A 72089-nucleotide genomic window follows, 5' to 3' on the forward strand; every position below is an offset into this window, starting at 1 on the left:
ACCGTATCCAGTAAAGTGCATTAAAAACTTTTGTATTTTGCTTTGCATGCCTAAAATTATTGTTATGGAGCAATAACAATAATAACAAAAAACAAATAAGACTACACCTAAGAGGACAGGGAGATGAACTCTCCCAATATGCACCCTCTTTTGGTTGAATTTATTTATCCCAATATCTTCCTTCACCCTCAGCAGATGAAAGGACATCTCTTTGAGATTATTAAAGAAAAGCAGATTCACACGGCACTATAATATCGAGTGTAGATGGTTCTTTTGTTATTTCGGAGTAATTTGATAACCTTCAGTATGATTTGTCATTCTGGAATTACAAGGGTGTTTTGACAGTTTCTGCCATACTAATTGTGAAACTTTAACAGTATCCGTTACACAAACTTGTTCTGCTGCTTTTCTATTGCTAGCGCTCCTTGGAGAAGCCTTGACATTTTTATTTTTAAAGCTTTCATTCATTCACAATCTGCTCAGCACATGTGGCTGTTATCTGTGGTGTCCGGAATCACATTCAAAGTAATAACCCTTTGGGGAAGGCCCATTACAGTTTTGTTTTTTTACTGAGCAGCATTTCTCTGAACCAACTGTGGGTTATGTTGTTGCTAAAGACAACTTTAACTGTAGTTATTGAATAAGGGAGAGCTATTAGGTCAAATCTCCTGCACAAATTTTCCCGACTGGCCCAGCATTTTACTGCTTCCCTTCTCCTCCATATACCCTTGATTTGATGTCATTTCACCCATTAGACAGATTGTCCACTATTATACTGTAGCTCAGGTTTTTTCTCGTCTTTTACGAAACTCTTTCTATTTAGGCATAAAAACGCCTCTTGAAATTTGTACAAGTCACAGCTCTCCCCACACAAACTACCACATCCACTCATCTAAAAATGATTCAGTGGTTAAATGCCAGAGCTGTCTGTGCCATTAAGGCCAGCATGTTTGAAGGAAGGACACCCTTGCATGCCCTCTCCCTCCTCCTTGCTCTGTCTCTTCATATTCCTCTCACTCTCTCCCTTCTCCTTCTTCTCTCCCCTAGCTGCCCCCCACCCCGCGGTCCCTTCCGTCCCCTCCCTACCTTCTCCCTTCACCCAACACCCACCCAACCCAGGCTGGTTTGAGGGCTGATGTGCAGACCTTGTCATTCAAATTAGGGCCACATTGTCAGCTCAGGGCTCTTGTCTCTCTTGTTGCGTGTCCCGGATCTTTCTTCCTACTGTCACCCTCGTCCTGCGGCCAGAGAAGACCTTATAAAGCAACATTACTTCTCATCCACTTCTGTCAATTCCAACTCTGTCACTCAAATCACTGTTCGCTAGAGCGGAGAGAGGCAGAGTTAGCGGTGTCTCTCGCAGCAAGGACTGTGCTTTTTGGCCCAAGCCTGGGTGATGTGTCAACCGCTAGCAAACTGGATGTTGATTGAGGTATTTTGAGTTTGTATCATTCTTGTTTTTTGCTAAATATGTCAAGATTTTCTGAGGACTGAGATACACAGGGACTGACAAAAGTAAAAGCAGCTCTCATGATCCAAAGGAGAAGAGAGAAGCAGCAAACTCATTGCTGTCAGTATTATAGCAGAAATTCTTAAGAAATCTTCAGATCTATTCTCATTGTGTTTTACCTCATACTAAAAGGGTCATGATGTTATTTTAACTCTGTTTTCTATATGAAATGAGTATTTGGCAGGCAATGAGGTATCAACCACTGTCTTAATCACTTCTTATCCTGCAGTAAAAGAGTTTGAGCGCCATATTTGTCATCCAACCACATCTTGACTCACGGCCACAGTTTCATTATCAAGTTGTATCTAATTGCTACAGCAGCTCTGTGGCATTTGATGTTTGTGCTCACAAACTGCGTTTTTCTTTTTCTCATGATGAGCAACAATGACTCGGCAGTGTGTAATAAAACCTCCGTACAAGTTTCTTTACTGGTATTGTTGCAAGCAGAAGAGAAAAACATCCTAGTCTTCAACCAAAGTGCCACATCATAGCGAAACAGACGCCATCGATCTGGATGAGTCGACAGTTTCATACCCTATGTCTTCCTCATCCTCTGCCTTGCACGTAGCCCTCGAGGCATGCTGGTGCCTCTCTAGAGGCTGTGCCGCTGTGCTCCAATACATGCGACTAGCTTCAACCTCCACCCAGGTGCTGAATTAACTCAAAACCGCTATGAGTCAGGAGTTTCAAGATTACTTCCCTCTTCTAACTGCTACTTGCAGTGAAGTAAAATGTGTTCACACACAGTGACACTGTCTTTGGTGTCATTATGGCCATAAGTCATGGAAGTTAATAGTGCATATAGCACTCAACGCCATTGCAGGATTTAAGAAGAGGTAGGGCAAAGCCAGTTCTCCTTTTTTTATGCAGGGAATACGAATGAGCTGCATTTTAGACATTTTACACACACACACACAGACAGCAATCCTTTTTCCATGTCTCTTATTCTCAGTCACAGTATGCGAAAGGCCAACACCAGTTGCAAAGAATAAGGACAAAAAGCCCAATTTGATGTTTATGATATATGCATGTATAGTGTGTACATAAATATTTATCATCAGGTGTTATATTCTATTAAGCGATCTGTAGTTATCGAATAAGCCTAGATGGAAAAGATCAAACTATGGTAAGAAATGCATGTCTTATTCAGTGTCCTTCCTGCTCAGAGCGTGAAAGAGTGAGATTGAGAGAGTGAGAGTTAGAAGCGTCTCTGACCACAGAGAAAACTTGCTCCCTCTGCATCTCTAAGCAGACTGTCATCCCTGGTCACCATCAGGTCTGTGCTCGCCCCAGTGAACATTCAACGCTGTCGGTGAGTTTCAGCCAAATTGAAAACCATCGACCGTTGATTGTACCCTGTGGCCAGCGTTTTTCACTCAGTGTCTCAAAAACGGAGAGAGGTAAAACCCATGTAGAAACTTGCACACAGGCATGACAATGTCTCTATGAAAAATCACATGAAGAGCACAGCCTATATCCTTGACAAACCAACGCAAAATACTTCAAGCTTCAAAACCACAGCAAAGGTCACAATCAACATTCATTGCTGTCGGTGGGTTTAACTATGTGGAAGAGCTCGCTGAACGATGAATGCAACTGTGTCCCAGATTTCATCCGAACGTCACAAGGAATAGCGTCACGATATGCTGATGATGGCATTATTTATTTTTCTGCCTGTCTCCCCCCTTCGCCTCCCCACAAAAACAGGCACACACAGGCAGTGTGAATTGACTGGATGTTCAGGTTACATTTCGATCACCCTTGCGGAGGCGTAGGGGCTTGAGTCTGGCTACAGAAGAGGAGAAAGAAGAATATAGATGCAAGCAAAAGTTCGAAAATTACCTTTTAATGAAGGGAAAAAAGCAGAGTATATGGCTTGCATTGCATTTAGGGTCTGATAAATGCTTGTAAATTTCACATAACAAATACACAGCAAAAATATGTTATATTTGAATAGATGCATTCAAAAACGATGAGTTGCCTGTTGGGAGAAAAAAGATTGAGTCCTTAAAAGTCATAATTCTATCAAACTATTAAACATAACACTATCAGCTAAACCCATCAGATGTTAATCTTAATATATTAGTAATAATCAGTTTGGTAGAACAGATACTTTAAACGCTATCAAATGGCAGACATGTCATTTAACCATCAGCTGTTTATTTAATGTGGAATAAAATTTAAACTGCCTGCTATTTGCATTGTTGTGTTTTAACAAATAAAGTCAACCGTTCAGTCTGTAATGATGTGGTGAGTCCTTTTTTACATCGATCGTCTTTGGTTTGGTTGGAGGAGATGTCAGAGCTAGCCAGTGGCGCAGGCGGTATAGGCGAATGAGGGAGAAAAAAACATTGTAAATTTGTAACTTTTAATCGGTTTTTTTAGTACTATTATTTGAGTGACACTGGCCGTGAAATGTTATACAATCAACATCAGTAGCCTCAAATATACTGTATCATGTCAAATAGACCAAAGCCTTCTGGGGCCCAGTGAAGAAAAAGAAGAGAATGTGATGAATGAATAGTTTTTTAATTAAATAGTACTTATTGTTTGACCAGAGTTTTAGTAGCTTATTTTGGACGACAGTGGGCTAACATTTCCTTACTCCAACCTTTATTCATTAGGGACAGTTGGCAAGACTATTCAGTTGTATGGGTAATAACCTACAGCAGCATTTTGAGAAATGGCTTACATGTTCTCTTTTTATGTGTGATCTGCATTATTTCAAACACATAAAGCTATGCAGTCGCTGTGTGAGTGTATGAACACAATGATTGGTGGTGGTGGAATTGGCTGCATGCAAGGGGCACCAGCTAAAATCTTGACCTACTTCATAAAAGCCTCAAAGCAATATGAATATCAAAATATTTGTCTTTTATAAATCAAGATCTTCTAGAAAGTTGGACACCTTGAATGAATGTTCCTGCTAGGTTCAGGCCATCACATGGATTAAGAAACTTTATACAAACAATGAAGGTGTTCTTTCAAGAAAATGTGGCATTTGCATATGTTATAAATAATGTGTTATACAATTAGCAAAAAAGAACAGTTTTTATCCCTTAAAATTCTGGGGTATATCAAATAATGTTTTAACTCCATTAATGCCTATGTTGCTCTAGATTTCAAAATGTATCTCCTCTTACAATGTTTAAACCAGACACTCCGAGCTTCGCTTTAATAGATATGGTTACAACAGATTTTTTTAATTATTTTTAGTTATTAAGTTATTGGTCATACTCTCCATTCATTTCCTACGAAATTTGCTACAACTTATAAAATAAAAAGGATTCATAGTCATAGTAAATGTCATAGCATAATATGTTGTGAAAAAAGTATATAAAGGATGATAATAATACAAATATTTTTAGTAGTGTAGTATGTCTGAAAAAAAGGCATTAAAATGACCAAATATGCAATTTAACAAATATGTCATAAAAATGTCATAGTAAGGAATGCCATGAAAACGTCATTAAAAAATATCATAGTATAGTAAGCCTTAACCATTTAAATTTCATTAAAATGTCTTATTATAATATGCCATAAAAATGTCATAGTATAGTAAACACTGTAATAAAATGTCTTTGAGTAGTCTGTCATAAAGAATATTATTTAGTTATTCATAAAAAATCATAGTATAGAATGTATTAAAAGTCACAAAAAATGTCAAGATATACAATTTCACAAAAATGTAAAAAAAAAAAACATACAAATGTCTATAATATTTTTTTTAAATGACATGAAACAAGTCACAGTATGGTACAAGACAAAAAAAATCATAAAATAGTCAATAGTATGTCTTAAAAAAGTGACTTTATATGCAATTTCACAAAATGGTATAAAAATGTCATAGTATAATATGCCAGAAATATATCAAACTATAGTAGGCCATACATTATCATAAAAATATGTATACTATAGTATCCCATAAAATGTATTATTAAAGTATGCCATGAAAAATAGAATAGAACAGAATGTAAGGAAATAAATCATAGTATAGCATGCTTGGTACAGCAGATGTGTCCGTGTTCAAACCCAAGAGGTGTCTCTTTGCTGCATGTCATCCCCTCTCTCTACTCTTTCCAGTCTACCATCTACCTAAAAAAAGGCTTAATATATAAACGAAATATTCTTGAAAATAAACGTCATAGTATGTCTAAAAGATGTCATAGTATTATGTCATAAAAAAACTATATACTATAGTATCCCATAAACATTTCTTATAATAGTATGTCATGAATGTTATTAAAAGTACATACAAAATGTACATTGACATATGACACATATGACATAAAAGTATATATTAAAGTATTTAAAAAAATGTACAATGTCGAACAAATATCAGAGTAAAGCATGCCATAAAAATGTCATAAAATTTCTTAGAGTTCAAACTCAAGCTGTGTATCTTTGCTTCATGTCAGAAAAATGTCATACTATAGAATGCCATACAAATATATTTTATAGTGTATAGAAAAATGTCATAGTACAAAATATTTCTCTCAAAAATGTCATTGTATAGAAAGCCTTCAACATGTCATAAAATGGCATTGTCTGTATATGCCATAGAACGTTCTAAAAATGTCATAGAATAGTATGCCTTTAATACGTCATAAAAAATGTCACATTTTATTAAGCCATTCAAATGTCATGAAACATCATACTTTAATAGTATGTCATAGAAAATAGTACAGAATGTCATAAAAATGTCATTAACAATGTCCTAGTAAAGTATGCATAAAAATGTCATAAAATATCATAGTATAGTACTACAATAATTATGTGGTATTTCATAAAAAAGTCAAAGTACAGTATGTTATAAAAAGTCACAAAAATATCATAATATACAATTAAATGTCTCATAATGTCATAGTGTATTATGCCGTAGAAATGTCCTAAAAATGTTATGGTATAGTATGCCTTAGACAGATCATAAAAATGTCATAGTATAGTACGCTATGAAAAGTTTATAGAAAATGTCATAGGTTAATAAGCCAAAAGATGTAATAAAAATCATAGTACAGTATGTCTTAAAAAAATCATAAAAATGTATTAATATACAATTTTACAAATTTGTTATATCAAATATGCCATTAAAATGTTATAAAAATTCTTAATATAGTATGCCATACATATCATAAAAGTCTCATACTATGGCATGCAACTAAAATATATTATTGTAGTAGGAATAAAAAATGTCATAGTACAGTTTGCCATAAAAATGTCTTAATAAATATAACACCATGTCATAAGACCAGTCCGAGAACTTCAAAGAATAGATATAAGGTTAAATTACATTTTTAACTTTGTCAAGCATTTTGGATAAATACTGATTATTAATTTTGGGCCAATCTAGAACCTGTAGTGAGTCTTTTTTTAAATGAATGTGGCAAGTAATGGCTGAGAGGTTAGAGAAGACGTTGGTGGTTCAATCCAAGAACGTGGATGTGAAGCGAAGGGTTTAAATTCTGCCCTCCTACTACTCATTAAAGCAACCAAGATCAACAATGAATAATTGAATGACCTCATTTCTGACCTGAGAAGTTGCTCAGCAAGCAAGATGAAAACTACAAAAAAAGTCTGAAGTGAAAAAATTCTGACTCATCTGTCTAGCTTAACAAAAGCTCCACAAAAGACTGGTCTGAAGACTGAAAGCTTGGGGTTCCAATGCATAGCTCAGATATGCTGTGAAACTGAATGAATATCCTATGGAGCTGTTAAGATCTCTGAGTTAATACATACTAAATTATTACACATTTTTTGACATATATCTTCAAAGGCTATGACTAAGGCTATGGTATTGTTAATTAAAACTTACGGAAAGTGTTCATAAAGGGCTCAAAGTGACTACCAAAGAGCCCTCAAACACTGGTCTGGACAGTGGGACAGCCCTTAACCCTCACTGACTTTGATGGAACGTTCCTCAAGGTCTGTGAGTGTGAAGATTGACCGGCTGCGTTACCTGGGCCCCTCTTCGGCGTGATAGCGAGGTTTCCCCCTCTACCGTTCCTGTTGGTGCTGTCCATTAAGTTGATGTCGTAAATGAGTTTCAAACGGGTTTTTTTATGAAACAGTTTACACTTCTTAAAGAGCACATTTCTCTTGTGCCCTTGCTGGCACCCATGATCCTGACACTCACAATTGATACTATGAACTGTAGCTAGTTTTGATATATCATTAATCATGTGAATGTGAAGCTCCCAATCACTTCAAATTTTACTGAAAGAAACATGTTAAACAATTGCGGAATTAAAAAAAAAAGCTCTTATACTGTTATTTAAATGTATTCTCTATAATTACAGTCTTCATGTCCTCATATAAATTAATACTTACTTTAAGATAATGGTATTTTTGTTTGTAATGATTATGTAACTTTTTATACTGTAGAAATTGCATATTAACACTTAAAACAAATTTTAATAAATCATAGTGGATGAAGACCAGTTACTGCATAACGGGAATAATTCTAGACTGAATGAAAAACACAGAATTACTTCCTTTGTCCACTAGAGGGACTCCAGAGAACAAGAGATGCAAAGGAACAAAGTTAAAGATGATAGATGTATTTTTACTAGATTTACATAGTCCAAAATAAAGGGGCAGTGAAATACAGCAGTAACAATGGAAGTTGATTATCATAATAAAAAGAGAGCACTTGTACACATAAATGATAAATCCATTTTTGACAATCAATCAAACATATCAAACATGGCTCACAATGAGGCGGCTTTACATTTAAGAACAAAAAGAACTGGAAACAGTGCGTGCAGACCTAATCATTGTACTATTAATGATTATCATAGATAATTCATTTAATGACAATCATTTCATTATTAAAAGTAAATGCCACAGATCAGTTGTTTAACTTCCTGATCTCATGCTTTGATTTTCTTTAACCTGAGGACAGGGATGTAAAAAAAAATAGATTTATAAAACACAAAATAATGTTTTAAACTGTAAATTTTAATGCCTTTCGTGTGAAAAAAAAGAATATGTGCAGCCTCCAGATAATTGATCAAGTGCATTACCCTGGGGAGATCATTAATGATTTTGAAGCTTGCTGACCATGACATGAGATAGTGAGAAAATGTTTCAGTACAAAAAGTGACTTCTATGACGCATTGATTTATGTAGATTATGGCATCAAATAACATCTATAACACATGTGTGACTAATAAAAACTAGTTCTGCCACCAACTAGTCCAGGCCAGTCTACCTACCTTAACATTGTGCTGATGTACTACAGACAAACTTAACCCTCCAGTTCTACATAGCTTATTCTAATGACAACTCTAAAATAATTGTATACACACAGATACCTTTCACTATTGGACACTATCATATCATTGGCTTGCCTGCATGCATATTTTTAACAAAAACAAAATAGCACAACAAAATAAATGGAAAGCCAGCCATGTAAGCAAATATCACATTTCACACATTAAGTTTCTAAAACTATACACTTCATTTGATGATTTATTCATAACAACCTATAATGCTAAGAACCAGTTACAAGCCTCTGCTTAACGTACCATCATATCTTTTTTAACACTACAAAAAATATGTGGTCATCTTCCAGTTTTCTTTTTTTTATAAAAAATTTTGATTCAGCACATTATTAATTAACTTATTTATGTGCTATGTGACACAAGCTCATTTAATCATACTGAAATGCCTTTGAATGTGTTGTAGAAACATTTGAAGCTGTCAATAGTACCACAGAGAAGCAAGTGTCCGTCTGGAAAGAATGTTTTTGGGGGAATAACTTTGTCATGCTTATTTGTTGTTACTTCTGAAAGACCTGCAGTCTACCAATTTAATTCCCAAATTGTGTTCATATTCATTAACCCATGTTTTTTAATTTATATTATATTATTATTCCACACTTAAGTTTTTGAGGATTCATTATTTGTGTCACATCTTGGCAGATGATTAAAATTGGAAATAATTGGAAATCCATTTCCAAAGATATCTGGCAGTTTTGTTATTGTATTAAACACGCTTTCAAAAGCGGACTCACTTTAAAATGGAAAACAAGTTAGATGAACTTAACTGACTGAAAATTGAGATATCAGAGCTCATTTATAACAGAAAGACAATTCAATTGCTGGCAACAGCTCCAGAGATCTTGGTTCTGTAAAATTCCAGCCAACTCTCGAGTGCAACATTTTTCAAAGAAGAAATACTTTTTTCCCTGAATTAGTGGTATGACCTCCTCTGTGCATTGGCATTTTGCTGCTGTTCATACCCCCCTCCAGTGGGGGTCACTACTGTCTGATGTCTGCTGGTCGGAGCTGTCGCTCACCCTCTGCCAGAAAGATCTGCATGGCCCGGTAGAGCAGGTGGATGCCGAGGTCCCGTTTTTTCTTTACCTGCCAGTTGGACACCACGCCATAAAAATCCCCTCGCTTCCGATTGGTGAGCATCTTCAATCCTGGGACAATTGAAGAATTAAAAAGGTTATTGACATGCTGCTCCGGCGTAATTCAATGTCTCACAGTTTGTGGTTTTATTTGGATTCATTAATGGATTTTCGTTATTTTCCATTTAGATTCCAGGCTATACCTCTTCAATCCCCTGTACACTCTTTTGCAACCTAGGAAGACCCTGGGATTGTCTCTGTAAAGCATCTTTACATTGATGTATCATCTTTTGATCAGTTAACTCATGCATCTATTTGCAGAGGAGCCATTTTGTCAGATACTTACAAATCTTTATTAGTAATAACTTCCCTGGTTTCCTTGCTATTTTTATTTCTACCTGGATTGTCACCATGAACACTCTCCTTACATGCCAACTTTTGGCCTCTGATAATCTATGCACTTGGTCTGAGGATCAAAATAAAGAGATAAAGACTTTGTTCAGGTTCATATCGTGTATATGTCATGCATTTGTGCCCGTCATGGGGCCTTATAATGCAAAGTAGTTCAGAGTCCACTAGCCTAAAAACTAACTAGCTCTCATCTATCTATTCTTGTACTGATCCAAATTGTGTTAAATGTCACCAAAGACAAGCTCATTTCAACCACATTTGTGAATTGAGTCCGTCTTTGACTCACTCTAAGCTTCACCCTTAGTTGTCCTGTCTGGTGTCCTAACCAATGACCATTCACTGCCGTCCTATTTGGTTGAGATTTTCTCACATTGGAAATCACTCCTGGCCAGTATGTCTAGGTTGTTATTGTCTCCAAAATGTTTTTTTATATTGGATGTATCTTTATGTTCTGTTTTTCTATTTATTTATATTTTTTTCTTCCGATTGTATTGATACCGCTCTCTTGTCTTAGTATCATTAGTGCCTCCGCCAATAATTTCCTCATTATACAGGATGTTTTCTTCTTTTGAATTTATTGAGTCATAGATGCAAGGGTTTACATATAACTGGTGCGGTTTTTGGTGTTGAAAATTTAAAAAACAAATCTTATATTGATGAAAATGCGGTACAGTAAAACGACTATCTGCGTCTATTTAAGATGATATATAATAACACTCAATAAAACCAAGGTTGTGGTTGTTCTATGGAAGGTATGATTGCATATGTTTGATTTCTGAAAAATAGAGAAAATTATAGTGAGATTATAAGCAACAATTGTAACTTGCGATTTTTCAAAAAGAAAAAAAAGGCAGAACGTGCTACATATACCCATCAGCATTCAGAAACACAGTTGACAGGTTATTAAATAGCTCTTTATCAAATAAATCCCATAGACTATTTATGGCACCTGAAAAACGACAGACCTGGCTTCTTTTCCTGAACATGGAACAATTAACAATTTCAGAAGAATTTCAAAATGGGTATGCAAATTCTCGTCACATGGATTTTGCTGAAAATCTCATAAAAAAACGCATTGACAGGGTGATTTAAGACCCTGATACAAAGCACATGGGGAATGTATTCGGACAAGCAAATTTCCATTATATTACATCACTTTTTGCTACTTAACAGAGATAATTGGTGATGAGTTTCACCCCGAGTACTTACCGAGGGCCTCCACCATGCAGGCCTCTCTTGTGTAAGCCTCGACTGGAATGACATTCTGGAAACAATGCAGAGAGATGACGCCCTGCTCGGCTTTCCACACCTGAAGGATGTGCTGCACTTTGGGGCACAATTTCTGTCACGCAGAGAAGAAAGGGACCGTGTTTTATGTACATATTTTATTGTATTTAATTCATTAAAATTGAATGAACCAAGACCGATCAGTGTGTGCTGCCTTACCTTGGAAGTCTTGTCTCCTTTGAAGTACTCTAAAGCCTCATACAGGTGGCTGTAGGGCCGTGAGCGTTTCCCTTTGCCCACATAAAATATAGCGTGGATAAATGTCTGGAAGCATTCCTGTGGAGTCATGGTGTGACTGCGGAATGGGAGGTTTTTTGTCACCCTGGCAGAGCAAAATAAACAGAGATGCATTTTATTATACTTTGAGGGTGAAAGGTGTTTATCTGTATCACAGAGAAGTGGTGGTTAAGACTTATATGAGGAAATAAGCCACTCCTAAAGATACACTGGGAATCAAACATTGCTTAAAGTGTAGTTTTCTATGTTTATCTTTTGATAAGTAATATGATAATGTTGCCTGATAAATAAAAACACACATAAATGGAGATGAGCTTATACTACTCTTACAACTGAGAAACTGTTGCAGATTTGGCCAATGTTTTGCCTGATTTTTCAGCTCCTTTTGATCATCCCAGTGACATTTATGATAAATTACAATTGACAAACCTAGGTACTTTCTCTGATTATGGGACAAAAAATAATAATCAAAAATGAAAGAAAATCAAATATCTGCTTTTCATACACAGCACAGCCTCCTGTTCTGATTACAGGCAGTGTGATTGATGATCATCTCACATTATGCAAAACATCCTTCCTCAGAGAGCTTGCAACATTGCCCCAAAGAATGCTAAGAAAAACAACTCAAAAGCTAGCAGACCTCGGGTCGAGCAGCAGGTAGTTGAAGCTGGACTTGATGATGCCCTCCCTCCACTTTCTGTTTTGATCTGGTTGGTCAAACTGCTGGCACAGTGCTTGCTCTTCAGCCTGGCAACCAGGCAGCTCAAAGGTCCGCAGGGCCCGACACAATTCTGGACTGTAACCTAAATCTACGAAAATAAAACAATAGAACACAAGGAAATGACTTGCTGTGTCAGTGACAGGGTGGATAGGCTAAATGATAATAAGTGTATCAATAAACCTCATTTGTTCCATTTTCCATGTTCCTGCTTCAACAAAAGAGTGATTTTACATTCAACGTATGGCAACAAATACTTCACTATTTCACAGGACAAACATCTATTTAAATAGAAACATAATAATGAATATGTAATAAAAAAATGTTTTGCATTCCATTTATCTCCTCACACACTCCCCATCTCATCCCAAAACTGCTCACAATACCAACCACAAATGCAGAAATACTATCATTACCTAATCATAGCACAAGTTAGGTAACTAGTAATCAAGAACTTTAATATTAGATCACAAGTGTTACCTGATTGTGGCTGGTCTAACTGCCCCTGGGGATGTGGTGATTGGGAGTTTGACTCCAGCAACAGGCGACAGAGCCTTCGCATGTAGGTGGGCCTGGTGCGGGTGCTGATAGGGCCCGGGCTCTCCCCCAGCTCTAGTAGCCTCAATCTCAGATCCTTGTCCGTTATCCCTTGTGTCTCTGGTAACAGCCTGTCCTCATCATTTTCCTCCTTCTGTAGCACCCTCTGGGGCGTCTGGTTCTCCTTTGCTCCGTTCATCATGTCGGTCTGCATGGAGCGCCAGTCATAAAGGATGGTCTCCTCGCTGCTAGTAGTGCTCATGCTGGAGCTGAGTGAGGTGTTCGACGTAGGCGGGACGTGGGTCTCGATCAGCTTGTGGCCCTGTTCCGAATCAGTGTAGAGGTACTCCACCGGTTCATCCAGATCCTGAATGAGCGGACGCCCTCCGGGGGTGTACGACAGGTTAGCCAGGTTCTGAGGCCTGCTGCAGCTGGACAGTCGATTCATGCTGTACCTGGGGGTGCATCCAGTGCCTGGAGTGCAAGGAAGGTCGGAATCTTCCCTGGACCTCCTTGGGGAAAAATAGGTGGAGCTGGATGAAGATGAAACAGAGTCCAGCTGAGAGCTGTAGTCCTCAGTGATCCAGACATCCTCTTTTTTTAGGCTTTCTAAATCGTCTTTACCGGGAGCATCGTTTACGTGTTTCTGTGTTGTTGCCTCGTCTGTACTTGTCTGATCATCAGTCAGAAAATCCCTTCCTTCAGCAAGATCGTGGCCTCTCATGGCCAGTATGACCTCTGCAAGGTTCCTCTCATAAGCATCCATTGAAGAGTCCTGGTTTTCCTCCAGTATGACCGTGTCGGACAGAGTCTGTGATTCAGAAGCAGAATCAGTCACGCTCTTGGACAAGATGAGCGTGTCAGCCTGGCTATCGCTAGCACTCGAACCAGCACTGAGGGTGCTGGACTGTGTGCCCTTGCAATCGGCAGGAAACTTGTCTCCTCCTACTGTGTCATTCCTTGAATAGGATGGTGTATAACAAGGTGCATGTGGTGAACTGTAAAAGTCTTTACTGCTCTTGGCGAGACTGGACTGAGATCTGGGCGTCTGGCGACGTGAGCGAACTGGCGTGGGGAGGGTCACTTCAAACAAAGAAGTGTGGAGGCTCTCGGAGGTCACGCTAGTTCTCATTGAGCAGCGACTCAACCTGGAGCGAGTCCTGCCGGTTACAAAAGGACTAGGCGTGAATGGAAGGTCGACGTTTTCCTGTAATGCCTCAGCTTCTTCATCCACAGGCTGATCAACAGCACATTTACTTATAGTGTCAGGAACAGGACTCCTACAAGGTTCAAACAAGTCGTTGTTTGGGTATGCTTCAGACAACTCCAGTTTATCAGGCATACCTTTTACCTTTTCAGGACTTGAATCCATCTGGGGTTCTGTTTGTACAGGTGGTAGATTCCAGTCTTGTCTTGCAAATTTAGAATCAAAGTCTGTAGAAATCTGAATGTTTTTGTCAAATTCGGCCGCAAGAGAACCCCCCTTTACCGTGGGGAGTAAAAGGTGTCTAGGGTGTAAAGAAGCATCCAGTGCACTGGTGTAATGGTCGCTCTCACAGCTACTATAATGACTACTACCAGAGCCACTGCTACTGTTACCATCATGGGAAAGGACTGGCTGTTCTGGTTTATTTACCTGAGCCTCTTTTACATATTCACCCTCCTCTTCATCATCATCGCTCTCTGTCAAAGCACAGTGACTGACGACAGTTTTCTCCATGTCCTCCTCCGTGCTTTCACTGCTCCCCCTGCAAAAAACATAAACGTGATCTGGCGATGTGACGTCGATGCCCTGCTTGTGTAAAACGGTGGCCATGCGTTCTGAATCCAGGAAGTCAGAGAACTCCGACATGTCAAAAGGTAGGTTGCTGGTGCACTGGCTGCCATCAATACCAGGGTTGTGTTTGGGAGATTCAGGACTAAAAACAGGGAAATATTCATCTACATCTCTGAAGCTCACACTCTTGCGACTTCCTCGCCTGCAGGAAAATGCTGGGAGAGTGTCTCTTCTAGAGGGGGAGATTCTGCAATCAGTTGTAGCAGCATGTTCATTTGCCTTTGATGTGAACACACCATCGTCAGTAAACAAATCCTCCTCCTTATGTATGGGCATTGCAGCTGGAAGTCCCACTGCAGACATGCGAGTGCTTGATAGTATGGAGGGACCTTCAGATGCCCAATGTGAGGCGGCATTGTTCCAGTGCTGGCTGTGAGGCCTCTTAGTCTCCATATCAGAAAGTCTGTTATATGATATTCCTCTGCAGTCTGGCCTTCCATTATTGTTAGATAGGTTGAAAAATGATGAGCGCCTTGTGCTGCTCAATGGGGCTTCACCAAAGTCACTTATGATAGAAGAGTGGGAACTGAAGCTGTAGTCTGATTCAGGATAGCTGGACGTGTCCGCTTGGTCTGAATACACAGCTGTGGAGAAAAATAAAAAAAACTCAATTAACACAGTTCCTACAAAAAGGTAAAATATGACTAACAGCCAGCAAAAAATGTTGAAATTGTTTTGCTGCAACTCCTCTTTATAAACTGTAGGACAGTTTGGCAGATGGTCAGCCATGTATTTATTTATTTTTGACCGGAAAATGGTGAGTGCTACTGACAAATTTTGGAGTAAATTAGGATCTGATGACAAACAAATATATATATAAATATAACACATAGCATGACGTTAAACACTTGACCAGCTGAATACATATTATTAGAAAATACTGCTACTGTAATATCTCCATTTGTAACACTACTATTAATGTATTGTTTTCTTCATGTTTCGGAAATAACACAAGTTGGAAAAATTTACTTTGCATTCAAGCGGTTTTAAGTAACCCCTGATAAAACAAAGGCTTCAAAGAGACTTTCTTACAGTATTGGAATTGAGGTAACTCCTCTTCCTCTGTGTCCACTGAGCTAAACTGGTACTCCTGAAGGAGCTGGGCACATTTTCGATTCTCCTGTTGCTCTGCAAGCTGCCCTGGTGTATTCCCTTCCTAAATAAATGAAGGAGATAACAGGTGTAAACCAAACTGAAGCAAACATTTAAAGCCACACATTAGTAGATACCTTGTTACAGCGCATGTGTAGCAGCACATATGGAAAATGATATAATAATTCTAAAAACAATACAACCTACAATATTTTGAATGTTTGGGTTTCCTCCATTCATCAATAGCAGCTTCAGATTTTGATAACATCCCCACAGTGCAGCAATGTGAAGAGGAGTCAGGCCTTCTGATGACCTGGGAGAAATACAAGAAATCACAACTTTACTAAATTTTACACTATAATTATGCTCAAATATTTTGAATAGTGGCTTGTGACTATATTTTAACATATTTCCAAATCGAGGAGCATACTGGATGTAATTGAAAAAGAGCTAAAAGTCTATAGAAGGTAGCTAACAATCTATATAACCTTCATATACACTTACTGATGCTGTATTTGACAAACCGATCAAAATCAAGTTCACAGTAATTTCAAATCAATTTCAAATAAACGGGTAATGTATTTATGAAGATGAAGAGGAAAATTATCAAACAATGTGCCATGGTGATTTTCCTTTACAGTATGTTTAACATTACCTGATATTGGGGTCCGCTCCATATTGCAGCAACATTTTCAAACAGCGTATGTTCTTCTCAGTCTCTTTGCCAGAAGCCAAATGTATTGCAGCCACCCCTTTACCACCCACCAGGTCAGGGCGTGCACCTTGTGAAAGAAGCAGCTGCACCGATCTGCCAATAAAGAGAGATCTGTTACAATCTGACCTGTTTTTGTTTTGTTGTATACAGTTTTATTGTATTGAAAACGTGTATGATATCCTCCTTAATGTTGCAGTCTGGATTAAATGTGGAGAAAGACTGCATTATCACTTATAAAATAGCAATAGCTTTGTGTATTTGAAACAGAAACTTCAGAGACTCTAAAAACAGTGACTTCTAATAAGGAGCTATGACATCGGCATCTCTTTTCAGTCAGTATACAAGGACATTACAAGCAGAACCACATTGATATTTACAGAATATCACTAACAGGTGCATTTATTAAAAAAAAGAATTATACAAGGTAAAAAAATGGCACGGAAGTCTGTTGTGTTAGTGAACTGAAGGCCAAATTAGGTCAATGTTATTTTACTGCAGGTGGCTGGATGTATCTGTACAACATATGATACCCTGTATCCTTACAGCAGTCTTCACTGATGGCTAGTGCATGAGCGAAACACTCCATAGTCTTGTTTACGTCACATGGCAAAGGGTACAAAATAAATATCAGGCGGACAAATATGTAAATTTCCCTGCTGCGGGACTAATAAAGGATTATCTTATCTTACAATATATATATATCCTACACAAACTGCACCGTTTAAGGGAAACCGTGGTCGCAAGCAGACCCCTAATGCTTATATTATATATATATATATATATATATATATATATATATATATATATATATATATATATATAGTACCAGTCAAAAGTTTGGACACACCTTCTCATTCAACTACTTTGAAGATAAAACTGGTTTGTTGAGCATTTGTTTGTTTACCACATAATTCCATATGTGTTCCTTCATAGTTTGGATGTCTTCAATATTAATCTACAATGTAGAAAAAAATAAAAATAAAAATAAAGAAAAAACCATTGAATGAGAAGGTGTGTCCAAACTTTTGACTGGTACTGTATATATGTATATAAAAAAGCAAAAAGAATGATCATTGGAAAGGAAAACATGTTTCCGTTAGAGTGTTGTGGTCTTCACAGACAGGTACAAAGGAAATGATTACAAATAAGCAAGGAACGAAAAACGTTTTTAATTCATCAAACAACTCATTATTTACTACCACTATTGAATCAGAAAAACAACTAGTGTTACATGTTACATTAAGCTTGTGTAAAATGTCTATCTACGTACAGACATGTGTGTACCCATCCGTCACATCGAATCAACAAAAGGCATGTCCGGACAAAACAACCAAACAATGAGAAACAGAGTCTCACGTCACCTCGGGTCTCCATCGTTCACAGCTCTACACAGCTGACTTTCGAGCCTCTTCGCCTTCCGTTCCATGACCGACGTGATCCCGGTTGTAATGTCCTATGGTCGAGCATCAGCATACTCCCAATTAGCCCATCGTTGAGACCCCGTGGGGGAAGTTTTGGGAAACCTTTAATCGATGCTAGCTAACAATGCTACGACTGAGGATTTGCAGAAACATATTCAGATTACACTCATCAAATTACGTTTGCAATATGGCCAATAGTCATTGTGTTGTATCCTTAGTTGTGTGCCTTAACTACTTGTAGAGATGCACCGCTATTGTTTTCTAACTCTAAAGACTGGTTGTTTATCAAAGTAGTCCTGGCTCTCCAGGAAAAGACGACAATTTATCATTGAATTTCCCTCCAAGCTGGCAGACCCTCCTCCTTTCAGGCAGCAAGCGGAAGTCCCGCCCTTTGATTTCTCTGATTGGACAATGCTTTTATTTCACCCAGGAAGCAGGTTATATCTGTACTTGTCAGAGCCAGTTTCTGTATTACATTACGTTACATTACAGTCATTTAGCTGACGCTTTTATCCAAAGCACATTACAGTCATTTAGCAGACGCTTTTATCCAAAGCACATTACAGTCATTTAGCAGACGCTTTTATCCAAAGCGACTTACAATAAGTGTATTCAACATAGGTATTCAAGAGAACTACTAGTCACCAGAAGTCATAAGTGCATCTCCTTTCTTAAACAAGCATCTAAGAGCATAAACTGTATCACATTGGTGCTTCTGACCTCTGTCTGCTTTTTGTTTGAATACAATATATGTGATGTTGTAGATTCCGCAATTAAGTATCATAGTCTGATGCCAAACGGTTTCCTTGCACTATCTCCAAATTCTAATCTAAGATGTCGCCTAATATGTAGTTATAAATCACATATTGCACTTGTTTTAGTCACTCGTAGTCAGTAAGCTAATGACACAAATGTTTGTTACATGTATTCTGCAAATAAATACTTAATGTTTTAGGCTATTTGCTATGTTTCATTGCATACTTTTTTTTATAAAGTAATGTATTATTAACAAGACACGGACAAGCCACTTACACTTATGGGTAATGTGAAAGAGCGGCTGGGAAAGAGATAGGCCAACAACAATGGCAATTACCCTGTCAAGTTGAATGATTGGGATGAGAGGGATCGGGATATAGGACAAGGATGTGCCCATTAAGCCTTTGTAAGAATAAATGAAAGCATGACATTTTGAAACATGAAAAAAGAAAATGACAATCCTAATTCTGTGGTCTAATATCAAGTGAAATAATGACTGACAAAATAATTACAGCCACATTTTTAATGGAGTGTTACAAGTCATGGCTCTATGCAGTAATGACACAAATACTTTCCACAATCAATCAATATCATTGTTGTGTTTGATTAATTGATCAATTTCACAAAAAGGTTATCTAAACAAGAAGGAGTTACTTAAAATGGCAGTGATCTCAACGTTGTGCGACTATACAGCTCTTAAATACCACACAAAAAATACAGTGTAAAAAACAATAATTTTTTCAATCAAATGTCAGATAGCACAGCTATTCCAAGGTGGGAACAAATTCGCCAAAGGCTGTCATCTCAGACCGAGCAGAGGGAGAGCAGAAGGAGGCCCATCATGAGGAGCAGGAGGCTGGGGTGGATGGATCCAGCGTGGTCAGGTGGGGGCAGTTCGCAGTTCTCGTAGGGTTCTATGCAGGCAGCATAAGCAATGACATGGGCAATGTAGTTCTGTTCCTGGACCCCGTGGAAAAGATGTGACATGGGACCTTTGGCAAAGATGGCTACATCCTCTATGCCATGGGTCTCTGAGTCAAGAGGGACAGGAGCCTGCTGACGGTAATCTTTATCCGCTGAAGTAGTAAAAGACAAAGGAGCGTTATAGTAGTTCTCTGGCACATAGACAAATTTCAAAATAACAATGAAACCCAATGCAGCTGAATGGCAAACCACTTAATCAGAACTCCCACACAGTATCAATGAAAATGGAATATCATAATTTAAAGTTGTAGTATTCATTGCAGAGCTACTGTATAATTGCATTGTGTCGTAAACAACAAGTCAAGGTTAACAGTCACAGGTAAATTAAAGTTTATTGCACCAAGTTGTTGTACTGACACATTCTTAAGATTATCTGAAACTTCTTAATGATTAAAGGATGATAAAGTTGTAGTAGTTTTTAGAGCATTGTACATTATGTGTTATTCTTATAATATAATAACAGTTGTTGTTGGTTTTAAAGAGTTCTTCTGTTTTTTATTTGTGGCTGGAAATAATATCTAAGGCATCTGCTGTGGTCCCCCACCTCAACATCTTTTTGCAAAGCTCCTAACAAAATACTACATGCTCACTACAGAAACAATATTTGGTAAAGTTCATAGGATACAAATTGTATCCTATGAACTTTACCAAATATTGTAATACAATTGATAAATGTGTTTCACTTGAGTAAATTGCTGTCCTTTTAAAGAACCAACATTTCCTTAGTGGTGGTTCATGGGGACATTTGTGTACCACTACACTTGGACTCTTCAAATCCTCTAAAATAGGTATGCTGTTACACCACAAGATGGAGCTACTAAATAACTTAGTCTCACTTACATGAAACAGTCTCATTCATATCGGGCCGAGTTCCATTCCGATATCCTGGTCCATTTCCATACACAGCAGTGGTATAGTGCTTGTTGTCGTCAGCTAGTGCGCGAGACACCCCTGTAAATCAGAGGACAAATTGGTATCTACAGGTTTGTTCAAATCTGGAAAATCAGAGGTTTTTCACTTTTTATTATAAAACCTCCATCAACACAGCTCTTATCAAATTATAAGACTACATTTTACCGAAAACAGAGTTTCCTCTTGCAGAATATCCTCCAAAGGCAAAGACATGGGAGTGGTCAGCAGTGACCACAGAGAGAGTGTCAAGCTCACTGGTGAGTTCAGCTGCTCGCCCGATCGCCCGGTCAAACTCAACAGCCTCATAGAGAGCTCTTTTGGCCTTCCCTCCGTGGTGACCATGGTCAATTCTTCCGCTTAAAGTTAAGAAAAAAGCAATTCTCAAATAAGCAACAGCAGAGCATCTCTCATAATAGTAATATGTTTTTTTTACTGTTATTGATGTACCACATATTTACTGTAACAAAAGTATACATTTAAAAAAATACAATGTAACTTCTATTTAAAGTGTGAGAAAGGGTTTAGATGTCAATGGTGATGTCAATGGTTTCGAAGTTAGAGTGTTGAACTTTTAACAGTTAATTCATGGTGTGACAGAGCAGTTACACTGACAGTTTCAAGACTAAGAAGTTGTTTGCTGAAATATGTACAGAAAACAATAACACTTATCTTCTACAAAGAGGTAAAATCCCTTTGGGTTCTTGCTAAGAACCTTAATTGCTTTCTCAGTCATCTCCGTAAGGGAGGGGTCCAGGGATGAATCACGGTCCAACTCGTAGTGGCAGTCTCTGGGCTCAAAGAGACCTAAATCAAGAAAAAACAAGTTTAACTAAGAAACACATTCCCAATTGTATTAATAGAACTGGCAGTGTTAGTGCCACAATTTGATTAAATGTGCACACTTAAAGTTTTTCTGAAAAAACAAATTTATGGCATAAAATTGCAATTAAACTGAGATTGTAAAATAGAAGATAATCTTACGACTTTTAATCGAGACCCTGTTGTATCTACCATTTTCGTCCAAGAACAGCTCAGGCAAACTTTTAGTGGTTTTATTGAGAAGTGTCTTAAATGATTAATTGATTGTCAAAAGGGTGAATTAAATTGTTCTTCTTACCTATCAGGAAGTCTGTATTTGAAGGATTGACGGCATCCAAATCCGCTTTATTCCACACATATTTAGCATTCTGTAGGTAATGAATAAAAACAAACACATATTTATTGGAAGTTATGGGAAGAGTTGGGGGAGGAAACTGTTTTCTCACTGAAAAAAATGTAGTTGCAGCAAGAGGGACCATTTACCTTTTTGTTCTTTAACCACTCCGCAACAAGATTTTGTCCATCTAATCGGTCTCCTGTATAAGTTGAATACTCAGGGTCTTGTGTGTTATTTGGAAACATGTACTGACGACCTCCACCAAGAATGACCTGGATCAAATGACACATTGACAGTTATATATTTCATACTTTGCATCTTAAACTTTCGCAGATTTTCTAATCCAGAGTGATATCCATAAACCTTACTGCCTCATTGGTTTACTCTGCATGTGTTTTCCAAACAACCATTGTTTGGGATGCTAGTTCATTTTATTGCAAGTTATCAAAACCCATGTTAATGATCAAATTGTTGACTTAATATGGCATGGCGAGATTGATTGGTTCAATTTTGTCAATGAAAATTCTCTGTCAAGGTATAGTAAACCAAGAAGTAGAAATTCAAGAGAACTAGACATGTGTTTTGTCTTGTCTCATCCAACAGGTGTCATTTCTGACTAGAGAGGTTGTACAGGTGCCTATATGCAAAGTCACAGATATGAATTCTATAGAGTCACTGCTCTGGTGTTCTGCCTCAGAAATACCTTTCTATTAAGACTCACATTTATCTCTGTGTTATGAACCAGCTGGTAAGCAATGTCACGGCAGCCATTTTGGACTGCCTCAATGGTGAGGTCGGAGTCAGAATACCAGTTTCGGCTGGCAGAGTGAGCATAGTTTGCAGCAGGAGAGGCATGCTGCACTCTGGTTGTAGTGACAATCCCCACAGACTTTCCTGAAACACACAGAGCAGCTGTGGTCAACGTTTTTTTATACCGTATATTTTGAAATGGATATATACACACTTATGAGATGTTATTTACCACCAAAATCAAGATAAAGACAGAAGACAGATATTATCCATGGAAGATGCAATGTCTTTCAGTTCAATTAATTGTGGACAAAATGCAAATTACACTTAAGATAAACTGTACATTTTGTATTTGGATATAGAGCCAGGCAGGCACACACTGTGAACTGTCCTGTTATTCACAAGGTTAGGTCACAAGGACAGCCTGGGCCTTACATCCTCTTAACATATAGTAATAGTAAAAGTAATACTGACCTGTCTGAGTAAATGTCCTTAATGAATAACATATCAACAAGGACCCATCGTAACAGTATGAGAGCAAGAAACCAGTATAAAGCAAAGCTGTGTGAACCTGACCCTACCTGCTTTCTTGGCGCGGTGCAAAACTGATGTGACTTCGTTCCCGTAGGTAGCGCTACAGTTATTCCTTGGGGTGGCAGCAGAGACACCCAGGGTGCCGTAATTAGCCTTCACACCACACAAGTAAGCCGTGGCTGTGCCAGCGCTGTCTGGCATCTGCTGGTCCACATTGTACGTCTGCAGGGGCCAAATAAATGAACACACATTAACATGAGTATTTATCATCTCAGGCATTTAGCAAGTATAATATATATAATATATAAGTTCTTATCCAGTTGTTTCTCACACTGAGATTAAATCCTTTGGACTAGGTGGGTGTGTACATGTACCCTCAACTCATACAAGCAATACACTTAGGTTTAGGAACATAAATAACTACAATTGAGTTGTTGTCTTTGTTATTAAACACCTGGCATTTCGAGGTTCCAATCCTGTGTTTTAATTTGTCACAGGAGATAACACTAACTCTAACCTGAGCTTAAGTTGATTTACTTGCATAACTCAATTCAGCGCTTTTATCATATATTGTGTCCATGGAAGACAAATGTCATCTTCATATTATTCATGCTGACTACACTGCCTGAATTTCAGAATTCATTGGCATTTAATGGAATTTAATGAAATTGTGTTTCCCCGGTGTTACAAGCCAAGAGTCAGACCCAATATATATTGATAACAGGCTGCTTGTTTCACAATGACATGATAATAAATGACAGCCTCTTCAAACTCAAGATACCGCCTGTTCACATTCGAACTGAAATCTTTCCCCATATTCACGAAAAGAGGCAAAACATATAACTGGCTTGTTAGTGTGATGTGAATGTAGCGTTCTGTAGTCAAGTTTGTTTTGTTGATTCCTAATAATATTTGCATAACATAGAGGACATAAGTTAAGTTATACAATAAAACTATGTAAAGCATCATTGCTAACTACAATACCAGGATAAGCTATACATTCTAAGAAGTAATTGTGAGTTGCTTTAATGCACACTCCGCTCCATGATGATGCAATAAATATGTTGTCTTTTAAAATTGGTGTATCTATAAATTACAAAGAAAATAGTAATTCTAACGTGAGTGGTTGTCAATAGGAATGATGTAGTCTACACATGACAGTACTGCTCAACTTCATTGGAGTAAGATGCCTGTGACGCTTTATGGCCTTGCTTTACAATAATCATTGTCCTTCTATAACACTGAGTGAGTACATGATAGATCCTCGTTTTAGAAAGTTTAAATACACATAGCAGTCTGAATGTGTCAGGGAGAGTGGGCTGACCTTAGACAGCGCCAGGTGAGGAAAGGTATCCATAACCAGACTGGTCTCCTCCCCAGATTTTCCTGCCAACTGGCCTTTGAGAATCCTGGCAGCAGTCACTGTGGGTATTCCCATACCTGGAAGCAGGTGGAGACACACCTGAGTGCTAGATAACGTAGGCGAGGCCGGCACAGGGCTGCCATTGTGCACCGTGAACTTCATAAGGCTCAGCTGACGTGAGTGTTTAAAAGGTGATGAAAGACATCTGAGTTATTAACAATTAGAAATGGTTGAGAATATACAACACGAATACAGCAATATTCCACATTTCTACTCCTCTACAAACTTGATTATACTTTTTTTTTTAAATATGTCATCAAAAATCCATGGTATCCTGTCCAACATTTGTTGTCAGAGCTTAGGAATCTTTAGGAATTTTCACTCTTTATTACCACTAAAACAAATTAACATTTTTTCTCTTTTGGTCTATTTTTTCCCAGGAGGTCATTCATTTAATCATGTTGACCATTTGTTTAAACAAATCTCAAATATACTGTATTTCAACATAGATCTGCAAAATGTTGAATTCATTTACTGTCAGTTGCTTAAGTAATGGCAAGAGTTGTTTTGTCATTTATGGGATGATTAAATGTTACTGATCAATCCTAAACACTGATAAAATCTTAAAACAGCTGTTATCAGCAGGTTTGTGGGCTAGGGTGGAGGCAGCTATAACCATGAATCCATAATTGATCACTTTATTTGTGCAGGGAAGCTGACAGATTATGATCCTGGATCATGGCGTTAACAGAAGCAAGTGCACAGCAGTAGTTGGTTTATCTGTGTGTGTCACGGTTAATGTTTAAATGTTATATCAGTAATCCTACCAGCTAAGAGATTTTAGTATTACAGGGAGTTGAAACTAATTAAATAGGCGACCACTTTATAAAATGTTAGCTAAGCATGGGACTTTTCTCTAACCTTGTTGCAGTGATTTACCTTTTTTGGTGTTCAGATCAGTTAAGGATACATGTGGAAATAGCTACACATGCAGTGTGTGGTTTAGCCTCAGTTTGTTTTGTTACGCTTGGCTTTCCAAGCAGTAATAACTACTGGTGATCAGATGTCAACATTCATCTCCTTCTTCCCATAAACCCATGCTATTTGGGGTCACCTAGTGCATTTGGTTTGCATTGCATTCTCTCTCTACCTTGGTGAACTACACCACAATAATGACGAGACTCACACTTCCAAGTGAGATTGGCATTCTTCTAACCTAAACAAGCGAACTGAACTGACAGGAAAATTGCTCCACAAATTAAAGAGACCGCTTTAATGCTGGGAAAAGACTCACCATCCCCCAAGAAGAGGATGACATTCTTGGCTTGTTTAATATTAGGCTGAACATTCAGGGCAGTGTGAAGAGCCTGTCTCGCTTTGTTGTTCCAGTAGCTGGCATGGAGCTCTTCCTCTAAAAGCAAGAAGATACAATATAGTGTTATATACAATCAGAAGTGGCTTAATTAAATGTGCTATTAAATGTTAAGTCTGAATGGGCATCCAGGTGATTTTTCTTTTATTTTTGTGTGATTGTTGAGGTGTATTAACACCAACTCTTACATCACGGATATTAAAAATAAGAAAGACAATTAGCAAAGTCATAAAGAACAAACATTTCTGGCATGATGCTGAAATAATCATACAAGACAAGATACCATTAAGATGAATGAGAATTAAAAACTAAATCTAGGTGACCCTGCTCAATCATTGCTTTCTAAAGACACACTCTGTTATATATAAAATGGTTGTAACAAATCAGTAAAATAAATATCATCATTCTTTAGCACGTATAACTTTTTAAACTGTACGGCAACAGGCCATGCCTTTGTGTTGACCTTCAAATCCAGTTGTAAAAGTTTAACGTGAGATCTGAATGTGAGAATTCTTAGTTTCTGCAGATAAAAAGTTTTGGTCTAACAGCAGCAATATGTAACAGTTTCTTACCTGAAACAGACAACGTCCATGGCACAGAAATAAAAATCAATAATCCAGTAAAAAGGAGTTTATGTTGGCTGGCCATGGCGTTGACTATATGTGAATTAAATAAAGCACAGAAGTGCTTGTCCTTTATAGCTGCAGGCAAGGAGCAAAGGGCACATGGAGGAGCCTTTGAACGTGAGTGAGAGAGTGCCCCTGAGGTTTCATAATCATTGGTCTAAACTGCGATATAATGATCCCATCATCTATTTTTATATTTGTGATTATTAGTTCAGGTAAGGTCAGCTAACGTACAAACGCAAACTTTATGTTGAAGGTCAACCAGAAGCAGCTTTACTCAATAACGTTGTATAGCCACCATAAATATTAATGTAATGATGAGGATTACAGTGTTTTATAGTACTACATTATATATGACATTGCGATTCGACAATATCAGCTTATATCAACATGTAGGCCTCTGTATTTTAGCAGATGAACCTTTTATTTATTTATAATAATAATAATAGTAATGAATTTGATTTGTATAGCAAACTTTAAATAACAAACAAAATCCCAAAGTGCTTCACACACAGGGTAGAAAACAAAGTTCATATAATTCAAGACTTTGAAGTTTAAAAGTAAAAAAAGATTTATCAAACAAAATTAAAAAAGAAAACACATATGAACCAGGACCCTAGGGGAAAGCAGAGAGGAAAATGTGATTCCATAGACTGTATTTAACAAGTTGAAGTAGTCGCTGTGACGTCACCCATTGGTTTGTTGACTGTCGTTTTGAAGCCTTGAGTTTGGCATTTTGGCCATCGCCATCTTGGCTTTTAACTTCCATTTAACTGAAGTGACCATATTTGGACTTGAGAGAGGTGGCGTACAGTAGCCTTCAGCTCTACTTTAGTTGGAGTGACCACATCAAAGTGATTCAGGGTTGGGCTGCTGAGGTGATGTTGTGACTAATGTTTTCAGTTTTTGTTTTAAAAAAGTCCATTATGCGCATATTTTAATTTCAGGCATAATGAATTGATAACATGTGAGTCACCGTGGACAGGTGGGTCAGACTGTACATCTGTGGGATGTTTTTCAGCAATGTGATAAAACAAAAAAGTGTTACTCTGACATGTCACGCAGTTCTGATAGACCGTCACATGGTAACATGTTTTTTTTGTCAGAATCAGCATTTTGACATCTTAGAAAAAGCAAAATAACTTAAAGTAAATTGCAATGAGCACTAGATGGACACAGCTTTTCAATGATTGTGATAGATACACAGAATTATTTTTTAGTGTCTCCAGATGCTTGATTCCATGGAATTTGCTTTAACATGAGATTGTTTTCTCAACTGTTGTTATAGTGTGGCTTGATTACAGAAAGGTCAAAAGGGTGGATCTCTGTATAAGCAGTGAGATTAAAGTGTCCCTGAAGTGTATGAATTGATGCAAAAATGCACTAAACTCTCCTGTTTATTGCTGTATTCTGTTGATGCAATGGTCGCCTATTGCTTTTTGTATCATACATTTTTATGTTCATTTATGTATATTTTAGCAATTTGATGAATTGGAGAAAGGACCAAGAACATTTTTTTTCTTCTTATCCTTATTTAAGTAACATAACATTATAAAAATACATTGACAAAAATATTTGCTTACAAAATACATTCATGTACAATCCAAATAGATTACATATCAAGTGAAAACAGATTTACTATTTGGAACCAATGAGGTCAAGATACAAACTTGATTAAACATTTTTTTAAAAGCTACATATTTTTCACTTCTGAAAGAGGTACTGCATCTTCATGAGTAAGGTCTGTTGGTGTTGCAGCTTGGCACGGCACGATGGCTCGTAGTTCAGGTTTCTGTTACCATCATATAGTCATTTATTCCATCTGGACAATGAAGATCATATTCATCAGCAGCTGTGTGTCTAAATGTCCACAAGCTGAACAGTGAGCACTAAGCATGTTTGCTTGTTTCAAGTTATTCTGGGTTAGGGTTAGATTAATACTGCATGTAAATATTTAATTACAGCTCTTTGCAATTGTTAACTAGCTCTGCGCGAGCTAAAGTCTGTAATTAACGTCGGAAAACAAGAGTATACAAATCAAACTAACTAATGAAAGAAATAGTTAGTGCAAGTTAGTAGTCATGTTGCAAGTACAGGCTTGAAATAGTCCTTAGGAAGTAAATGCAGCTCGCTCTGCAATGGCAACAGTTGCATGAAGTGTTTCTTATAGAGCCACCTTCGTGTGAATTAACGTTTGCATATTTGTCTATGTTCTATCCTGCCTGTTTGTAAGTTTGTATTTGAAAAGAGCTACTCTACTGCATGTATGTTAGAACCTGCATTCTGTATTCCCTCTAGGTTACAAGCTCATGTGAATATAAACTGTGTGATCAGGATGTATGTGTGTATTTCTGTTAACACAAACAGTACTGTATTGGTCAATCCCTGCATTCCGTCTTGTCAGCCTGTGTGCATACAGTGATTGTGTGTGCATGTACTCAATAAATGTTAAGTGCATCAAGTGACTGTATTTCTGTACGCATACAAGGTATTTGTGTTAGTGTGTGTGTATGTTGAAGTGTAGGTGTTCGGGGGTCATCTGAGTAACCAGAGGAGGCTAAGCAGGCCAAACAGATGGCTGGAAGTTGTGTTCACACAGCCACTGGAGGTGTGGCGGTGGGAGTGAGGAGGGCAGGTCTTGTAGGGTTCTAAGCAGGCAGCGTATGCCATGACATGTGCCACGTAGTTCTGCTCCTTTACCCCATGGATGAGGTGAGCCATTGGGCCTTTGGCGTAGATAGCCACATCCTCCCCGCCGTGCGTCTCAGCATCCAATGGCACGGCAGCCTGCTGCATGTACTCCTCATCGTCTGGAGAGAAACATGTTAAGGGTTAAGGGTAGAATGTAACCAAAAACTGCTCTCTGCTTGGATCATCAACTGTTGATACAAAACAGATGCTGTTAAAGACTCTGTCACCATAAATTAACCATGATGTCTGTCCAGATTGACTTCACTTTGACTGTGTCATATATCATCCACTCCAGAGAGTACCTTTGGATAGCTCTAAGATTATGTGTAAATGTAATTACAACATTTTTAACACTTAGAACTACATTAAAATCATTTTGCAGAAATTTTACATCCACATTGTGGACAATACAGTTTTATAACTAACTAACTAACTAACTAACTAACTAACTAACTAACTAACTAACTAACTAACTAACTAACTAACTAACATAGTCCTCATCAGGATATAGATGCTGACTTTTACAGTGTTTCATATTTATCTAGATGGATACGTTAAGTTTTAGAAATGAATCCTTCACTTGTAATGGATGTTTACTCAAGATGCCAGATTGGTTGAGTGCGCGTCTTTAAAACACAACTACTGGTTCCAAAAACATACGGTGACGCCAGTCCATTCAGAAAGACAAAATTGGTAGTTTACCCCTGGAAAGTGGTATTTCCACCTTCAAGTATACAAACTCATGCAAAGATTAAAGCAAATGGTGCAGAAGAACTGAATCATTGCTGCCCAGTCTTCCACAAATAAATACAAATAGCCTTTTTTTAAGTACAATTACATTTACACAAGGAGGCCTGTGCTGAGAACAGAACAGAGGACAGCAATGTCATGAACATCATATTTCATCTTTGCTTTCCAGAGCAAAACACAGGCATGAGTCAACCGTAACCACAACTGTTACTCTGTCTGTACACACATCAGAGCAGACAAGCGCCACATCTGAAATACATTAGTTTGTGCTCACAGTAATCCACCATTGTGATGTTCCCTCTGGTTCCATTTATGTGGACATAACCTGGGCCGTTGGCGTACAGGATACTGGTGAAAGGCATTTTGTCATCGGCTTTCTTTGGTGACAGACCTGAATGACCAAAAATTGCAGAGAAGGTGGGTCATAATACATTGGTCAAATTATTTTTTACATAGAGGCAAAACAAGCACACAGACTCACGTGTACTTTAAGAGACAAGTAAAAAAACGAAGCTTTAAACATGCAAAATACGTAACCACAATTTCAAATATTGCGTTGTGAATGTATAAAACTAGTAATTCTAGGTTAATTCTACTATCTTCCATGTAGGGTTTGCATCTGAAAACAATTCTTTACCCCCCCCCCGTACTTTTAAAAAGCTCATGTTTCTGAGTATGATTGTCATGCAAATTTCAATCTGGACTGCATTTAAGTGTTTGTGTTGAACCATACCAAAGATGGGATTCCCTCGGGGTGTGTTACCGCCAAAGGTGAAGACGTGGGAGTGGTCAGCAGTGACCAAAGTGAGTGTATCAGATTCCCTTGTTAGCTGCGCAGCACGCTGAATGGCTTTGTCAAACATCACAGCTTCTGTCAGAGCCAATTTGGCAATGCCATCATGGTGGCCATGATCAATTCTCCCTCGTAAAATAAAAGCACAAAACAAGTTAATTAGATCTGCCCTTAAAACATCTCACTAGTACAACTCCACTGGACTCATTTTAGTTTTAGCTAAAAGGAAAATGCCTGTTGGATTATGCTACATGTTGTTTTTGCTTTACATTTCTTCATAAAACGTTTTGGGTGCTATAGGGTAATCTATCTCAAGGACGTTTTCAAAAATCTAAATTAATTCTCGTTGTTTTTTTTGACAACCTTGTATTCTTTAAACCATCAGGTTAGAAATCGGGTTTTGACAGCCTAAGGGTCAAAAAAGTCCCTTAAGGTATGAGAGGTTCCATCATGACCATATTTCTTCATAATTCTTATCATGACAAGCATGATGAGATTTTATATTAGAGGACTGTTGATGTAGTACTCATCTTCCACAAACAGGAAGTATCCTTTGGGATTCTTGCTGAGGATTTGTATGGCTTTCTCTGTCATCTCCACAATGGAGGGGTCACGTGTGCTGTTCCGGAAAACCTCGAAACGCATGTCCTTTGGCTCAAACAGACCTGGAACCAACAAGAAAATAAGAAAAATTATATTTTGTAGGCACTGTAGAGTTAATACTGAGTTAAATATAAACTAGCAGAGGGAAAGAACAGAGTGCGGACTTAAAGTAAAAGCCGCTTCTTGTATTCATAAATTACATACAAATTATTTTATTTATAAATCAATCCCACAATACTTCAAATGCTATTTTTAATTTGAAAACTTGATAACAGTGTTTCTGCTTAGACATTAAAAATGTTCAGGCAAGCTATCCCGTTGATTAAAAACATGCTCCAATCATGTTAATGATAAAAAGAATAATTCTGTTACACTGTGTTACGTTATACATATTATTACAGCAAGGAATCTGCCTTTTGATTTTTATTGTTGTAGTTAGGGGTGTTAAGACCAGCTATCTGTAACTTTAAAGTGTATGTTATCAGCTTGACTACTTTACATGGCTGTAAAGATGCAAGCTGATTTCACTGGAATCCTCGTGTTTCGAAATGACAAGGTTTCATAACTGAAAAGAAGCTTACTTCACAACACATGAGGAGTATAGTGTGTGTGTGTGTGTGTGTGTGTGTGTGTGTGTGTGTGTGTGTGTGTGTGTGTGTGTGTGTGTGTGTGTGTGTGTGTGTGTGTGTGTGTGTGCGTGTGTGTGTGTGTGTGTGTGTGTGTTTACATACTGTGTGCATGCATTGTAATATCTTGTGTTCTTTTTGCTAACTGTGTTAATATATACCCACCCATGAGCCGGTCAGTAGTTTTAACATTTATCTCATCAAACTCCTTCCTGTGCCAAACATAGTGTGATTTCTTGTTCTGAAAATCAAACCAGAAAAAGCTTGAACCTTTGAATCATTTCTTAAAATATATAGAAATATTCCGAAGCAATGTGATTTAATCCTACAGGTTTTGCCTTCAGCCACACGTCAATGAGGTTTCTCTTGTCTTTGCGGTCCCCCTTGCGAGAGTTGGAGGTAGGGTACTCGGGGTCTGGAGTGCCTTTTGGTGTCATGTACATCCTCCCTCCACCTAGAATCACCTTAAAGGGACACCAGGCAGAATGGGATCATTATATTTAGTAGCCTATGATGGTCAATGTACTGAAGAAATATACTGGCCTGACAATAGAGCGCAGTGGTTTTCACAGAACTGTTGATTTAATAATCGACCAAGTGTTTAACTTCACTCACCTTACTTCTCAAGTGTAAATAATTATCTGATCATACTGCAAGAATTTAATCCAGTAGTACTCTATGGATTAAATATTAAGCTCTTAAGAAAATAAATTCACCAAACGTTGTTGTTCTTACATACATCAATATCAACATTGGTGACCAGTTGGGTTGCAATGTCAACACAGCCCTGTCGGCGGGCGCTGGAAGGAAGATCTGCGTCGCTGTACCAACTGCGGCTGACAGAGTGGGCATAGGCAGCGGCCGGGGAGGCATGCTGGACACGGGTGGTGGTCACTACACCAACTGATTTACCTGGACAAAGCAGAGAGACACTCAAATTTAAAGGCAAAAGTGTAAAGGATTACACAAAATGTGAAAGTTTTTCGGTTCAAATGAACGAGTAACAAATATTTTCAGTTCTTAATGACTGTAGCCAGAGTCCTGCAGTCCTTCCTGGTTATGTAATGAAGCCCACTGAATGAGGTAGAAGAGGTTCCAGTGTACCGTATGACTTATTGTTCTTTGGAAAGTTTGTTACTACACGAATGAATGGGTGAAAAAAGGAAATCAATACTTTTTAGATATATTTTGACGATTTTGCTGCTTCAATGATTAATAATTTAATTATAAAAAAGAGTTGCCTATGGGTAACTTTGGTTTATTGGCACCACCCTTTGAAGTTAAACTTTAACAACGTTGTCTTCTAGAAACTTTGAATAATTAAAACTTTATGGATTTTATGGAAATACTCCAGTATAATCATGCATGCAGATTATAGAAAAAATACCACATAGCAGACATAAATTCAGTGAATATAATATTTCTAATAATGGACACTAAATATCCTTCATAAATGAATCATAATCTCCTTACATATTCTGAACATTGAACGATAGCTAGTGACGCAGAAGTAGCAGGGAACAGATGATTGTTTTATTCCTCGTATTTTATTTGAAGGCAGATATGGTCATTGCATAGCTTGAGATAACAATTAAATTCAAACCTTTCCAGTACACAGCACACTCACAATACTAAGCCAAGTGTCTTTACCTTGTGCTTTAGCACGTCGTAGAACTGAGAAGACCTCGTTACCGAAGGTGGTGTTACACTCGTAGGCCACTGCCTTGGCGCTTAGCCCCACTGTCTTAGCGTTGGCCTTCACCCCACAGTGGTAGGCTGTAGCCGTGCTGGCACTGTCTGCTACCTGCTTATCCACGCTGTAGGTCTGTGGAGTAGAAGCACAAACACCTTTAAAGGAAAGGATAGAAAATGAACACGTATTTGAAGTAGTATTTCCATTTTTTATACTGTAGGTTAGAACACAGAGACACCAAAGACGCTGAATACTCAGACTAACTCACACTATCACTTAGACTTAAGCAACAATCATTTAGGGATCATACTTCTCCAGGAAGCAGAATCCAACCTGTTACTACCACAATGTCAGCATTTTCAGTTAAAGTGCTGTTTTTAGCTAAATCCCTTGACACCATTGTCACACATAGGTTTGACGATTAAGTCGGAGCGAGATGGTATGAGGCAAGCTGCAACATGTTAAAAGACCAAAGCATGTTAGAAATGGCCACACAACAACACACACCCTAAACCCTTGACCCACCCTTCATTCATCCACTATCTCTCACACGATAGTGGTTTACCAAGGAATCACAGACACATAAACACACATGCCTGAATAACAGAAATACACCTGTACATGTTCCTGTTCTGATGAGGGTGTATCATTTATTATAGCTTTTCATATGATGTGACAACATCTCCTTGAAAACATTTGATTTGTGTGAGCCGATTATAAGTTTAAATGGGAAAAAGGGACAGTAATAATGGTAGTAATTTATTTTATACAAACGAATTTGAAAAACTTATGTCCTTTAGTTAGGACATGAAAACAGGCCAAAGTGATTTTTTTATTATGTCATTGGACTCTGTGACCTCTGAATTGCTTTGCCTAAACACACGTACACACACACACACGCACACACCCACTGATATCAGTATAATTAGGGCCCGAGCACCGACAACATCGGGCCACGAAGGCCCTATTGCATCTGTAGTGTTTCTTATTATTCCGCTCCTTATTATTCTTCAGGAAAGTGAATTGCCTTTTTGAGGGCTTTATCATGCTCAAAGTTTGACATGCATATCAGAACTGGTGAAAATTTTGATATTTTCAAGGTCTCCCATTTGGATATGACAAAATGGCTCGCTAGCGCCCCCTACAAAATCCATTTGGACACGGTAAGTCGAATTGACTTGAAATTTCACACACATATGCAACTCCATGAGCACTACGAATAAGCCTCTTGGGACCCTAAGCTCCGCCTACCGAAATTTTTCGCCATTTTGAATTTTCTGTAAAAACACATTTTTGCAAAATCTCTTGTGCATTATGCTGGTTCAGTGAACAGATTCCATGCAAAAAATTTAGCGCCACCTACTGGCAAAATGACAAGCTTTGTACTTTGATGTTCTGCTCCTAGCCAGTGAATCAGATCCTGTGGATCATTATTGGATCTGGCAAAAGGAAATGACAATTTTTTGTACTTTGATGTTCTGCTCCTAGCCAGTGAATCAGATCAACTTCAAATTTGGTAAGGAAAGCCTTCTTGTTGATGCATTCCTGAATCAAAAGTTATCAAAATGGAAGTTGATTTTTCTGTGGCTTGGGATGCTCATGAACTCATGGAACTTCTCACACGTGTAATAGGTGATGTAAATAAATATTTGTGGCAGATTCGTGCTTGCCGTTTAAAATTGAAGTTGTAACCCCACCAAATTTCAAATCCAATCTGGCCAAAATCTCTTGCGAGATGCATGGTTCAGGGCTGAACACATGTAATGCAAAACTATCTCAAAAAGCCTCTTGGGACCATGCTCCAAACCCAACCGGAAATCAAGCCATTTTGATTTTGATGCATTTTCATCACTTTTTCTAGCCAGTGAATCAGATCAACCAAATTTAATCGGAAACTTAAGATTTTGGTTGATGCATCATCCTGAATCAAAGGTCTGTTATTTCGTTGAACCCCGTTGCCGTGGCAATGCATTGTTCGCCATGAAAATGGAAGTTGATTTTTTTCAAGGATCTAATGAATCATGGAACTTCTCACACGTATTAAAGGTCCAAAATGTAGTTGCCTGATATAATTTTTAATCGTGCAGAGTTGCAAGATTGAATCGACAGCGCCCCTACAAATCTTCAAATAAGCTGAACAAGCGCTACGTTTGACCTAGATGCATGAAATTTGTTGTGCACATGTATCTCTGGACTTAAAAAAAAGCCTCTTGGGACCATGCTCCAAACCCAACTGGAAGTCAGCCATTTTGATTTCTGTATTTTTAGGCATCTAACTATTGGACACGGTGTCACGGTGGCATTTCGCCACCTGTTGAACCCGCGTCCCGCCGGCACCCCTGACACGCACGCAGTGCGAGGGCCCGATCATCGCTGCTTGCAGCTTTAATTATTATTATTATTATATTCCTTTATTGATCCCCATGGGGAAATTCGGGTGTTGCAGCAGCTCAACTACATAGAATAATAAATAATAAATACAATAAAATATAGAATAAAAATAAAAATAAAAATAAAATAAGAATAAAATAAAAATAAAAATAAAAATGTACAGTATATCCACATGGGGGATATATTACAGATGTTGTTTAATGTAGTTGAGGTTACAAAGTTATAGTGTATTGTAGTATTGAAAAATATACTCATCAACAATAGTATAGAAAAATTACTAATTATAAAATACTCTTTTCTGAAATGGAAAAATAATTCATAAAACACAGGTAAACTTACATGATGAAACCCTATTGGCTCTTTCAAATTATAAATTGTATTGTAGTCGACACTTAAATAATTTCTTGATGAATATTGCCTGATGAGCTACAGGTCAACAGTGTTGTGCTGTCACCTTTGACAGGGCCACATAGGGGAAGGTGTCCATGGCGAGCATTGTCTCCTCCCCTGATCCGCCCTCCATCTGGCCTCGCAGGATTCGAGCTGCCGACACTGTGGACACACCCATTCCTGGGAGACAATGATTTACATGCAATGTCACTGATAGGGCCCATCTTTATAGTTTTTTTTAGCTTCACTATCTCAGTCTACTGACATATTGAATCAGATCTTGCAGGCAAGTGTTCAGATCACTATTGGTCGAACACAATGTATAACTCTATAGCTACTATGTCACAATCTGGCATATATTAAATAAAACATACTGTAATTGCCTTTTTGATTCTTCAAAACAATTAAGGGACCTCTTTATCTCTTCATGTGGTCCACTATTGTATTTCACTCCTGACTTTGAAAACCATACTTCACGAAGCCCATGTCACAGTGATGCACTCTCCCTTCAATCTTATAGTCCTAAAACCGAGAACATGCTCTGGGCATTACTGGAGAGATGCACAAAGAAAACTCAGCCTCGACCACCCTGAAATGTGACTAAGTAGGTCTGATTCAAAGCAGATATTCTAGTGGTTCACAGGAATACACTCTTAAATCTCTGTTCAATTAAACAGCTCCCCTTTCAAAAAAAATAAAAATATTTCATGCCTCACCAGCTGTAAATACACCACACCAGTGACAATTATTGTGAAGAATTTTCCAATCAAATCCAATCCAGATGTAAAGTTTCCCCAACTGGCAACAGTTTCCCCTTTGGTAGACACAATACAGTCCCTGAATGCCTGAATGCCAGGTTACACTGACATGTAGTGAGACAGGAGTGGATCTTTAGTGTGACAGTCAGCTCTTGCCACCTCAAAGGTATAATGTGTTACATTTGTGGGATGCTTTTTGTAAACATACACAATTCAAATTGGCTACTTCTCCTCAGCTCAATGAGCGAGCAAGTAAGGGAGAGAGAGCAGCGATGGTCGAGAAAGCTATAGAGTGAATGAGAAGAAGGAGCAGCATTAGCAAGACAAAAAGCAGAAAATCAGAGAAATTCAATTTTAATTTTGAATTATTTCATAGCAGTTACGTTCTAAAGCACAAAGAAATGCAGCCGAAGGGCAAGCTTCATCCTGTCCTCTCTGTTTGTGTGTGTGCCTTGGTAAACAGACACTCTGCACACAGCAGAGGAGAGAGAGGAGCAGGGGAAAACACAGCAATGTCACAACTTATTCTCATCCGTCTTATACGGCTGCTTTTTATCTGACCGAGCTAAATAGGGGACTTGCACCTCGGTATCAGACATCAAGCGGCGGGACTAAGCAAGTTATTTGACGACCTGAATAGGCTGCACACCCTGCTCACTGTTATTGGCTGGGGGTTACACCTCCACGTGGAGTAAAAATAACATAGAGGGTTTCTTTTTGAACAAGTTCAAACAATGCTTTTTTTAAAGGAAAATCCTGCACATTATTTCTTCAATATACCCTTAAAGTTGCTGAGCACTAAATCTATATGGCACACTGTTTTTATACATGGGTCCCAATTTAGTTTAATCATGCGTGTATGAGGTTGTACATGCCATGCACCCAGGTGGCGTGACTCACATCCTACAGTTGGTTTCACGCTATTCAGCTGATCAGCAGTTCATGGTGCCAAAAAAACGTAGAAATGTGCCAACAAAGACAGTGAAGAAGAAGAATGCTAGCAAGAACGATGGATGAAAACATTGCATAATATAAAATATCAAAAAAATCTGCTTTGCTAATGTTTTGTAGGGATGAAAATGCACTTAAATAAAAATGCAATTCAAGTTTGTGACCTTGCAACATCTTTTGGTAAGTCCAGCATTCACTCTCACTCTAACTCTGTTTTGGTCTCCAACAAATCCAGAGGGAAATATCTGGTTCCTAAGCTGCAAAATGTTCAGTTATGTTCACAAGCTGGTTGCTAACTTTACTAACCAAAACCATGAGCTGAAAGTGCTAATTTGCTTTGTAGGTCAAGAGGAACTGTAGTCAGGAGTCTGTGGGTTGGCCACTGTGAGTGAACGCTATCCCATTAAACTTCGTCATGTGTTCCATTGGATAAACATATCTCTCAATGAAGATTTCAGTTTAGGCCTTTCCTGGTTGAGGTTAGAGAAAAATCACTGTCATGATCAGAGAGAACCATGTAGGAGAGTTTTCTGGTCAAGTCCACAAAAACCTTATCGATTTTAAGTATTTGAACAATTGACTAAAACTGTCAAAGTTTTACAACAACCACTTGCTCATCGGCGCTCACAAATATAGACACACCTGCACTAACAGTCACTCACAGTCTGCTGTGCAAACGACTTTCCCTCTACCCATTCTGAGCGCAGTAAACACTGAACACACTTGACCACTGTCTTGCATTGAATATTGAGCTGTATTTGTCATTGAGGCTGCAAGTCGTAGCCTTTTCAAACTTATATTTCAACCAAGTTAGTGTTAAATGTTTGCTGGAATAGATTTCATAATGATAGCATGACCTACCGTCGCCGAGGAAGAGGATGAGGTTCTTGGCCCGGTGTTCCCGAGGGCGGAGTCTCAGCGCAGCATCCAGTGTTGCCCTGGCCTGAGCATCCCAATAGGCTGGTTCCCTCTCAAGTTCATACAGTGCTGCTATGTGGAGACACATACATAAATGGGGAAAAATATAGGTATGTGGGGATTGTGGATGGATAAGAGTGGATCTCAGAGATTTGGCATCGTGGTCAATGCATGCATGGACTTGTAAAGCTCCACTACATAAAAGCTTCAAGTGAATTCAAGTGTTTCTGTTGGTGCCTGCACACTCATGCATCTTTCTCTCTCTTTTTATGACTCTTTGAATTATATTTGGCCTTGAGTTACAAGAGAGGTTTCTCAAGAGGCGTCAAAATGTCAAAAACAGCAAAGAAGACACTTAGGTTTCTGTCCATTCATGCCCACACAGTGAAGGAGGTCAAACAGGAACATTCCTCCTGCCACACACAAAAACAACAGAAAGACAGCCAACCCCACATTTTATATTAACAGGTAGACACAGGCAAACATATACTAACACATGCTTTTGTGCATTTACACAGAGCAGTTCTCAAGCACAGTCTGTCCTCACACACTCACCCCGTCCCAGGTTGAGGTTACCTGCTTGCACGTCCATTTGTCTGCCCACAAAATGCTACTAATATCCCAACCGCAGGCAGCAATAATAAGTCTGTCGTCTCCTCACCTTGGCTCTCCATAGCGGCCCGGCCCACAGCCAACAGCATGGGGCCCAGAAGGACAAGCAGAAGATTGGTGGCCCTGCAATGTGGTGTCTGCATCTCTAATCCGAGCAACCTGGAGGCTGGAGAGGTCGACACTGCCGGCTTTCAGAGCAGCACACCGAGCCCAAAAGAGGCACAGGCAGAGAGTGAGTGTGGCTGCTAAGACCTCTGGCCCTGCCTATTTAAAGCCCCACTGGGTGTGTAGTAAGGAAGGGCCCACGCCAGCTCATAGGCTTAGAGCCATAAGAGAGGGGAGAGAAAATGTGAGAGAAGGGGGAAGAGCCAGGGAGAGAGAGAGAGAGTGAGAGAGAGAGAGAGAGAGAGAGAGAGAGAGAGAAAGACTCAGAGAGGCTGGGACCACACAAGAGTGCTTTACCATCACAGCCCCTCTACTCACTTTGATTCCTGAACATGCACCACCCCCATTTTGTTGTTTTAAAAGGTTGCTCTAATTTAGCCGTCCCTCTTTTCCCTGTCTCCCCCACTCTGAACTGTGTATGACAGAAATTTGGATGGTCTTTTGATGTGGTAGTGTATAATGGGTTTTTTAATCTAGCAGCCTTTAACAGGGAGAGAAAAAAATGGCTACCCAATTTGTGTTGGCATCCATCACTATACAAATCATAACTCTTTTTCCATTTCTTTCCCCCCATTCCCTGGAAAAACAGTCCAAGGGGAAGAAAGGGAATGAGGCGCAAGCTATACTTGAAATATACTGATTGAGTCTTGATGTGCTCTGCTTTTCATGTCAGGAAAATGGTCATATTTCCATTTCCCCCCTCTGAATTTTTGCATTTAAAAGACCCCAATATGTTCCCTCTCTCACCAAGTTGTCTTGGCTTGTTTTTCTGTGGGAAGTGAAGCGGGTTTAGCATTTTTCTTCCGTGAGGCAGTGGAGACCGCCTGCAGAATGAAAATGTCTCTCTTCTATGCAAACATAACAGTTAATGTGTGAAATAAACTGAGTTGGGCCAAATTCGTTTCACACGGCCAGAAGAGTCAAATTCCAGAGGAACTGCTCTCGCCTTGTGAACCTGCGAGGCTGAATCTCGTTACAATTCGGAGCTCTGGAAGACCTCTGCTTTCTGCCAACTGCTCACCCGTTGCCAACAGGGGTTTGCAGTTAGTCACATGTGCCTAATCAAGACTGCAATAAAATCATAGCAGTAATCTGGGTAAAGAGGCCTCACATGATGCGGCCCACACCACATGAACTGGAAATACCAGCAGCAAGGGCAGGAACTCTTGTGGAGGCATGTCTGTCTGTCTATTTGTTATGGGTTTGCCCCTAAAAGAAAGTCGATCTTATGTTGGGAAAGTCAAATTAGTTTTCTTCAAGACAGGTGTAAACACCTGGTGGCTGTTTTAGGTCTCAGTGTGGATCATCAATCAACAGAAAAAGGTGCTTAGTAGCTTTTGTTGGGTGATTATATGGCAAGCTTGAATCTTCGTGAGAGGGCAGGGAACTCCTGGGAATTTAGAAGACTAATGAAAACGAAGCAAAGCACAATTACTGTTTAAGAATTCAAATCCCAATGTATACTTGAAATACCTTCAGTAAGACAGTCAATGTATGGTGCCCAACATTCAGTCCCTCAAATGAAAGACATACGACTGATCATAGATATTATGTATACTCAGAGATTATACATATTATTTCTAACTTGATCTACTATGTAGTAAAAATGCCCCAGGCCTCCGATGGAGAGCAAGTGTACATTACATTACAGTCACTTAGCAGATGCTTTTATCCAAAGCAACTTACAATCAGTAGTATATTCACACACTGATGGCTGGGCTACCATGCAAGGTGCCACCATCAGACTCTAACTAACATTCATTCACATCCAGTGAAGCCTTCGGGAGCAACTTGGGGTTAAGCATCTTGCCCAAGGACACATGGACATGGGTATTGAACCACCGACCCTCTGATTGGAGAACTACCTTGCTCTCCACTACACCACAGCCACAGCAAAGTGGGATATGTATAGTGCAGCAGATTGTGACTTGTGTACACTATTGAGCTGACAGCACAGAGGTAACCCGTACAGTGGCGTGGCTTATCTTCATTATGTGGTGTGTTCAAACTGATTTCCTGTTGTATCCAACCAAAAAAAAAGCCGCTGTTGATAAATCTAAAAATGATATAGAATCCAGCCTGGTAAGGAATAATCATAATCTGTAATGAAAATATATACTCACTGTTGCTAATATAGTATATTGTTCGTTTTAAATCCATGACATATATATCTACATAGAAGGAGATGTTTTTTCAAATGTTGACTATTTCACTTTGGAAGGAATCTACACTTGTGCTACGGGTTACTTTCTTTGCTGTGAAGAGCTTTAAAGAAAAGAGTCATAAACAAATTGGGAAAGTTGCTGCACATGGTCTAAACTGGTGTAGGTCATTGTATTTAATTTTGCTGAATCCTAGTTCTACTCCAGATCCCTTTCTGAACGGAATATATGACATTGAGGATCAACAGACCAACTCTCTTGACCACAAGTGGTTTGGGGTTTCAGCTACAATGCCTTGGTGCCTTAGAGCCCCCCCAGCTGTCTGAAGAAAAGCTGTTAATACTGTGGTAAGATTCTCCCAAAATGGAAGAACATTCAAGTTCCTTGTGATTCCTGAGTTCTTCTGAAGAAGTTCCTTTCAGCGGCTGCCCTTCAAGATTGATAAGTAAAGAACCTAAAGCAGACATTTTAAAAGCGTTAAGATATATACACTGGTTTACAGTTAGACACATAACTCTTCACCTACACAAGCACTCCTTCGCTCCACGCATCTGGACCCTGAGTACTCTCCAAAAAGTAAATTACAAATGCTATAATCCCCTCTGCTTCCTCCTCTGCTCCCTTCTTCCTTCAACCTATAGATTCTATAAATGACAGTAGTTAGCCAGATTGTTTTCTTCTAGATTACAACTCATGGAGGGAAATGTTTAGGTTCAGGTTGTCAGAGCGAGGCTATACATGTGGGTGGTGCCAGACCACACAACCACAATTTCAAAGAAAGAGCCAAATCATTTTTCCTGGCTATTTAAACATGTCTTTTAAAAGGATTTTCTTTTTGAGATATGACAAAGATAGGGGGGAAAAAGATCGAGCCAAGAATATTTATGGCAAAAGTTGTAGTTGCTTGAGATGTTATCATAAAGACAGGAGAGAGTCAGACAACCAGTGGGGAAAGAAAAAAGACATAGGAGACAAATTGACTGCCAGAACTTAGAGAGAATAAAAACCAAGACAGTACTGTTGGAACAATTAAACTATGTCTGTAATGATGCCTGGGATTTATTTTGGCCTCATCACAAATATACCCCCTTTTCCCTCAATACACACTCGTAGAGTAACCTCCAGAAGACAGATGAAGAATATGTCTAATTCGATTTTAAGAGGTATCATAAATGATGTAACCCCCTTTTATGTGAAGCGCTGGTGACTGAGAACCCATCTCAGAACAGTTGGACAGCCAGTCATAAAAGGCTTTACTGCTGACATGCAACTCAATTGGGGGACAATTACAAGTGAAGTACAGAGGTACTCATGTCCAAACTCAAGACAGCTCAAAGCAGCTACGGCAAGAGATTGCTACCTCGACATCAAACAGTCTGACAGCTTTGAGAAGTGGCCCCTCTTAGTTTTTAATTGGACTCATAAAGGAAATATGTGTGTGTGTGTGTTCATGTATGTGGGTGTATATGGGTGTGATTGCAAACATGCCTGCCTGCCTCGATGTGATGTGTCTTTGGTTTGTTATGTCTGACTTCAAATGTAAAAGCTATTACATGGAAAAAAAGTAAATTGCAGTAAACTCATATCCAGGCCCAGTTTTTACTGTGTGCATTGAAGACTATATTGCATTTGACATGATGTCACGAAGAAATGCTTTCATGGGTACACGGACACCACATCAAATATTCGCTCATGGTTGTTGCTTTGCAAACCTTTGCCCGTTTTCTCGCTCCCTTAGCAACGGCACAAATATAAAATCCTGACTCACCTGCATGTCCACATCCAGTGAGGAGAAGTAAGCTTATGAACAATATCATCTTGCCTCTGAGCCTTAAAACATCTTCATCTATCAGACTTATAGCTGTTATAGTTCTTTCCACTTTACTCTTCTTGATCCTCTTCTGCTTCTCCTGTTTTCTTGGGACTCCAAATGCCTAGCGATTACAATCTGGTCTTATATAAAAGTTTCTCACCTCCAGGGTATCCAGGAAAGAAACAAATGACTGATGGAAAACAAAAAGGTTTTTTTCTTTCCACCACTACCATTTTTTAGCCCTGGCTTGCATCTTTTGTTTGATGCAGAGGCAGAAGAGGAGGGGTAAAAACACACTTATTGGACACACACATTTATCTGCACCACCAGCAGCACTCAGCTTTATACTAGTTTGCGTCAGAAATATCCATCAAATCAGAGAGCAGGCCCATTTCCCTCCCCACACTGTCCATCTTTTTCCTCCACCATGTATCGCATCAAAGTGTTTTTCTCTCTTGGTCCTTTGTGGACACATGTCTGTCAGCAGCTCACACAGGTTAGTAATGGCTTTGTAGTTTGCTGCAGGAAATGTCTGACTTGGTTTCAAAAGAGCCAAAGTGGGACAAAGGGTTTAAGGAATGCAGGGGAATAAACAAGTGTGTAGAACTTATACATTACAAAGACAGGGAAGTGAAAATAAACTTGCACTAATGAGCTAAATGTTGACTAAAAACCAGGATTATGTGGGAAAACAGAAACCATAGAAATCCAGTGAGATGCATTTGTATTCAAGAAACAATTGTTTAATTCAACTCGCGGTTTACCTGCCCCACATTACTCGCCTCCCACTCAACTAAGCACTCTGCTTACCCTAGATCTCCTCCACATCAAAGAGCCCTCATTACAGAAGCCATCAAACATGCACAGAAAGATTTGGGGAGGGAGAAAGAGAGAGCCTGGAGGGAAAAACAGAGATGGGAGGACACAGGGGGTGAGGGAGAGCAAGCACACTTCTACTGCATACAAACGTATCATTCAAAACAAATCAATTCAAGCTGGTATTTGCCTCACCTGGCAAGACCTTGAATAAGGGCAGGAAGAAACACAAGAAATAACCTAGCAACCTCCAAAGAACAATGTGCAATAAAGATTCCCAAAACAGTTTATTTTCTATTTTGAGACACATAAAATGAAGACCAGTAAGATGAATTTGAATAGAACAGGGAGTCCAATCAGTGTGGTGGAACAGCATGGAATTAGAGTATTGCTCTTCCTTCTCACAGCTTTTGTTTTCCCTTCTGAAAGGATGCCAAAGACAGTTCCTTTTTCCTAAATGGCCACCCAGGCATGATGCTCATGCTTGTGGGAGGAACATTGTGTCAGGTGGTGAGGTCGGAGACTCCACGACTGGCGCTTGAGGTCAGACTTGGGTTTATTTTGCTAGACAGGCCTCTGTCCAAAAACATCCTCCACAGCCTCCTCGGTGTCCGCCAGGTGCTGACCAGACAGAGCCTGTTAGAAGCGCTGGTGTGGCGGTATACATTTACATTTACAATTTAGGCTTTCAGGTCACACACTCATGCATGGATTACCAATAAGGCATGGGGTTTACTTTCCCTGAGGAACTTACTGGACCACCCAGGGAACTGCATGTACTGTAGAGAAATGTGTAATTACACAGATAAGTAAACTACAAAGTTACAACAGAAATGTTTAGTGAACAGGTCTCAAACTTCACTGATCCAGAATAAATGTTACTGAGGCAACATAGATGTCCCAGCATTATATGTGTGTGCTTTTTTTGTATGTTTTTTATCTGTTCAGTCTTTATCTGCTGCTTTTGTCACCCATTACACACTTGAAGGTCCCGGAAAAGCATTCATTGTCCCCAGATAATGAAGCTTAATAACTGCTCATTATGAAATGTGATATTTATATTCTAAACTAAAATGTTTTGGTATCTAACTTGAAGAACTGCTGTGCGTAAGTATAGCCTAATGCTGTGTTTACACTACGAGCAACACAGCAACAAGGCATTTTCAATGGAGCCGGAGACATTAAGCTAAATACTGATGCCCGACATTTGTCACTGCGTGACGGGTGTTACATGTTACAAATCAAAGTTGAGGCCCAACTTTCTTCAGTGCTGCAGTCAAGCATCAACCAATCATATGTTTTTGTTTCACTCTGTTTTGTTCCATCTAAAAAGTCAAAAAAAAATGCCGTTAGCCATTTCCCAGTGTACAATGTAACTGGCAAGGCTTAGTCATTTTGTTGCTTTTGTAGCTTGTACTTATCATCAGGGGCTGACCACACTAAGAAGCATCGCTAGAAATGTGTCACCAGTAGAACCATTATTGTTTTCCTATTATACGCCGGGCCTGCTGAGCACTCCTCTGTTGTGCCACGCGTCACGTTTTTCTAGTGTTTTTTTAGAGATGCATTTAACTCAAGACATTATTAGAAAATAAAAAATGTACAATGAAATATGATAAACAAAAAAATAAAGAGTACGCAAGTATGTTACTAAAGTGACAAGTGTGTATTTTAAGATTAGAATTGGGAAAAGGTGTGTAACTGTAAAAAATTGTCCTGAGGATGATAGTGTTGGAGTCAGTGGGGGTCCCGGGCTTTGTTAATGAGCCAGACTGCAAACGGGAAGAAACTGCAGTTCAAACAGTTTGTGTCCAAAGTGAGAGGGGCCGGCTACAATCTTTCTTTCCAGCCTCAGAGTGCTGGAGGCCAACAAGTCGTGGAGGGATGACAGATTGCAGCCAATCACCCTCTCAGCAGAGCGGATGATAAGCTGCAGTCTGCCCTTGTCCTTGGCAGTGGCAGCAGGGCACCAGATGGTGATGGAGGAGGTGAGGATGAGCTCAATGATGGCAGTGTAGAAGTGCACCATCATTGTCTTTGGCAGGATGAATTTCTTCAGCTGCCTCAGGAAGTACATCCTCTGCTGGGCCTTCTTGGTGATGTAGCTGTTGTTCAGCTCCCACTTGAAGTCCTGGGTTATGGTTGAGCCGAGGAAGCAGAAAGACTCCACAGCGGCGACCAGGGAGTCACACAGGGTGATAGGGGCAGGTGGGGCTGGGTTCATCCAGAAATCCACAACAATCTTCACTGTTGTAAGAGCGTTGAGCTCTAAGATGTTCAGTCCACAACAGTTCACCAGAGGGTCAATCTACCACCTGTAGGCGGACTCATCCTTACCAGAGATGAGTCCAATGAGGGTGGTGTCATCCGCAAACTTCAGGAGCTTGACGGTCTGGTGACTGGAGGTGCAGCTGTTGATGTATATGGTTAAGAGGAGAAGGGAAAGAACGAAGCCTGGAGGTTTAGTCAGGCTCTTTGAGAGAGAGAGACCACATTTTTACCATTAAAGTCGTTACTCATATTTAATGGACCATTTCTGCACGCAGCCCCACTCCAAAGGCGCTCCATGCTGTGCTTTGCCAAGGTGTTTTTGTAGCATTGGCACCTGTAGCGACACTTTTCGGTGTGATCAGCCCCTTACAGAGCCTAGTGTTTCAGTACACTTTTAGTCTCATTTAGTTCTTATTTCTGATTACATTTTTTTTACTGTTAACAGTAGATGAGAAAGATTAAAGATTTAATCATCTTGCTCAAGAACATTTTGCTTTTTTCGTGGGAAAATGTCACTCATGCCTAAACATCCTGCTGCCCCCCAACCCAATTCTCCAGATGGTTGTTGTGGATAACATACAGCTGGGTGACAACAACATTCAGACTGGGAAAAAGGTTCAAGGCACCACCAGAGTACTTTGTGTGAGGCCGCTGTTTGAAGCTGTGTCTTTGACGTCTGTTTGTGGCACGAACATGTGAAAAATCAGTAAGCGAGCAAACGCTGGCAAACAAGGAAATATATTTTAAATTTAATTGACTGTGGAGTGTCTCAGTGGAGTACAGATTGTTTCAATTTATTGCTTTCAACTTTGCTCATAAACACATTACCAAAACTTTATCAAAGCCATTTTGCAATGAGTTGATCTTGGCGCTTATAGCCATGATTCCTTTCAGATGGACTGTACTTTGTCTACTGTTATGTTGTTGAATGAATTTTAAGCATTTTTATGTTGGGTTTCTTGGGTTTCAGCAAGGTCTCATCTCAGAAACTATCCCAGAAACTAGATGGAGGTAATTTTGTCACTTTTCCCCATCAGTTGTCTTTTGTTTGTTGCACCATGGTAACAACAATAAAATCCCTCTTTCAATTGTGTAGTGAGTCACAAAGTCTACAGAGACGAAGAGGAAGACTCATTACAACATTAAAGGGGCTTTAAAAAAAGTTAGACTTTAACGGAGGGCAAAACAGAGAAGAAAAAAAAGCAGCAGTAAAGTAACTGGGGAATGTTTTACCACAGTCTTATCTTTGTCATGGAGCTTTTTATGATATGCGCAGAAATGAAGACAAGTTAGGGAACCAGCCTGTCAGCAGCTACCAATAAGGCCCTCCTTAAAGGCCCAGTCTATTCTCTGTGACCATATACATTTGAGATATATTCATCTACACAGTTTAAAAGTTTGAAATACAGATACAAAATCAGCAACTAGTGTATTTTCTTGTTGAAAATATTTCGGAATATGTGCCTGGGGCTTGAAAAAGCAGGTTAGCCAACTAATTTTGGTTAGCTCACTTTTAACTTATTCACCTTGGTAATCTTCATTGCATAGTAAATCTGATCCAGAGCAGATGTAGCTCAGAGGATCAGAGAGGTCAAAATGTATAAAAAAAATAACATCTGCTATCCAGCTTACTGAAAGAATCGAGTCAGAATTTCTACAGAACTTTAAAAAAGTGCTACAATTACAATAAACTGATGATTAATAATGAGAACCAGGTAATAGCCGGTAGAAGCACTTTAAACACAAGCAGGTAAAACCAAGCTTGACTGCTTTCATCCAGAGTTGGAGTTAAAAAAGGGAAAAGAGAGATTGACAAAGATGAACTTGGCTCCTTGTACCTCTCAATCACTTCTCTTAACTTTTAGGCTTGTTTTTTGGGTACCAATGTTTTACATTTGATTCACAATCTGTGACTTGAAGACATGAAATTCAATAAAGCTTAGAAGATGAATGAGTTTAAGGATTGTTTTAAGTGGAATGATTTGATGAGACAGAGGCATTTGTGTGAAAACATCAGTCATAAGAATAAAACTGGTAAAAATGCATCTGACATTACAATTTTCAGATGTCTCTGTGTCAAACTGTATTAAAATGAATGTAAAATGATATTTAGTGTCAATAGCCGACAGACTGGTGGTATGCTTTTCTTCCACTGTGTTGGTGTAGCCAGAGCAATGATTTATGTAATTAAGTTAATAACTGGTGAGTGTGTGTTATGCAATTTTCTTGATTGGGCTTGAAACATTCCTCGAAGCACGTGATATTGTGTAATTTTTGTCTTTATTCTCTGTTCTACCACTGCAGTTACAGCCTATTTCATTCAACAAATTGTCTCTTCAAGGAGTTGCTTGCTCTTTGCACCTTCCAGTGGCTGATAAGTGAATTTAACTTTTCTCTACAGCACAGAAGACACCTTGTCCTATCTGGCTTCAAACAGCTGCACAGTTTTCTAACAAATACTCTTTGTTTTAATCTCTCTCCTGAGGCAATAAACTGACAGAGATAAAGCACTGTCCTTTGAACTGTATTTTAGCCTTGATAAATAATCTATGTTTCTTAACAGTAAGCAAATATATGAGGATTTCTTTTATTTTAAAGCCCGGGGAGAAGCTTTACGAAAGCTGGAGATTGCTCAAGTAATGCTAAATTGATGAGGCAGTATTCTGTTCTGAGGGAAAATTTACAAGGACACACTACAATTGTCGTATTTTGACGAAAAATTAAACTAAAACACAAGCATTATCAAACAGAACAAACTACTTAAAGGCCAGAAAAAAGTCATGATAAACCCCCCTTATCTGTATCAGTGGAATGAAATCTTAAAATATATTGTTGTGCAAGCAATGACTCTTAGCAATTTATTCACTTCAGTCATGTAGAGGAAATATCAATCATATAGGGCGAGAAAGGCTTAAAAGAGTGATAATGAAACAAAAGTGTTGTTTACAAATGTTCATTTTTTTATCATGCCTCACGGATTTTGATGCAATAACACCACCACTGCCACAAAACAAGCTAAACTTTCTGCGATGATAATGAAAAATGACATAAATGTTGGTACATCTGGTCAGTGGCTGAAAATAGAACATTTCTCACAAATTAGAGTAAGGTCATGTTTTTTTTAAGCATGTGAGATGACTACTACAAGACAAAACAATGTGAGGTGCAGTGGATCAAAGTCCTCTGGCTGAGTGGAACTCCAGAGCTGTGAGGCAGCTTATTGTGAGGCATAAACTGATTAAGTAACACTGACTGCTTATATGTCTATTTTTATCATAAATCAAGTTAATTACAGTATTTGACAGAACGGTCACTGTGACAGATGGCATCAAAAGACCAAGAGTGAGGTTGTGTGTGTGTGTTCGTCTGTGTGTTCTGTGTCACAGTCACAGACGCGATGATGAGGGCATGTCTGGGGGCCCCGCATCTGTCGACATTTTCCATCTGTGGGTCCGACTCTGCCTGCCTTCAATCAACCCTGACAAAAACCACAACTGGCTTTACTGGGAAATCAATTAAGCACAAGACAAATATTGTTTCTGAAAAATTCTTAGCATTTTTTTTTAGATTGAGTAACTTGATTCAGAGTTTGATGTGAAATGCTGTCATTTTCATTTCCAAATGATCACAAAATTGCATTTTAATTTTAAATGCGTCTTAACGAATGCTTCCACAAATGGAAATGTAGCCTACATCCTTTATATTACGTTGACATTTTCTAATTTGATTTAACATTTGCATATTGTCCACTTGTCAACAAATAAACATATGCACATTGAACATACACCAACAAGTAATACATGCTAGGTAAAGCCCCTTACACCTAGTTATTCAGATAGCAGTAGCCTATTCATAATTCATACAAGTATAAATATAAGAGACATTAGAGAATCTCTTCACATTTACTGTTCCTCAACGATTCAAAACAGTTTGTTTCAGGCTTAGTTTGTTTGATGTAACTGTTGGCCTTCTGCTGTTGAGCAGATCCTTTAATTAAACCAGTGTGAACTATTCCTCCAGTCCAGTAGGTGGCGGCAATGCGACAACAATTTAGTTTGCGAGCAGCCAAAAGAACGGATAAAGGAAGAAGACGGAACTAGTTGTTTGTCCAACAAATGTTTCCGGCCGACGTTATTTTGAGTGAAGGCTCGTGGAAATTTCTGGTTGATTAGTATTTGCGCTCTAATAACGATCCCCTTTCCGGTTTAATCATGGAGAGCACAATGGCTGCCCCGGGTCAGTATGCACTTTTATTAGATTTATGATTCATGTAGTAACGGCGGACAGAGTACGGGTATGGTTAAACAAAGTGGCGCTAACCTTAGCGTTAGCCTAAAGTGCTAACTCAACGCAGACCCAAACAACCATTCAATAGACGATGCCAGAGTTACCTTTAAACAGTGACGTTTAATTTGACCTCTCAGAATAAACTATGTCACATGTAAAAGAGACCGCAGCGTCCCTGTGCTCATCTATTTAAACGTCTCGTTGTAGTGTTGTTGCACTACAAGTATGGCGCAAAAACTTCAGAAATTGTCTGCATGCTTTCATAGAAATTAAAAGGTCCCTTTTAAATGTAGTTATTTGCTACGTGTTATTTAGCTTATGCACACATTGACTTAATAGTCTTGTTCATGTGTGCATGTGTAGAAGCACTTAATTAAAGTTACTTAAAACTCTAAACAAACGTGTATTTCCTATCACCTCACAGGTCCTAATAAGGACAACATCCGGGCTGGGTGCAAGAAATGTGGATATCGTAAGTAAAGTTTTGACACAAGTTCCATCGCAAGTTAAAGGAGGATTCTGATTTTTATGTTTTCTTATAACAGCTGAAAGGGTTATAATTGTAAAATGTGAACCAAAAAAAGTGTCCTGCTTTGTCATGGTTATTCATCCATTATCTCTTTTTTTTTTCTTTCAGCGGGCCACTTGACCTTTGAGTGCCGGAACTTTGTCAGAGTTGACCCCCAGAAAGACATAGTCCTGGATGTAAGTAGCACCAGCAGCGAGGAAAGTGAAGAGGACGAACCTGCACCTCAGCGCAGTGAGAAGCTGGGGCGAAGTAAAGGTAAACTGATGACCCTCTTAAGCTTATTATTTTTACGTACTCTACAGTCAGTGGTGTAATAAAAGACAAGCTGATGATTTATTAATGAGGAACATGTGATTTTGGAAAAAAACAAAACACGATGCAGCAGTCGCCCCAGAAGGGGAAGTGGTTGAAATCTCAATGTTGCTATTATTATAAGGCATACTTTTTTTTTCAGCTTTTGAATATGTTGTGTTACTTGCATTTGTATGTTATGAGCAGCTATTATTCCAGGAAAAAGTGCCTTGACTATTCTTTTTGCAAATCTGTGTAGGTTCCCATAATGATGAAAATAATGGTAGAAAAGGGAGACACAAACAGAAGAAGAGCAGCAGTGACAGAAGGTCAAGAAAGAGGTAACTTTTTGTCCTACCTTTGCATTTTTATGTTATTCAACCCACACTGACCCTATTCATCACTGTTTTATACTTTTATGGTTTGTTGCTTAATTTCCCAGACCAGATGATCAGACTTTGAAGCTGATTTTGAGACGCGTTTGCCTTTATTGTCCAATTTACACATTTGTGACCTTAAAGTGATTTCATAGCATTTTATTCTATTCTCCAGATCTAACTCATCGAGCGATGAGACTACAAAGAAAAAAAAGAAACGCAGCAGTTCCTGCTCCTCATCGGACGAGGAGGAGAGCGGGAAGAAAAAGAAAGTGAAAAGCCGGAAGAAGAAAAGCAAAAAGAGCAAAAAGGAACATGGGAAGAATCAGAAGAAGAAACAGAAGAAGAAGAAACAAGAATCCTCCTCCACTTCCCCTTCCTCTTCCAGCTCTGGTAAATCCTCAGACAGTGACTGAGACCAAAAAGTCTCTGGAGGTCCAATATATTTATTCTCCAGTCCATGAAACTTGGGTTTTGCAGATTTCAAGGATTTAAATGATCAATTAGCCCAAAAATACCGTAGTGCATTTTATGCTGCAGATAAGTTTTATACGATCATGCCAGTGAAAAAAATGTGTTGGGGTGCTCTGGAAAATTTTGCAAAACATGTCTGGAGCCAGGGAACATGTTCTGTTATGGATTCCTCTCAGAGTGAGAGGAATCTTTAAGTGACACATGGTATAGTCTCTTGTCGTACATATTACTGAAGAAAAGCCTGAACATCTTTAGTTATGTTTTCTGGATGCTGTCCAAAAAATATTTTAAAGGGGTCAAATGTGAATCCCAAACAGGGTTTGACAAGATACAAATTGCCAAGGATAACATTCATTAATACTCAGTGGCGTATTTCTTTGTCAGTGCTGACATGTCAACAAAAGTTGATCTACTGGCTAATTTCAGTAGACAAAAAAATGCTTTTAGTTTGTAATTGCCTGAATGTTTATATTGTACATTTGCTAGAATGGTTTTTTTGTACAATGAAACTCCTGAAGTTACCTGTGAGACTATGTGGCTATATGGTTGCTAGTAGTGTAATTATTGTCAAAGAATGGTTATTATTTAACCACCCACACCTTTTTGAAAACCATGTGGTCATTTCAAATGTTCATTCCAAAAATATTGTTTGTAAATTCTTGGGCTGTCATTAACTGAGCCTCTTTATACAGCTTTGTTTATTTCCTTTGGACAATTTATTATTGCTTCAGTCTGTCTTTTTTTGGTCCTCCCAATTATGTGTTCTTTTATTTTAGTAAAATCTATATTTGTATCTACTGTCTCTAGAATTGTTTTCTTCCTGTAGAGGGCAGCAACATACCTTGAATAACAGATGAAGGACAATGATCTTAAAAATCAGAGAATTAATGATGGAAAGGAAATGTGTGGCGAAGGAAAATATTCATCAGCAACATTTGATCTGTAAGTATCAAGTGTCCAGCACTGGAAAATGCAAAAGTGCGTTTTTTGTATCCTAAGCAAACATTTTGTTTAATAATCAAGTTACAATATAACTATTTGTCATTCAATGGCACACATGCCACAGATTTCTTTTATAACTAACGTGTCAATACTTAATACTTCTGGTTAGTCTATTATTATTTTTTACATCTTCACAAATGGACGAAATAAGGAGAATTCAATTGGAAAATCCACTCAGAAAAACGGTGAATGGCAAGAAGGATGAATATATTATAGTCTGTAAATTTAAAACAGACTAATTGGATCTGATAAAACCTCATATTAATGACAAACAACCCTACATCTAGACTTGTAGTATCTATCTATACTCCATCTAGTGGTCATGGTGTGTGAATAGTCAGGGACTGAGCTGTATCCATAATAATAATAATAATCAATCCTTTATTAGTCCCACAATGGGGAAATTATTTCTCTGCATTTAACCCATCCCGGAGGAGCAGTGGGCTGCAATGAAGCGCCCGGGGAGCAACTTGGGGTTAGGTGTCTCGCTCAAGGACACCTCGGCATGTTGCCGGTAGAGGGGTTTGAACCACCAACCTTGTGGTTACGGGACAAGCGCTCTACCTCATGTGCCACAGCCGCCCCATTCGAGTTGCTGCTGCCATCTTTACTGATAATGTGCATTGGTGAAAGACAGACAGACTTACAGGAGTGTTACGAAACTTCCTGACACTTGCTTGATTTGCCAAATAATCACGAATAGACAGAAGCTGCTGAGCAACAATACTCTTTGGCTCGACTCCTTAATGGCAGAGGAACCTGTGAGAAACATCAATTAAACTGTCAAACAGTAAATGGTTGGGGGGTAAAAAAACGCTCAGGTACATCACGTACTCAGGGAGATCCAAACCACATTCACATACTAACACAGACAGGCATAAACATCAAAAACACACATGCTGCCATCATCTTTACTGACAATGTGCAATGGAAAAAGACAAACAGACAGACTTAAGAGCGTTGCAAAACCTCACAACACTTGTTTGCTTTGCCAGATAATCAAGAATAGACAGAAGCTTCTGGGTAACAATGCTCTTTGGCTCCACTTCTTAATTGCAGACATACCTGTGTCAAACTGTCAAACAGTAAATGTTTGGGGGGGAAGTCACGTATATCACGTACTCATAAGGAGATCCAATCCACGTTCACATCCTAACACAGACACACGCATGAACTCATCAAAAACACCATCGTTTTTAGGTTCACAACAATGAACAAACATTTCATAAATAACCTTTTAAGTTAATTCAAAGGACCATTACATCCACCTACAGTGTACACACAGTTTTCAGACTGCCCAGGAATGCAGCTATGCACTGAGGGACCATGGCCCATAGGCGGGTGCAGCAAACTATCATGAGTTATCAGTTTACATTAATGGTTGCTTCCATCCCACTACCTCCATGCTGTCAGTAGTATCACTCCCCGATAAGACAGGTAACTGCATAAAGAGCCACAGAGCCATACAAACGTTACAAACCAAGGATCTTTGGAAGCCCTTGTTTTGGCAGATCTGGGCTACGTGACAGATGTTTATAATAGGGCCATTAATTCCACTTTGCCTTGAGGAAGGGTATATCTCTTTTAACATCTGCAGCATCATGACAGCTACTCGCATGGCTGCTGATCAAAGCCTGGCATTATGACAGGTCCCCCTCCTTTACCTTTCTTTGAGTTCCAGAGGGCAGATTCATCAAATTTGTCAAAGAAACATCAACATTCATCTGCTACTGACAACTGAGACAGCCAAGAAGTCAATACAAATTTCGCCACAAACGAATACGTGATTTCTGATGTTCCGTGTTCTCATCCTCGCAGGACATTTTTTTGGGGGGAGGACCTCAGAAAGCAACACTCGGCCCCATCGTAGCTGAGTAAAGAAAAGGGGGCCATCTACAGACACCCAAACGTCTCTTAAGTAATAGAGATAGTTGGCTTAGCTTAGCATTACCAGACTCCAGAAAGCAAATAGAGTGCTTCAGAGATGCCGTTTTCTTTAAGGAAAACCCCAGAAGTTAGCATCCGACTGGTTCATTTGACAAAAAGCCAATCGGATTTTCCAATTTTTGCAGAAAATAAACCCTATGGCAAACACAAGTTTATGATACTCACACGTTTGGTCAGCAAGATAATCTTCACAAATGAACACTGTTTTTATGATTTTTGAAACATTAATGCAATTGGCATCTATCGTTAGGCTATAGATAAACTACAAAGCGGTCGCATGAGCATGGGTTTACACAACGAGGCTGTAGAGGCTGTATTGTCGGCGCGATGACGTTTTGTAGTCTAATTGAGCCACTTATTGGCCCTTTTTAAGACACATAAAAGCTTCAAAATTCACAAGAGGGGTATTCATTGAGTTTGGAAAAACATGTCAATATATCTTAAGCTTGTGTTAACCATCTTGTGACACATTTTATGTAGAGACGGGTCCCATATCCACAGAAATGAGAGCTGAGTACCAAAGCATCTAAAAAAATACTTTGTAAATGACACATTTATTGCAAGCATCAATGTATGAGCAATAAATGTTTTCATTCTGAAACAACAGCACCATTATACGCCTTCTGTTCAACATATTAATACTATGCATATGCTAATTAATACACTTGATGAAGGCAATATTAAAGTCTTGACAAAAGAAACTTGGATCCTGGGAAACTTCATAATTGCCCAGATGGTAAGAGGACAACTCGATACAGAGGAACAAATGAAGTGGAAGTGCTGCCATGTGCAGCCACACTGAGTAAACCATATGCTGTTTGTATAGGACAACAACTAGGTTTTCCTGTTTTCATCAGCTCATTGGCTTTTATTGAGCCTGTTGGGCTGTAGGAAGGCAGCAAGTAAATGGGACTCCACTGAGCCATTTAAATGAAAATGAGATGGTCAAAGTGATCTTTTAGGGAGTTTAGCTGCACAAGAACGGCGATTCAGCCTCCGTGTAAACATTTTTGAGGCTTCCATCTCAAACTTTTTTGCAGAATCGCTGACCAGAATGACCCCTTAGGGGTAAATGATCTCTCGTTAGCATTAAGTGTGTTTTTCAATTTGTTTATATAACTTTAGTAGCTTGTGTGGGCGGCCTGGTAGCCTCTGTGCTGGTGTCTGTTTTTAACCTTTCTTGGCGATTTTGAGCACACATGCTCCATTTTTTTCCAGCAACGCCCTGCTTCACATTCACACACTTACATTCATCCAACCTGGGAGCGGCCCAATACAACCACAGGCTCCTGCTGAAGCCAGTGCACAGCTCAACATAGAGTTAAATGCTTGGCTCAAAGGCACTTCAGTGGTATAGCTGTGGAAGGAGGATAGATATCATTGGCCCTGGGAATTCAAACCTGCAACCTCTTGGTCAGGAGCCTGCTTCTCTTAACCTTAAGGCCACCACCGCTACACAGCAAAGCATAACATCTTCCCAGAAATAAAATGAAAATCCCTTATGCTGCACTTTGGTGGGAACAACCCAAGCTGAGAGAAGGCGCCGGTTTTGCGTCTGTAACCACTGTTGAAATATTATTTCAGAGGCAAGCCGTCCCCGCATCTTGGAGCACGGTGAGCCGAGCACTTGAAAAATGCATTAGGGCCAAGGGGCAAGTTGGAGGCTATACATTTGCTACCAATTTAGTTGCTGCATCTTAGATTTCATCTTGGCCCCAAAACCAAGCCATGTAGTAAATGACCTCTAGGATAAATAGACAGCAGGCTACATGACCCCAGCCATCAAAAAACAGAGGCTATATCAAATACTACATCGCTATACAGGAAGCGTGTACGACATTCTCCCAAAACCTGTAGGGAGAAAAAAAAAGGGGGGGCGAATGGGGTGAGTCTCTATTCACCACTCTCTCTTTGGTCAAAACCATTTTTTCTTCCTGAGGTCTGTTATTACCGGCCTAGTTCCTGGGTTCCCATTCAGAGTGGAGCTTGTTCATATAAACCTTGAGGTTTTGAAGCATCGCTGGACTGACTGGGTGGCTTTCACCAGGGAATTAGCACGGGGTCGCATTGGATCACGATCAGTAGGTCCTTTACGGCTAACCTGTCTTGGACCGGGCTGCCTGTGTAGGTGGTGGTGGTGAGGACAAGTTTCCTGGCTCTGGAATATGGGTCAGTCAGAACCCAGGATGTGTAGGCCTCGGTTCTGTAAATCATGAATCCCTCAGATGCTTTTCTACTTACTGTGTAATTTCTATATCATTTAATTTAACCATTATTTTCCAGATAAGTCTTGATGATATTGAGAATTCTCCTGTAAGACCCAAACTTTTTTTTTTACAGCTGGAGGAAGTACTGTAGCCTGCAGTATGTGATTTCAACTCTATTATCTTTGGCAAGAGTGAACGGTGATGTAAATGATATTGATGTATTTGATGTCTACATTTATTTGCATATTCATGATTAAAAATACACTTAGGGGATAAAGCTGAAGGAAATGGTCTCTTTTGAAACAGCTTGGTATTCCATTTGTTTCGTTTAATTACTTGTTTTTAGCTCCACAAACAAAGGGATGAATAGTACGTTTCTATTGAGTTCACACATACTTTCTTAAAGTATGTATTTGCTGATCATAATGACAAATGGTTTACAAAAATGTAGAGGGGGCTTTATTTTCTCATATTGTTTTGCAAAATATGTTATTGACCATAATATGACTATTGGCAATCCAGCAGCCTAAGCCTCTCTTAGATGAATTCATTTTTCACTGCACCTTGCAAGACAGGTATTCATCCCAGTATGACACTATGACGTTATTTCTTTGTTTTGATAGATTTTTCCCACCCCGTACAGACCCTCATGTATGAAAGCTTTGAACTCGAAATGCAATACAACACCATGCCAGTCCAATTACACCTGAAGTGCATGTGCACAACATCCATCCCAAACTTCCAAACCTACTATTTGCATGTCCCTTTTGGATGAGGTCTAGCCTAAACAGGCATGCTATTGACTTCTTCCTCCTTTTCTGTCCCAATCCATCTGTCCCACTGAGGTCCAGAAGGTGGCAGGAGTGGCACTGCTGACAACATACCAGCAGAAAAAAAAAAATACCACCTACCTAACAGCTTCAGCACCACAGTCTTTCCTCTCTGCTCCTTAAATGACGATAGACTTTTTACATGTCCCCAACATCAGACACATGTGGCTTTTTTTTTTAGAGATGAACGACATGGTGTCATCTCTGTGCTGGGGCACATCTGCTCAGTCTTAGTTTAATGTTCTTTCCATCCACATTTATATGGAAAGTGTTGTGTGCCTTTGTTCTGTTCTGTGGGGGGTTTCCATCCCTTTGTTTAAAAGTGACATCAAACAGGGCCAGAGGGGCATGATGGCTTGAACATGATCAAGATGGTTGTTGTTTTTTTTGTCCTCTTACATTGTCAGTAGCCTTGGCGGTGATTTTTCTTGTTTCCTTTTGATGGAATACTTTAAAATAAGACGGAAAACTGGCACAGATGTCATCACTTTTTTTACGGATGTTAACAAATGTTTTCACAGTCTGGTGGTTGCTTCAAGTGACGTTGAAGGTGTTTAATCCTTGTTTAGTACTAACTGATGTTTATTATAACAAAGAGTACATCATTTTTAGCACATTGTACGTATGTGCTCTCAGCACATCGTCATCTATCTTTACATATTTGGGAAAAATGGATTGGGAGTTTACTGTTTTCTCAGCAAATGAAATTGTGTTCTGGTACAAGGGCATAAAACAGAAACTCTATGGTCAGAATGCACCTTCTCTGTAGTATCTTGCCTGTGGACATTTTACTCTACCGCTGCACCTGTATTGTTTGAAGATGTAGTGATTAATGCTGAGTTGTACCTCACTCCTGAGTTGACAAAATTACAATATAGATTTAAGGAAAATGAGGGAACACATTTGGGTAAAAGCAAAGTGAGATGTATGAACTTCAACTTTAAAATTCCCATCCCCAGAAGCATCCCTCTGGTGGTGTTAGATGTTATATTCCAACATTCAGCCTCTGAGGAGAAATTAACTTTGATTCCCCAGGTAAATTATTATTATATTTTTTAAGCTCAGATGATGTCAATGGAAGAGGAAAGCCATCATGAGAAATAATTCTACATAATGTTCAGTAATGATCTCTTTTTGCCAAGTCTATCACACACTCATTGATGCAAAACCATGTCATTACTGTTGCTGAAGCACAATATTCATAAATGGAAAATGATATGACCTTACCATTAACCTCAAAGTAGAGGGCCTTGCGATGTGGGGGATTGTTTTACAATCTGCTCTTTCATGACTTAAATTGTTTCTTCTAAAGTGCGGTATCTTGCCCATAAACTGCCAAATGAGCAGACGTCTGTTATTGTCGAGGTGGTCTGTGTGTGTATGTGTTTGTAAGATTGGAAAAGAGAAAAAGAGGAGACGGCAAAGGAAGGAAGAGGATGAGAGCCTATTACCCAGTGGGAGGAAATTAAGTCGTGTGTGGGTGTGTTTTAGTGTGCGGTTCCTTGCTAACATATTATTCAAAGGATCAATTATTAATTCTGGCCTGTGATGAGCTTAGCTTTCAATTTTGAACATCAATGCAGTTTAATATTATGGCAATTAATAAACACATTCTGGGATAATCACCTTTTTATTCCTAGCAATATCACAGGAAGCAGCTCTGTTGGAATATCCCTGTGGTTCACACAGAGAAAGCTGGTTTATCTTCAACTTCAGGGGGCTTCCTCTCTCAACAACAGGTTTATGGGAAAACTAGGAAATAGAGTGTTATCAATTCAAATCATCCAGTATCAGGCTGAGCCAACCTTGTGGCCAGACCTTCAGTTTCCTACCATCCTGCACCATCTACAAGCTACGCAATAGCTGATGAGAAAACAATCTCACCACAACATTCATTTAGTAGCTATTCTGGTGCTTACACATGATTCATTTGTCATACTGTTCATCTCAAAAGTATTAGCTGCTTCAATTATGACATTCGCCTCCCTGCAGTTTTTTTTAGCAGGTCCTCTTGTTTTTCTGTCTTTATGACATTTTTGATCATAAACCTAAACATATGTTTTGCATATAGGGAGAAGCTGAATTAATTGATACAAGTTTTAAAAGCTAACTTAAGACTAAATACTGTATTTTTCAATAAAATACATTGTTTGTTATGTCCCTTCAAAATGGGACATAAAAGTTTCCTGATGTGGCGTGCGTATCAGCAGGACAATGTCATGTGTCTGCGCCTTCCAAAACTGTTACAAATCTACTGTACAACAATAATTAACAGCAATTTGGTAGGTTTAGGGAAAGATCATTCTGGGTTTAAAAAACTGCTTGGTTAAGGTGGTAAACATCCTGTTTTGGGTTAAAATGACTACTTCATCATCGCGCTTAAAGTTATAACCACATGGATAAGGTCAGAAAACAGTCTTGGTCATAGTAGAAAGGAAACTGTGTTGAAGGATTCAATACTAAATTAGGTTTTCGACTTGGATAGATGCATTTAATCACCTCTAATAACATATTATTTTAACCTTAAATAAACACCCACAATGGTTGTACCAGACTATTTTCATTAAGAAATAGCAAATTTGACATTCTGCACCAGAGTAGCTCCTTGCAAGACCTTAGCATACTCTCTTGAGAGATTTTACATACCCTTTAATACGTTTTTTTAATCACAGAAATAAGAAGCTGCCAAGCACTTGCATTCAATACTTGTGTGAGTCTTATAATTGCCACTTAATAGTGCTCACCAACTTCTTTTTAGGTCAGAGCTAGAGTATTGTCATTTTTCATTCATTACTTAACCAGAGATGTTTTCTCAGTAATTCCCTCTTGGATTTGGGTATAAGCACGCCTGCAGTGCATGGGAAAGTCTGTTCACAGCAACAGTGAAAAAGGGAAAAGGAGAATGAAAGAGACAGAGATCAGGAAGAAAAAAAAACATGGAGAGAGAGAGCAGATGAAGATAAAGAAAGAGTGAATGAGAGACTGGGCTGAAAGTGATAGAGAGATAGTTTCATTCACTTTCTGAAAGCTATGCTTTCAGGTTTAACATGTGGACAAGATTCATGCATCAGTCACTTCCAAACAAATACAAACTTATTTGGAGATTATAACCACTTTTGGTGCTTTTACATTGTTTATATTGTTTTTTCTGCATTAATCCCTCTTAAGTACATATGTGTAAGGAAATTGCCAGTTGCTTGCAAATAAGTTGGTATCATTAAATGACTAACAAAAGAGTTTCTATAGATATATAGAATATTTTACAAGTAAGAAAGCTGCATGGATCCCTTTGGTCTATCTCTGTTTATCTTTTTCACAAAACAAAAAGGCTTGTGGTTGATTACCAATGACAACGCAACAAGGACCAACCACAGGATATGTAAACAAATTATGAAAGAAAAATAGTATACTGTACTTGACTATAGTATGTGACTTTGAAGTCTTGAAAATCCTTAAAGTTGTAAAACAGGTAACAAACCTCAGCTCAACACACAGATGAGGGCATCGCTGCCACTTAGCTGCTACACTGAGGCCACAGACACAGTTATTTCGTGCCTTTCTGTTGGTCATCAACCACATGCTTACACGCACATTGTCAAAAAAGGAGACTTGAAGCCTGAATAAATGTTTCAAGTAGCAGTCACGCTACTTGAAACATAGCGTGACATAAAATGCAAAATGTTATGGCAAAATCAAAGCGAATGGAGCACAAGGCAGTTATAGTGACTCAAAACTGTAGGTCCTCAGCCCCCCACCTGCTTTTACCTGATGGTATAATCTCTGTCTGCCATCACTGATTGGTCGTGCATGCATCTACGTATTAACACAATGTTCATTCAGTATGTGGGGTGTGCCTTTTCTAGTTGTTTCTGTTCTAGGTGAGGACTTTTGGCCTCTGATTGCTTGTATTAAATTGGTATAGTTTAACTATAGAACCAATTGAAAAATAATTGCACTTAGATGTATGATTGATAGGATTAGCAGGAATTCGTAGTCGTTCTTCTGATTAAGAGCTGGTAGCGTTGTCTTACACAGCCATCAGCTCCAAAAACATTGGCATTCATTTCCAAATGGGCCTTATTTGGATACACATCACATATTGGGAGTATAAATTATTACTTTCTAGTCTGAAAAATTACTAAAACTTAATAAGAGCTTTTGAAATAGCTTAACATTTTGTTTTGTGGCAAGTAAAGGAAGATAAAGCTGGCAATGCTAAGCAAAGTAATCTCATTACAAAATGATGCAATGCAAAAGCTCCCTAGTTCAGGCAAAAAATAGGTCAATAGGTAATGGGTGTATCTATTATTGTGTTGAACAATACCTGTATCATACATACCATAATACTTACACTAATAAATAACTTTGATACAGTTAATGATACACAAATTCCTTCCACATCTACTAAAACTACCATAGTTTGACCTAAGACTTAATGAAATCAGCCACCCTGTTACCATGGGATTGATCCAGTTATAGTCAAGCTGGAGCTTGGACAGTATTTTATGAGGAGTGATAAGAGGCTTACTGGTGTTACTGAATGACTATCATAACAACATGAAACATGTGTCTTATTTATGTTAAGCTTTTACCGATTAAAAATATCCACTTCCAGCTGCCAATAAGCGAAAACCACTGTGAATTGAACGTGAACCAAGAAACCTTCAGATGATTCAGCTCCTGCCTTTTCCACTTCATGTGTCACTTGTCAAGAAAATTGAGGGAAAAGAATAACACTGGTATCAGATTGCTAGAAGCACTGCGCAGTGAGGAAAAATATATATACAAACACCTCCTTACCAATCAATCTTCAATTACTTTTTGTGCTAATAAGCATCAAACTTTTACACAAACATGGAAGTCTGCGGCTGAGATGTTCAGGTGCCAATTAAGTGCGGATGTGGGGAGAATGTGGGTGGACAACTAATAAAAGGGTTCCTTGCATGTAACTGATCCTTTTTGAGAAACCTAATGTAGTTTACCATTGATTGAACGCTTACACTGGGAGGACACTGAGAACAAAAGGAAAGGGTCAGTAGAGACAAATGAAAACACCTAATGCTAACCTACTAGCTGGGTATTATAGATAGTCTAGTTTTACGTAGTTCTCTTATTACAAATCTCAATACCCTGATCATGACAGATTTAAGTGGTTAAGTTCTAGCACAAAAAATAACACTTGATTCAATCAATTTGATTGTGCAATGCATGGATTTATTTAACCCGTTTGCAGAAGGGGGGGCTGCCCTGGATGTTTGATTGCATGTGACAGTTAGATACATGCGCTTGATAATTTTAACTACAAAACAACTGACAGATGTAATGTAGTTAATTTTCTATAATTAAATCTGAAACTTAAGTGGAAATAATATACAGCACTGAAGCAGTGGCTCTACAGCAATGTTGGTCAGCATCATTGAAACAACCAACCACTAGACTTGCTCCTTTAAGCCAAACACAAAGCACGAAGAAGTTTTAACAAATACAAACTTTATAACCAAATTGTATACACAAAAAGTGATTACACACATTTAAAACTCCATTACCAGCCTGTTACAAACCATAACACAGTAAAAGTAAAAATAGCGTTGGCACTGTCCTTGGTGCTGAAAAAATTCCCTCAGTCATTAAAAAAACATTTATAAAAACGCATATGCTTCAGAACTCAGAAATAGACATTTCCATGCACTGGTCTCCCACCAAACAAGCCAGGTTTTGGAATGAAGCTTTGAATGTTCCCTTATCTTATGAGGACATGACCCTAATAAAAAGAAACGCTCAAACAAAAGAAAACTAAATTTGAATTATAATCCATTCATTGGAATCTCTTTTATTAAATCAACATTCTTTGAAAATATATTTAACTCGTTATTATTTGCCTCTGTTTGTATGCGAATTTGTAATACATTTTGTCTTTGGGATTTCTGAATGGTGACCTTAGTATTTCTAAATACCTGGCTCCTGCACTTCTGATCAGAGTTAGAGAGCCATAGAGAGGAGGAGAGCGATTTGTTAAATGGTTAAAAAGTTAGAGGGAGTATGAGTCAGGTAATTCCTGAAGGATGATTTTTTTTGTCTTATCGGAGGACGTCGAGTGATGCTGCTGTACTGACGAGTTCTGGATGGTTTATTTAAATAGTTGTGTATGCCACTGGAGTTAAGTTTTTCAATGTCTCAATCTTTAAGGGGTAAAGGGTTCAATTCCCACCAGGGTTGCTCATACATTCCCACCAAATTGACTTGCATTATGTTTAGCATCAGCAACAGATGAGATATATTTGTTCTACTGGACTCATTTAAGGTGGGTGGGCAGCTACAGGTAGTAGCTACATGTGTGTGAATGTGTGTGTGTGTGTGTGTGTGTGTGTGTGTGTGTGTGTGTGGGCAGGGGGTATACTGTAGCCAAGGTCATTCATCAGTCAGGGGAGGCCTGGTTCTGAAAGGGCCAGTGTTGAACTGCCGTGATTGATCTGTGCAGGAGATTGGCCATGGCCTGAAGAGGGGCATGTCGTTCTCTGCTCCGGCTATGGCCAATTACATCAGTGGGGGTTGTGAGTAATGCAGTAGTTCAAAATACAGCCGGCTTTTCTCTTCCTGGGAAAAAGCGAGACCTGCAAATCCAGCATAATTTTTACTCTATGTCCGGTCATTTTTCATTTGATTCTTGTTGACTTTTACACAAGTAACCTTTTTATGTCCTTTCTGTTCTATATTTCTGTATTCAAAGTTGATTTGAATTAATATTCCCAACAGAGCTTCAGTGATCAAACGATGAGAAAACATTTAGAACTTATAGAAAAGTATTTCAATTATGATTAGTAGTAAGATCTCCTTTCAAAAAATTCTCATTTTATTGTTGAATACTATTTATATATGTACTATTTTCGCCATTATTAAGATACCAATGATAATGGCGAAAATTGAGGGATCACCAAAGTTATCAAACAAACATAGCCGTTATTTCCAGGAAGGAGGTTTTTTGTGTCACATACAAAAACTAAAAATAAACATTTACAATATGTCACCTGAGTCGGTATCTGTGTGACTCGATTGTCACTTGTGATTTGTGCCGTTAGTCACTGTAATGAAATAAGTCACTAAAAAGTAAAGTTAACATTAGCCACACTCTTTTCCTAAACCTAATGTTATTTCAGTCTGGACCAAAGTGGAGGACTAACCGACTAATATTCCCATCTCTAGAAATTCACATGCTACTAGCATGTCTGAAAAATACAACAACAACACCTTTGGACTCGTGTCTATACAGAAATAATTCAGTGGATTTGAACAATAATGGGGGCATGTGTACACCTTGACTTTGTTATATGAGGCAGCAGTTCTCAGTCTTGCCTCCACAGACTTTATCAACTGGATTTCCATTTTCAGTGCTTTGTTTTTATGTGTGGCAGCTGCTGTTTATGCAATGTCTGATTAACAATATGAGCTGACGTAATTCTCTGTCTCCATTCTGGTCCTGTCCCCATAAAATCAGGAACTAAACCACAGGAACACAGCAAAAGCGTGAGAAATGGGAGAAAAGGAGGGAGGCAAGGTTGAATAATAGGACTGGGGCAATGGATGGCTGCTGTTTGTGTGTGTCCAAGTGTGTAACGCTCTGCAGAACCTGCTTGACTTTCCCCCTGCTGAGCTGACATTGTGCTGGATGTCTGAGCTCTGAGGGCCACTGCATGAAAGGACACACTCCTACACACTCTATTCCTCTTCAGCTTGACGTTTGCCCTTAAGGCCACACCGGATGACAACAAAAGTAACAAAACAACAACACAGTAAGTGAATTATATCTTTGGTGGAGGTTGATCCAAAAGTAGAATATATTGTTGATTCATCTTCTAAGACGTCAGTCTTTGAAAAAGGTCACAGTAATTGGAAACCAAAGCAGTCAACCTTGAGTTTTTTCCATATTCCTGTCTTCCCGAAAATCAATTTAAACAATTTTAAATAGATGATGTCACTATTTTGACCACAGCAACAGTTTGATCTTCAGGAGTCATGCTTCCAACTCATACTTTAAAGAGAGTTCTGTACTCAGTGAGGGGCACTTGAATCAAAAGATTAAACCTGTTTCCTTTAGACTCCCGGTCTGATAGATTGAAATAGATTTCAAAGCGGTTGGGTGAAGGAATCATTTCCCCTTGGCAAGACCGAGCAAATTAAAAACCTGCATTACTTGGTTACCCCTTTGACAGATTCTCTGATCTTGGTTTAGATGGTGGGTACTGTTGTGACCTCTTATCCAAAAAGTTTAAAAAGGGGACCTAAGAAACTGATCTGTAATTACAGAATGGTGCTTCCTGTTGAGACAAAGACAGACCACTTCTGAAATCGTCATTGTAATTCAAAGTTATTCAGGACTGAGCTGCGCAACACTTAAAATTAGGTTTGACGTGCAATGTTGTCAAAACTTTGCCATAACTTGTGAAATGTAAGGATTCCAAAATGTATTTGAATGCGCCCAAACTACTGTTAAAGAAAATCATTCAAGTCCAGCTCAGAAGTTGCTGTGGTGGTGTTACTGTATGTAAATAGTAGAGAACAAAAGGCAAGGGAAGACTATGACCAGACATAATTTAATTACAAGTGGTAACAAAAGGCAGGAAAGGAGCATTTGCATTGAGACCTGCAGGAAGAACACACCTTTGGCATTCAATCAAGTCAAGGGGTCAACACAGTAGGGGGCCGGAAGTTGCACCCAGGCGCCATTTGGTTACTAAGTCTGTTCTGCTCAGTTTGAAAAGTTTATTCGTCATCACTATCACAGCTTAGTCTATTTAAAGTGATCAAATAATTGATGTCATAAGCAGTCTTAAAGTGAATGGGAATTAATAATTGTTTGCAATACATTACATCTGTCAGTTGTTTTGTAGTTAAAATTATCAAGCACATGTAATTTACTATGTAAATAAATCCATGCATTGCACAATCAAATTGATTGAATCAAGTGTTGTTTTTTGTGATAGAACTTATCCACTTAAATCTGTCATGATCAGGGTATTGAGATTTGTAATAAGAGAACTACGTAAAACTAGAAATGTGATAGAAGGACAGACCAGGGAACACTACAGTTAAACATTGACTGAAGCCCAAAACAATGACTTCATCAAGGGCAGGAAGTAGTGGACTGTTCTGTTGTGACATTACATCAATGTAAAATGCTCAAATTTGATTTTAAAAATATTCTTATGGAAAGGAATTTTGACTTGTAGACAAAACCTTTGACTAAAATACATAACAAATACCCTATATACCCTTTTAGCCAACCATCAGTAGTTAAACCCAATGAGGTGCCTAAGTAATTTCCCACTTAACTAATTTCCTTACATAAGATCACCTCAAAGCAAAACACTAGTGTCCTCTACTGTGATACACTGGGCTGGTCAGATCATTTGAGATGACTCAGCTGAACACTCATCACACATAGCTGAACATATTTTCTGCATCAAGTTAAAAGGTGTGCCAGATAGCTATATTCTATACTCATGAATAACAGTCACAATAGCCTTATATGTTTAAAAATAGATTGCAAGTGGTTTAAAATACACACTTTTAGTGGAAACCTACTCAACAGTAAACCTAGAGCAAGTTTATAGAGATCAAATTTTGGTAGGAATATTTTATTAAGGTTGACCCTGAACTTTCAAACATTGAAACAACACAATAGTCCCAGAAATACAAGATACATCGCAACATTTGGGTTTTAGGGTGTTTTATCCTAAAGGTCTACCACCTAATTTGGTCCATACTGTAGTTGGGTCAAAGTCTTTCACAAGCCATGTTTTATGCGCAGGAGTTTTTAACACAGCTCTTGGAATATGTCATGTTTCTTTTGCACAAAGTTATAATCTTTAATTAACTTTTCCTGGATGAGTGCGCTACGATTTTTGAAACAGGCGTGTTCATTAATACATTTTAGGATGAGTTAATTTTATCATTCTTTCCCACGCTCCCTCAACCTTTTATGGGGAGAGCTTTATATAGATCTTAACAAGAACTGCTGACGTCAACCATTATTAATCTGCTGTACATGGTATAGTATGATGGAAATCAGGTACCTCATGCTACACATGATATTTTGATTTTAAGATAAATTAAGATTTGTTGAACAGTTGCAGATGTTGTCACAGAAAGTCTTATGGTATCACAATTAGGAATTCCTTTTTTTACTTTTCAGCCAGGATCTACATCAGCCTTGAAAAATCAAGTGACCTCAGACTTCAGATGATATCCTTGCATAATTCTCATCCTATGAGAACCAAACTGTTTGTCTTCACCGGTAACGCCAGCCATAATTTCATACTATTTCTTAGTGAATGAGTGGTGGCCGTGCAATTTCTATTTTTCATAATTTCTGAAAATGAAGGCAGTAGCGTCATCATCTTTGGTCTTTTGGTTTGAAAAGTCCAATTGTGACAATTAACTTCAGGACATAATTGATTAATAGACACCCCCATGTGCTATGCAAGAGGAGAGCTTCTTCTTGATTAGTGAATCAAATAAAAATTAAACTGTATCATAACACCTGAATACTTCAAAGTGGATCTTCTCTCTTCCATAGGTATTTCACAATGTCCTTCCTGTGTGAAAACCTAATCTGGCACTTGCCCGCCCGTACCAACTCAACAATTCCAACCCCCTGTTCTCATTAACCTGGGGCCTCTATGTTTTTCATGAAGACAACATCTGTCCAGCTTTCCACCTCAACTGCCAAAGAACAAAGACTTTTCCATTACTGCCCTGGGAAAGTGAACAATCATTTGGGCATCAGCAGTACATAATTGTGTAATGGGTTTGTGTGATGGAGTTTTGTTTTGGGAACTCTTCTGTATCCTTACACTCTATCTTTTTGGTTTATCATCTTTCCTTATCCTATTACAGAAAGTAGGAGAAGAAGCCAAAACCTAAAGATGAGCAGGGATTTCCATCTTGAATAGGAGATGACACAGATGTCCTTGTGAAATCCCCTTGTATGATAAGTGACATCATTGGCTATGTTATGATGTCAGTCTGACGATGTAGTTATATAGGATCACACTCATCAAGGGTTCACTATCTAAAAATAGCAGTGTATTACCATGACTGTCCTCCAGAGACCATGGGTGATACCCACATGCTATCCCACCATTAGCAGCATCAAATTAGCCGGCTAGCTCTTAGCCAAACATAAATCCCCACGTGAGCGCCCCAAGTTGAAAATGGGAAGGCCAACCATTCTTCAATATGTCTGTACAGCACCCCAGTGTCCATGTCTGGAGATTTATCACAGGTCCCATTTGCTTTTCAGCCTCTCCAGGACCCCTAGTAAATCGCCAGGCAAAGGTTTGACTGAACAACTAATGATCCAGCATGAAAAGAGACAGAGGACTATGTCACTTTAACTTGGCTCAAAGTTGTAAGATGGGAAGCCTCAGTGGTCCACTCTAGCTTAGGAAGGCAAGAGAAATACAGCAGCTAAAAGAAAGATTGGCCAGAATGCAGTTTATCAGCTTCTGTACTTCCTGAACTATGGAAAACCCCTTCACACAGTGAAACATCCTGAGGATTCCCGGCTAGCATTTACCTGCCCAGCACTTAGCTGCTTCGGGAGCAGGTTTTATTGTGAGATCCCATGTTAAAACTACTACGCTGGTTTCTATTTTTGGGGGGCCCATACTGGGCTGGGTATTGCGATGTTGCAACCTAAATAACTCAATAAACTTTTAGTGGGAAAGTTTAATACCTATGCAGCTCTTGTGTGGTCTCCTTTTCATGATAAAGGCCTCCTTTTCCACTAACGTTCTGGAAACTCAAGCTCTAACACAAGCTCTACAGTAACTTCAGCGGAGTCACTTGGTTCTGCATAAAGGCCTGGGGCCAAGTTTCTGGAGAGAGCCTGCTACTGGACAATCCCTCTGCTGGCAGATGTCCTAACTAGGCTGGGAAAAGGTTCTCCCCTGACTCCCAAGGAATCAATATGGTATTTTAAGTCATAATAAAATTTAGGTCATAATAAAAACACCGATTTACCTTTGCAAAGTCTTTAGTGTGTAAATAAGTAGATTTTATGTTCCACATCACACAAAAGCTATTAAAAGGCGAGAACATTGCAATATACACTGTACCCTGTGGGATCTCATCTTGATTACAGAGACAATGATTCATAGAGCAAAGATATATCACCGAGATGCAGAGATAAGGGTTTGTAAAACTGTTTATTTTGATGTACAAACCATCAGACGTGTCTTTACTTGATTATTATAACAGCAGATTACAGATAGAGGTTGGAAAAATGCAACCAAGGTCTCTTACCATCAGATAAATAGACCACTTATCATCAACAGCATCTTGGCGCTACCCACACAGAGGACAAACTTGCTCTTTGTACTCTTTGTACTCAGGTATAATTGCATTACAGTGAATTAACCACAAAAAATGAAAAAAACAGTTTATTGTAAATTAATTGTCAGTCATTGTGCATGAAAAAGAACTGCACTTGGCAAGATAATGCTAGGTAAGTTCATCTGCATAGCACATTTCCAACATTGATTCTAAGTGCTTTACATACGATATGAAAAACATAAATCATCATAAATCATCATTAAAATACACACAATCTGGGCAGAACAGCTTCATCCTTCATGCTTAATCTGTCCAGGAGATGAGCACAACCTTACGGCATCCCAGACTACAACCCGGAAAACAGGGGAGCAGCTGTGACTTGATGGTGCTGGGGTCATTGCCCCCAATAATAAACTTGTCCAATGCTGCCCAGTTCTGCACCCTGACCTGACCCAATGATGGTCTGACAAACTCTGATCCTGAATCATACCTCTGGATGGTAGCTTTGATCCCCGCCTTAGTCTTGATACAAACCTCATGTATGGGAAAGCACTATTCTACTCCACTCCACTCTACCACTCTGTGTCACATCTGTGCAGATGATAATAAGGCAGGAAACGAGTCCCTGTTAAAGTGTGCTGTGCCCATAATGGGTTTCCTGTCTATAGCCTTGATGTGTCATTGTCCGCAATGTCTTATTCACACAGACTCCTAATAGCAGGGGCTGCACCCTAATAGTGGATCATTTCAATCACCAGTCGAGAAGCCCCTGAGTTGACTCACATTTTGTTGGTCAAATCACTGGACTTTTCTTTAGCTGTGTCATTGTACACAG

The 72089-nt window shown here is 38.9% G+C and overlaps 4 protein-coding genes across 4 annotated transcripts; 1 reads left to right on the forward strand and 3 right to left on the reverse strand.

Annotated features, from left to right (window-relative positions):
- Positions 1-8106: 8106 nt before the first annotated feature.
- On the reverse strand, positions 8107-18499 carry ankle1 (ankyrin repeat and LEM domain containing 1). Its single transcript, XM_054602630.1, has 9 exons — positions 18062-18499; positions 16641-16793; positions 16193-16298; positions 15926-16049; positions 13000-15477; positions 12442-12610; positions 11724-11886; positions 11487-11619; positions 8107-9938 (listed from the first exon to the last, which is right to left on the reverse strand). Exons 1-9 carry the CDS (start codon positions 18124-18126, stop codon positions 9772-9774), a joined length of 3558 nt encoding a protein of 1185 aa, XP_054458605.1. The 5' UTR covers positions 18127-18499; the 3' UTR covers positions 8107-9771.
- Positions 18500-19681: 1182 nt separating this feature from the next.
- LOC129094786 (intestinal-type alkaline phosphatase-like) lies at positions 19682-26596 on the reverse strand. The gene is made up of 11 exons (XM_054603045.1): positions 26521-26596; positions 25871-25987; positions 24538-24653; positions 23261-23435; positions 22651-22823; positions 22076-22201; positions 21891-21960; positions 21439-21577; positions 20939-21129; positions 20702-20812; positions 19682-19953 (listed from the first exon to the last, which is right to left on the reverse strand). The coding sequence occupies exons 1-11, from the start codon at positions 26594-26596 to the stop codon at positions 19682-19684; spliced, it is 1566 nt and encodes a 521-aa protein (XP_054459020.1).
- Positions 26597-29109: 2513 nt separating this feature from the next.
- LOC129094809 (alkaline phosphatase-like) lies at positions 29110-39893 on the reverse strand. Its single transcript, XM_054603075.1, has 11 exons — positions 39800-39893; positions 39082-39207; positions 36576-36691; positions 33688-33862; positions 32777-32949; positions 32367-32501; positions 32203-32278; positions 31339-31473; positions 30749-30940; positions 30290-30406; positions 29110-29384 (listed from the first exon to the last, which is right to left on the reverse strand). The coding sequence occupies exons 1-11, from the start codon at positions 39891-39893 to the stop codon at positions 29110-29112; spliced, it is 1614 nt and encodes a 537-aa protein (XP_054459050.1).
- An 11175-nt stretch (positions 39894-51068) lies between these two features.
- srek1ip1 (SREK1-interacting protein 1) lies at positions 51069-53728 on the forward strand. Its single transcript, XM_054603208.1, has 5 exons — positions 51069-51213; positions 51689-51736; positions 51902-52048; positions 52344-52425; positions 52637-53728. Exons 1-5 carry the CDS (start codon positions 51189-51191, stop codon positions 52875-52877), a joined length of 543 nt encoding a protein of 180 aa, XP_054459183.1. The 5' UTR covers positions 51069-51188; the 3' UTR covers positions 52878-53728.
- Positions 53729-72089: the final 18361 nt, after the last annotated feature.

This window comes from Anoplopoma fimbria, chromosome 8, assembly GCF_027596085.1.
Source record: "Anoplopoma fimbria isolate UVic2021 breed Golden Eagle Sablefish chromosome 8, Afim_UVic_2022, whole genome shotgun sequence".
Lineage (NCBI taxonomy): Eukaryota > Metazoa > Chordata > Actinopteri > Perciformes > Anoplopomatidae > Anoplopoma > Anoplopoma fimbria.

What these genes read in the sequence shown, in the direction of transcription:
- ankle1 (XM_054602630.1), bottom strand. Translation starts at nt 18,126, where the DNA reads ATGGAACGGAAGGCGAAGAGGCTCGAAAGTCAGCTGTGTAGAGCTGTG. An exon ending in ACCCAAACATTCAAAATATT is followed by an intron (nt 16,050 to 16,192) that starts GTAGGTTGTATT and finishes TCATTTATTTAG; the next exon opens with GAAGGGAATACACCAGGGCA. An exon ending in GTTAGACCAGCCACAATCAG is followed by an intron (nt 12,611 to 12,999) that starts GTAACACTTGTG and finishes TTATTTTCGTAG; the next exon opens with ATTTAGGTTACAGTCCAGAA.
- LOC129094786 (XM_054603045.1), bottom strand. Translation starts at nt 26,596, where the DNA reads ATGGCCAGCCAACATAAACTCCTTTTTACTGGATTATTGATTTTTATT. An exon ending in ATGGACGTTGTCTGTTTCAG is followed by an intron (nt 25,988 to 26,520) that starts GTAAGAAACTGT and finishes TCTTGCTTTTAG; the next exon opens with AGGAAGAGCTCCATGCCAGC. An exon ending in AGTGGTTAAAGAACAAAAAG is followed by an intron (nt 21,961 to 22,075) that starts GTAAATGGTCCC and finishes CATTACCTACAG; the next exon opens with AATGCTAAATATGTGTGGAA.
- LOC129094809 (XM_054603075.1), bottom strand. Translation starts at nt 39,893, where the DNA reads ATGCAGACACCACATTGCAGGGCCACCAATCTTCTGCTTGTCCTTCTG. An exon ending in TCACCAATGTTGATATTGAT is followed by an intron (nt 32,502 to 32,776) that starts GTATGTAAGAAC and finishes TGTCCCTTTAAG; the next exon opens with GTGATTCTAGGTGGAGGGAG. An exon ending in CATCACAATGGTGGATTACT is followed by an intron (nt 29,385 to 30,289) that starts GTGAGCACAAAC and finishes GTTTCTCTCCAG; the next exon opens with ACGATGAGGAGTACATGCAG.
- srek1ip1 (XM_054603208.1), top strand. Translation starts at nt 51,189, where the DNA reads ATGGAGAGCACAATGGCTGCCCCGG. An exon ending in GAAGCTGGGGCGAAGTAAAG is followed by an intron (nt 52,049 to 52,343) that starts GTAAACTGATGA and finishes AAATCTGTGTAG; the next exon opens with GTTCCCATAATGATGAAAAT. An exon ending in GACAGAAGGTCAAGAAAGAG is followed by an intron (nt 52,426 to 52,636) that starts GTAACTTTTTGT and finishes TCTATTCTCCAG; the next exon opens with ATCTAACTCATCGAGCGATG.